Here is a 72,089-nt window from a genome sequence, read left to right on the forward strand (position 1 = left end):
TTTGTACTGTAATGACAGCTTTATCTCACCCCAATATTCCTATACAAACCTACAAAGCCCTGTAATTATGTTGGATGCCCACAGAATGGCAGACGCACACTGGGGCACCGGCTATTGTGAAGGAAAGAAGTACCAAGCGTCTATTAAAACTGTTTCACTCTATGATTGTGTTCGCTACATAGGTTACAGCGTGGGCAGCGCCATGCTTGACTGGATGGAGGCATGCACGCAGTACAAACAAAGCAAACACAAATGCATACATGGAAAGGTTTGTTTGCCAAGGCTCATTGGTCAGATCCTCAGTGCAGCAGTTTCCACTCAGCAGTCCTCGCAGACTGTTTACACATAGGTGGATGGCTTCAAAGCCTGTCATTATGTCTAAAGACTGAGTTTACATGTTGAACAATGAAAATACACAAAAGGCAATTATAATACATGATCAGATTACTGGAGTTTTATTTTTTTTTTACTTGAGTAAAGTTGTCCATGTTGCGTCTTCATGCCCGGGCTGCGCTGGGTGAGTGTTCAGTGGGTGACGGCCGCGTTGCTGGTCTGCTGCATCTTGCAGGCGTTGTTCACATGGGGAGCGTATCTGCTGTGTGCCCGCTGCCGAGCTGCTACATGAGGTTTCTGGAATGACTACTGTATTTAATTGAGTGAAAGTCGGCCTATGTACTCAACTAAATGCCAGGACATAATGGTATGAAGCTTTGCATCCTCCGACAATAACAATAAAAACCTTGTTAAAACAAGTTAATGAATTCAATCCAGAGAAAAGCCAGAGTGCTTCTTCTTTGAAACGGGTACAAGAAGTGTTTATTTGACAGATTTAGACATTGAAACTGTGGTGAAAGATAATTTTCACTGTCTATTTTATGCGGAGAAAATAGGTGAGACCCTGACTCTCTAGAGGAGATGCGCGACTCATACTGAGAGTATATCTGCTCTAACCTGATAACATGGACGGCGGAATTAAAAGCAAGACTTTCGTGCCGCTCACGTATCCAGTGCAGCAGGGGTGTTACTGTCTCTCACACTTTTTCTATGCAACACAAGCAATGTTGCTCCACCGCTTCTTCTAACTCAGTATCTGAGCCCCTCAACCATCATCAAGTGTGAACAGTTGTACATTTTTTTGTCACGACAAAACTGAAAAAAAGTTAGAGAACCATATTGTGAGTGCATGTTTTGTGTGTCTTTTTTATGGGCACGTGATTAAATGTAAGTGCACCTGTTTGCAAGTGCACGGATATGCTTTGACTGCACATCTCAAACAGTTCATGCATGTGTCGTTGTTCTCTGGACTAAGGAAATTTTTCCTTTGAACCCTGAGGTCAAGGAGAGATGAGGAGATCTCTCTCTGTCTCTCTCACTTCAACCTGTTTCCTTTTTTCTCTGTCTCTCTCTATGTCCCACATATAGTGAGTGAGGCAGCATCATCCAGCCGTGAAGCCATTTGGCGGAAAGGAGGAGGAGTGGGCCAGCTGAAGGTCAGTCTGAAGCACAGACAGACAGACATACATACAGTACATACAGAGGACCATGCATCCATTAGCAGGGCCTGTGTTTACCATGGGGGGATACGCCAGGGATTTGGTGGCATACGCTGTAGCCCCTGGCAGCCTCGTGACAGAGCACTTACCATAGAGACGACAGGCTAAGGCCTGGTTATGGGCCACCCAGCGGCTGTTTCCTGAGGCAATGCCACTGGGCTTAAATGGACAGTGGGGATGATTGGTTCTCTGGTTTATCTTCTGTTCTTATACTGATCTAAAAGCATTTCATCTTTTTTTGTACCTATAGAGTGGGCTTCGGACTTTGGGGAACACCTTTCTGTCTTCACGCTACAAAACCCTGACTTGTTGGTGGTGGTTTTGTAAAAATGTATAAAAACAATATTGGTTCGAGAACAATAATATTCAACTTCGATACAATTATTTCCATTAAAAGTTGTCAGAAAGAAGGTTTTATTGTAGTTTGCCTGATCAGATGATGATTGTTGATGATGCTGTTGAATACAAAAATAAGTGTAATTTAGTTTTACCAACCTCCAATTTTATTATTCAAATATCTTATGAATTTTTTCTTGGCATGATGCGATATTTCTCTTTGAGGAACATTTAGTAGGGAATGTCTTTAAAAATCTGTGAAACTCCGTATCCCAACGTACAAATGCATATTTAATGACTTAGTTAAGCTATGTCACGTTTGTGTATTATTAATAAGATTGGAAAAAAAAAATACTTTATGTATTTGATGTCACATTGGTATAGCTAACCATACAAACCCCAAAGACATCATGATTATGTCATTATGACAGGACATTGTTACAATATCAAAAGATAAGTGTTGCCCGATTGAGGTATATGTCACATATGCAGGTTATGCATCATGTCATGAAGTAGTCTATATGACAAGAGGCATATCCTGAGTGCTGCTGTAGTATAAACTGAATACGTGTATATGTACTTCTCTATTTTCCATATGTATCAGCTGTAATTTTCTTCAGCATTTGGCCTGCAGCGTTGTGTCTGCAGCTGAGTTACAGCCGAACAGTGCAGCAGTGGTCCCTCTCCTGTACACCTTCACACTTCATGCCAAACAGAGTGAACAAAATGTGTTGTTGGCTGCCCTGGTCTTACAATTGGATCTTCCTTTGCTCTTGTTAGAGGCTGTGAGTGGGCAATCTTCCACAGTAGGGGAGATGGATAATAAGTGTTTCTGCTTTTTAGCTGGGCAGGTTCAAGACAACTCGGTGTGAAGCTGTCTTCATTAGGACCTGACTGACTGACAGACTGGCCGTGATGAGGCTCCATTAAACTGCTGCACAATTCTCTGCGGGCTGCCTATTTACTGAAGGGCACTCTCTCTCTCCTCCTTGCTCCCTCTTGTTCTGTCTGACCAGGCTAACCCCAGGAGCCCCCTTAACCCACGGCGGTTGAGAGCCCAGTCAATCAGACGCAATGATGTTAAACTCCTCTCCAATGAATACCTTTCACCAGTCATCAGAGAGATAGTCTGTGTCTGGCGGCTGATTAGGAGTTCATCTCAAGTAGGTTCATCTCAATTTACAGTCCGTCTGAAGAGAGGTGCTTCCTATTCTCCATAGCTCTGTCCTCAACACCATAACGTTACCTTGGAGCAGACACCTATAATGAGATAATAGCATGGCTTACTAACTTTCAGACTGTCCCTCTCTTTCTTTAACGATTTAAGAAGGAAAGAAAAAGAAAAGCTCACAAAGATATAAAAGTGGTCGAACGAATTTCCTGGCATATGTTTCCTGAATGTTACTTGATGAAGCTGCCCTCAGAAGTTGTGGATTCTTTGGACAATGTCTTTGTCTTGTTGTCACCATTAATTCTTGGTGAAATAGAACACTCCTCCAGTCTCTTTTCTTAGTGTAACACACTCATGAAACATTTTCATTTCCCCGTGAAGAACATGCACGATTACATCCTCTCTTCCAATATTGTACCATCAAATTTAAAGGTTAGTTCATATGAAAGTATTCAAAGTTTCAAACAAGCCTTTTATCTAATAAACCCTTGTGCAAATGGAATTGTACAACAATGAACAGCTCATTTCTGCTCACAGAGACAGACTCTCAAAGGGAGGTCCTTGTCAAGGTTGTACCAGGACAAGTTGGGAGGTTTTGAATTGCCGGCTGTGACACAATTTCGAGGTGAGATGAAAATGGCGTTTATTGCATTGATCTCCGTTATGCATTGCTCTGTGTAGCCAGTGGGAGGTGGCGGTGGCAGGCAGGTAATCCCAGGAGTGTCTTGGTGTAAAGAGGTTAGTAGTCAAAGGATTTGATCATGTTTGGCCATTCGGTTAAGCGTTGATGGATGTTGCATGCAGCGCTGTCAGCCACTGAGTGCCCATCAAGCCAGACAAGTCAATAAGCCCCCATCACCTCTCATTGGTCGCCTGGAGTGATGCGCCATTGGAGAGACCCAAACCACGGCCTGTCCCTCCCCCCCTTTTCTATCTGTCAAGTGATATAGAGGCAGCAGGGAATCAGCCTCTCCTTATAACACTCAACAGTCCGGCCTGGCAGCTCTTGCATCGACAGCCTTCAAAACTCCCCCCCCTCTAAAGTGTATTATCACTCACGTTGATGTGATTGTGGGCTTCTCCTCAGCTGTTTATTGTGGTTTCTCTGAGGTAGCTGCTCCACCAAGCTCTGCTGTATCCCAGCAGCTGTGATTTGCCAGCAGGAAAAGAGCAGCGCCTGACTGATCACAGCTAAAAACACCTCACAGCAAATAAACCATCCTCCGGTGCATGCTGTCTCTTGTGTTGACCTAAGGCCTGCTGTGTTGCGTGGTCACTCTGAAACATCTACAGCTTAGTTTGCGTTGTCGCCTGAGGAGCTTAATTTATGAGGAAAAGACAAACTGATATTAGTTTTCTATCCAAAATAAGTCTGCATGTTTAGGAATACAATACAATAATATTATATTAATTGATATATAATATACCCTTTATTAGGTGGTAGTTGTCAGCTGGATGCACATTTGAGCATCGGAATTTGTGAAGTGAAAGCTGTATCCACGCTCTCTGTATCTTTCTGGAAAGGCTTTTTAACATTTCCTCCTCAGATCAGAGAACATGAAATATATGCTGAAGAAAAGAAACATGACCCCACTCTTTTTATTCTCCTCCGTTGCTTCCTTTCTTTCTCAGTATCTCTCTCTCAGCTCTCATCTTAAATTTTTCCCACCACTTTATAACTCCTTCCCCCTCCTAGACTGCGCTTGCCACATACTATATGTGAGATAAAAGATGAATTTTAAAAAACCCTCTCTCCCTCAGACGGCTGCTTTCTTTATACTCTTCTTGGTGCTTGGAGTGTGGAAGAGGTGGAGAAGACAAGAAATAGAGAGAGAAGAAAAGAACAAACAGTCGGCTGTGATAGTGAAAGCAGACGGTCAGACACTGGCTCCGCTACAGGCTTTCTGCTTTGTTGTGTACTTTGGGCGCTTTGGGATCAAGCTTGCAAGATACCACTGGATACTCTTTTAACAGGCTTATACAAGACTCAGTTTTATGTGGAAATAAAAGCAGTGACTGTAAAATCCAATTTTAAGACATCACAACATAAAGAGTGAATTATAGGGCCGATGAACGGTCAGACAAGCGACAACTGCTGTCCCTCAGCCGCTCACTTTTTCTTCTGTAGTTTATCGACAGCATCTATTTTATTTCATGTCAACTTTCCAAGCATTGTTTTTTTCATAATCTAACTTGGAATGCATAATAAGGAGCAGGGCAAAAAAGAAGTAGTATAAGTATAAAGACTTAGGTGCAGCACCTACACATTTTTGGACGCTCTGGAGAGAAAAGACATGGTATTGGTTCTTAGAAAGCTGACACTATATGTGTCAGTGAAACTTTGCTTTAAAAAATGGAGGTTGTGATATATTTCAGGAAACAATTTTGTGTTAATTAATTAAAACAGATATTTTCAAATAGAGAGACAAGTGCAACTACAGTCTTGGAAGGAGTGTTGGATTTTGGCTTGTTTGTAACCTTTGCTGTGGTGGTGATTTGTTTTTTAAGTCTGTCGATATCGAGCCTTCCTGAGATAATCAGCCTTGATATTGTTGGGTTGGTTCATTTGAACCTGCAGGAGCTTCTGAAAGCTGGTGTAGCATGTTCTGCTTTCACTGAGGAAATACATGTATGACGAGTGAAGACAAGTTGTTAGTGTCGTTTGACAAGGAATCATGTCTGTCACAGATAAAAGCTCAAAAAGACTGAAGTCTGAAAAATGTTAACTATCAAACAAAATACAAATTATACAAGAAGAATGAGATTGAGAACGGAATTGAGTCACTTCAGTTACTCAGTCAGCTGGAGAGGGGCTACGGAAAAAGTGAGACAGACGTCCAACCAAAAAAAGATTTAGGTCCGTAGCCAAACACTGTTACAAGATGGTGATGGGCAAGAAGAAGATTACATCTCAAATCCATTCACTATAACTTTCTACGTTTGGATTTCGAACATGTTTAAAATAAAGTAAAATATCAATATTTGCAAGTAAGAAATAGTCAGAGCAAACAAGGAAACTTTATCAACAAATGTTCAAAATAAATGAATAATATTCAAAAAGGAGTAGGAAGAAGTGAATACTTATTGAGTCAAACCCCCTATTTTTAGATTTCATCAAAACATTTTATGAAAAGCCTTAATATTCCGGCTTTAGTTCCATCAATCACAAAGATGTAATGATAATGGTCCAATATGATGTGAAAATGTCTACCCAGTACAATATGTGGTGTTTATTATGGATCCATGAGGAGGATATTTATTGGGCTGTAGCTTTGATTCTTAAACTACTCTCTCCTGGTTAGTCACAAAGTACTTATGATATTTTCACATCCTTGTGCCTGAGCTGAGACCATATGCTGGACTGAACTCAGCACTGCATAGCTGGATGCTGCAACACACATGGTTGTGGTTTAGTTGCGTCACTCCCAAAGGATCAGTCTCGTACATCTTTCTATGGGGGAATCATGCAGGGGTTAGGGCTCTAAAGCCATCTGATCAGGTGTGATTTGTTAAGATGTTACAGCTTAGATCTGCTGTGACCCAGGACCGAGGAATACATTTTTCTGCTTTGAGCTTAAGAACATTTGAACAGTGGTTTGTTGGGCAACCATTTTTCAGATGCTTTCCCATTGCATGTCCTTTGTAGCATTGCTTGGTAAGACTTGATCGCAACGTTGTTCATATAAAAGGTGAGAATCTAACGCTTTTAAACTGAAATATATAAGAATAAATCATACAAACTTCCCTCTTTGAAATAATCATTTCTTGAACCTCCAATTCATCAATGTAAATGTACTGATCTACTATATTCTGTAAATGTATGAAGATGCAGCCGTTCATTACTGTATGCATGCTCACTATGCAGAAAGCACATCCAGGACACCTGAGAGCAGGCTACAGGCGAAAATGTAGACTAATATATTTTTAACAACTGTAAGCCTCTAACATTGACAACCATTGTCCTAAAATGTGGTGGATGTGTAGCAGGACCATTTTAGCTGTGCGTTGGGGAGGGGTTCATTTCAGAGTATGATGTGAACATCAGAGGCGCGCACTGTGTTGCTATGTAATTCTGGTTGGTGACAGTCCCAGGGCGCTGTGTCCCAGAGCCACGGGAGCATGTGTAGAGAGGATTAAGACCTCTTTGACAGACCCCATCTTGTGGTGAAAGACTCAATTACATTCACCTCTGTACTCTTAACCTCACTCTCACACAAATAACACCCCAAGCCGGCATCAGCTCATTGTGTTTTTACATTAAAATGGGTCAGAGTATGAATTTTTATTAATGTTAGACGGTAATATTAATATTATTCACACTTTCTTTGTCCTCCTGCTTGGGGCATTTACCCAATACACACAAGTATGTTATTGAGACATACATCATGTGGTGTTGATGACAAGAATCCTTCCTATATAGTATTGTACCACAGAATTTTACACTGAAACCATATGAACACATGGAAGTGTGGATATCATGGGTTCGCTTAAAGTCCCGTGGGTTGATTGGGTTTCTAGAAAATATTGTGCGTTGTCATGGGAATCAATCAAACCATGTCAAAGCTGCTTCCCAACTATGTTTGAATGACATATCTTAACATTTTGCAATCAGCTTTGTGTTATTGGCTGACTTGCATGCAATAATAGGCGGTGATTACTTACACACACACACACACACACACACACACACACACACACACACACACACACACACACACACACACACACACACACACACACACACACTGAAGGGTGCATGTCCTCTTAAGACCTGGCTGTCTATAAAGTGCATTCCCAAAATATAAAGTAACCTACATCTACCATCGCTCACACTTGTCTTTGCACCCAAACTATAATTGATTATTAGCCTGGCCTGTCCAGTCTTATCTTGTCAGCTGCTGTATCATCATTTGGTAGGTGTGGTTTTGGTCAATGTATGTTTTTGAGTCTTGATAATAGTGTTAACTTCTGAGCTCTTTCCCCCACATGGCTTCTGTGGCTTTTGTTATGTCACCACCAGTTTACTCTGCTAGTAACAATATGTGGACTTATCAGAGAAAAGTTAGGAAACACCTCAGGATCATTCCGAACTTTGACTTGAACCACTGACAAGTGACTTTGATGGAAACTTAATCATGTTGCCTTACCTTCTCCTACAGAAAAACTTGTGTCCATGTAGATGTCTGAGAATTGGTCAGACGGTCACAGTGTGTGTGGTGATCCACCGTGTCTGAGGTTAAAAGGCACGATCTTCTCCTGGAGATCCAAGTGAGCTTCCTGGCGGCCTTTTAGTACCTGTGCCTCTTCTGGGATCTCTTTGCACATCAGTATTCAGGTCCACTACCTCAGCCCCTTCTCATTCCATCCAACCTTGGATTTATTTTCATACTATGGGGGTATGATAGCCACTTAATAATTCATATTTAGAGTGTATACCCATGCACTGAGAAATTCTGATTCATCCTCCTGAGTAGCTGCCCACCGTCTTGCATCATTTAAGCCTCCACGTTTTAGCTGTGGCTTATTCTCTCAGCCTGTGCAATGCTCTTTGGAGTAGAGCTGTCAAGTTTTTTAGCATAAGGGGGAAGTTTCTGTGGGTGGACAGCAGTGTCAGTTTTCTTTTAGTCAGCATGCCTCTTTAAAGAGCAACAGGAGTCCAAGCAAAACCAATCTGAGATCAACTTTTAACTGCACTAAGACACTCGCTCTGAACCAGCAGGGCGGCATATAGCGACACGTCTGCAATCTGATTGAGACTGTAAATAATCTGGAATCCTATTGCAGCCTCCCCCAAAAAAAGGATTTGTTTTGTGTTCATGAACCAAAAACAGAATTGAAAAAAAAATCTCTAAAATATATTTTGTATTTAAAGATCTGAACAGTCAATCAAGCATTTGATATGAAGCTTTTTAGAATAGTATATATTTCTATCCTGTCGTTTTGGTAAAGGGGGCGGGCTGATGAGGATAGATTAATGCAGGAAGCTTGATTATTTGATGATTAATGCAGACAGCACACGCTCATGCACACCTGAATGACAGATACACAGAGAGGGCAGGTGTTATGCCAAGGTCTGGTTGTCTGCAGAGAACCATATGGCCGTTGTAGGAATGTGCGCAGCAACTATTGATGTTATGCCGACTTTCGGGCAAACAGCGCTGCACAGGGCTACACTAAGTTAGAGATCTTTCATGTTATTATAAGACGTGTCAATTTAAAATGAAAAAAAACGTTTGCCTCTGTTTTCAGGTATTTTACATCACCTCCCTGGCTTTTTATCTGGCAGTGTTGTATATGAAGATCAAAGTCGCCACTGCACGCTGTTCCCATAGACTGCTAAAAACAAAACACTACATGCTTCTTGGCTTTATTGAAGCAACAATGTTCATAACTCTGATTTAGTGTCATGGGATCGTGGCAGAAAATGGCCTGAAATGTGTATCCACCTTCCAGGTTTCCTTCACCGCTGATCAGAGCTGGAGGCGATAGAAACCAGCGACTACTTCAGATTTGGTTATTAGGTTTTATGTTCAGATCTTACCAGAAGTATCTTTATTCTTTTTAATGATTTGTGAAACTGGTACGTGACATTCTAAACCAAATCTGTGTACCTGCTGATGTCTGACAAAATAATCGAACATTGGCACAGCATCAGTATCAGTGCTAAAAACCCCATACTGGCAGAGCCCTCAGCTGTATGAGTCCTGACTGACTTGACACCCAGCAGTTGACTGATCTACTGTTGTGGAATTGAGTGGAACAAAATGTGAGAACAAAGAGTAAAGTTTGAAGTAATGTGGTGAAAGCCAGTGTTGCCTGGCCGCTCACTTTGTTACATGTGGTGTCCAGATCAAAGCAACATGATGGTTTCAGTTATGTGTGACGTTGAAACTTCAAATCATTTATTCAAAGACATTTTTGAGGAACAGCATGCTCCTTCTTGTGTTTTCTATCACCTCGGTATGTTTTTTTGTGCATGAGCATGTGTTAGACATTTTACATTGTATTTAGTGTATGTCTTTGTCAACAGGTTGACCAGCTGGCCCTTTTTATGAGTTCCAATTACATGCCTGTTAAAGCATTGCATGAGTAATCAAAACATTGGCTTATGGATTTGCAGCACTGAATATATTTCAGTCTTACAGTAAATTGTTTGACTCTGAGAGAGGGAGCTAGAGAGGGAAGGCTTTTCACATTTTGCTCTTTACACTATGTTATTTTTCAAGTCCCAGGCCCAAGTCAGAGTGAAAAATATAAATATAGTTTAAGACAAACCAAAATAAATGGGTGGGTTCAGAAATGGGCAGAACAACAAGCCACAGAGGAAGATGCGGCCTACACAGGCCACATACACACACACAAACAGCCTGCCTCTGCCACGGAAATAGACGCTTGCTTGGAGAAAGAAAATAGTTGTGACACTGTCACAATAAGTAGAGCTGGAAATGGTGTCGAGTGTGGTTGAATCCTCTGAAACAAACCTGCCTGATGTTGGACTGAGTCTGAACTGAGGCTCTCTTTGCACTTTTCATGGCGGAAAAGATGAATTCTATTATTTAACTTTCTAGTCAACTCATAAATGGTTGGCTTTATGCGATCATGAGTTAAATATAGTTAACACTGACACACACAGGACACTTTTACTAGAAGTGCTTTAGTGCAGAGCTACATAACCTTTGGTTTTTAGACTATAAATCAAACACTGTGGCTGGAATTGTCAGCCTTCCTGCAGATATTTTTGTATTTCTTTTTTCAAATTGAAAAACATGCCTGTGAAGTATAAAGACAATTCCGTTAGAAATGTAAATATATCAAAGGGACATAAATACATTTTTTTATTCAATTCTGATATAACGGGTCATTTATATTTATTCAGTTATGTTGCTCTAAATGATTTTAAACACTAGAAAGAAATGGAGAAGTGGTTTAGTAAATGGGAGAACAGAGCAGAGCAGTCAATTGACAAGGGCAGAGACTAAGATTACTTTAATTTTAAACAGTATTTAAAAATGAAAGCGTATTGGTATGGATGTATCCTAGAACACGACTTTTTAACACATCATTTTTCATGATGGCAGAACAGACGGACGAACACCAAGAGTGTACACATACAGTTTTGAAATACATGCCACACTTCTCAAGCTTCCTCCATCTACAGTTTTGTGACTATTCAGTACAACAGCAGAGAGTCTGCTGACAGAGGGGGAGCAGGAAGAGGAGAGGATGGGAGGTCTCCCAGGAGAGCGCTGCCCGGAGGAGGCACGATTAGGAGGTGAAGCAGTCAAACGCTCACACCAAATGTGCTGGCACGTCATGATAACCCCAGGCTGTTCTAGGGTAAGAGGACTGACAGGCAGACTCTCCTTATGGCTGACTTCGGCTGGATTATTTATCATCTCCTACAGCCAGGACTATGATGGGGCCTCTACTCTCCTCCTGCTCATTTGGAGCCTGCACACATGCACAAGCCTGTGCACTGACACACAGCCATGTGGTAAAACTCAGCCCCCGAAAAACAGGCCGCTTTTACAGCATGTTTGCTGAGTGAATCCACTTCGGCTTCATCTCTGATCTGAAGATGTTTGGAAAGATCTCGATTTTCTCTCTTCAGCTGTTAGTAACAAGAAGAAATGGGAATAATAGTTCTTTACTGTTGCAGCATATTTCATAGACCAGCAAACAAATGAAAAAATGACTTTTCTCACACAAAGAAGATTCACTTTGTTTTGCAGCATCATCTATCAATATGCAATTTGCACCACTGTCAGTATGCATTGACTTGGTTCTGTTCCTTCATGGATCTTCTGTTACCTCATTTCAGTGATATTCCAATGGGTAGTTGTTTTTATGCCTCCGCATCGGCGACAGTCACTGTCCTTAGGCATTCTGTTTTCGGGTTTTCCGTCTGTACATCCGTGCGCATGTTTGTTGGTCGGTTCCTCCCATTCTCTGGAGTTTCTTCAAATTTGGCACAGGTGTTTATTTAGATTTAAGGATGAAATAAGATTTTGGTGGTCAAAGGTCAAGGTCATAGTGACCTCACAAAGTACTTTTTTCCCCTTGTGAAGGTGAAATCTCTGGAATGCCATCAAGGAATCCTGTCACATTTGGCACAAACATTCACTTGGACTCAAGGATTAAATCACTTGATTTTGGTAGTGAAAGGTCAAAGGTCACGGTGGCCTCACAAAGTCTGTTTTTCTTAAACATGATATCTTAAGATCAGCTTATATAATGCAGAATGTCAGGAATCCCCGAAGGGAATATCATTACATGTGGCCCAAACATTCACTTAGACTCAAGGATGACCTAAATAGAATTTGGTGGTCAAAGTCACTGTTACCCCGCACATTTTTTTGCCCTGTGAATGTGATATCTCCACAACGCCTTGAAGGAATTCTTTCAAATTTGGCACAAACATGTACTGGAACTTGGTATTTCATTTTGGTAGCCAGAGGTCAAAGGTTAAGGTCATGGTGGCCTCACATAGAATGATTATATTTTCCTACCGCAGTGCTGTAATTCTAGTTGAGGTCATGCTACTGTAATTCAATTGTATATAGTTTACAAACATTCAAACCATTAAGAATGTGTAGTCACCGAAATACACCTCTGTTTTTTTAATCAGACGAATATAACAGTCCTACTAACCCACTATCTGACTCTAAATATGCACCTCACCATCAGTGTAATCAAGTCAGAGCTATTTCACTTTGTTAATTAAGTCTTTCTCTTAAATAAGCACTTGCATGCACACAAATACACCCATGTGTGAGTTTGCTGTGGATAGACTCTTGGGAAATGGAAGAAGCACCTGGTTGCCTGCGGTGGTTATCTTTCATTCCATTCAGCAGCTTGTGTCAGCTGACAAGATGGCCGTCCCTATGAAAACACCTGGGTGTTACTGCTGCTGAATGGCTCCTTTGTTTTTGCATTCTTCTGTTGTGTGAACACTGTTATGGTTTCCTTGGCTGATAATTACTGAAGCAACGTTGGCTTTTCTTGCTGGCTTGCACAAACGCCTGCCGGGCCCGTAACCTCTGTCTCGCTCTTTGTGTGTGTGAGTTACGAGTGCATGTTTTTGTAGACCTTCACTATAATAGTACCTGACACCTACTTTAGTACCTTTCAAGTATCTTTCAAAGAAGCTATCTGCCAAAGTTTTTTGAAGAACGATTGTCTTGGAATATACGGATAGGAGAAGGGTTTTGTTTTCCCAGAGATAATTTGAAGCAGGTCAAAAATGAGAGCATCATAATATGATTGCCAGGTGAATTGAATAAGGCCCATGGGCTGGGGGCCCTGTTTGTTTTTCCAGCAGCAGTGGCTGGGAGCATTTGATGGATCCTAATTGAACACATATTTATTGTGCTAGGTTCAGCTGGAGTGTGACGGGTATGATGATGCCTCAATTAGAACCATTAACAGGATGATTGTGCTTGCTTTTCTGGAAAGTTTTATAGTGAATGAGCAGGTTTTTTTCTTTTCCTGCCACTGTGATCTTTCTTTCAAAGCACAAGTGCCCAGCGGCCATCTGGGAAAATCGCCTCATGCTTTGACGAAAAGGATGATGGAGGCTTGATTCGTCAGTTGTCGTAGAAACACAATGCAATAACAATCCTTTTAGCGTGTGAAAGAGAAGTGTCAGAATGTGTGAAACAGCCAGAACGGTGAGGAAACTGCCCTTTGAGATGTCTGTCCAAGAGCCAACGATTGAACACAAAGTTATCTTCACTCCTGTCTTCAGGGCAAAATGTGAGCATTCACGGGAGACATGCTAGAGTGTCAGGACCAGTGGAGAACTTATAGCTTGTTTAAGGCTTAGGAGAGTGTTGTGACCGTAGAGGCCTGTGTAGCAGCTGATAGGTTTGAGTGTGTCTAACCCTGTGATCTGTGTGCTAACATTGGCCTACTGGGGTAAGATCAGTTCCTCAACTCTCTGCCTTTGTCCCCTGTGAAGGGAGGCTTACCCAAGGACCCCCTGTTTACTCTGGTCTGCACAATGGCGAAGTCTGAACTCCCTTTGTAGGGTGGATTTAGGCTAGATTTACTTCAATTTGATCTGGGAGGGCCCCTTTTCATCAGCCTGGAGGTCTAATGCCCTTAACTGGCTTAACCTGGCTCCCTCTGTGAGCCTCGGGTCCTCATGCCCACAATCTCTTGCCTCTTTGCCACTCCTACTTATCCCCCACTCTCCGCCTCGCCCTCAAGTCCCCTGAGAATCCTCAGCATCACTGGTGTCTGACTGTGGCAAAACATACTGGGGCATGGTTGATGACACCTGAAACTCGTGTTTAACATGTCATAAGCATGCTAGGAATCAGCATAAACATCAGCATGAAACACATAGTGTGTCGAAACAATGTGTGAGGAGCTGGGATTTTGAGAATGAATAGGTCGATTGTATGGACTCGTCCATTTAGCACTTGTTTAAAATTTCAACATGCCAGGATGCTGCCTCTCAGGATAGATGCTTTTTTCTTTGGAATTATTAAAACTCTTGAGAGTTTAATATCCACTGTTGTGTCTTAGCTCATGAATAAAGATGAGATGTCAGTATTTTTTTTTAACTAAAGGACTTGCAGGTGTCCTAGACAGGAGAGTGCTTTCTCTGCAAGAGAGGCTACTTTTGCAGAAAACATGTTTGCAAGAGAGAGTTAGAAAGTGATAAAAGTGTGTATTGTGGCATGACTTTTATTACAGCTGTCAGGCATCATCATGTACTCTGCTTGTGGTTCTACCTTCCACGCCTTGTTATTATAGTTGTCCAGGTGGAATGTCTTCTTGGAACACATAGAACTTCCTGTTGGCTTGAACTGGGCTTCCTGGCTGACAAATAAAATGTTATACACGAGGAAAAAGCACATCACAATTATATTATTATTTTCCCTGATATGCCACCAGTCTTTAGTCCTCATATTAGTACATAGCCAGGGGTGGGCTAACCACAAAATGGTCTCCCGTTGTTGCCATGTGCAATTTAAACCCTGCCTCCCAAATTCTGTATTCATGAGCCGAAAAAATATTCTTTTCAAAAAGTTGTTTTGAATTGCAAATTTTCCCAAATCAGCACCTAGCAGAGCACAGTGAAGGAGAGTAAATGCAGGGACAGTATGGCGCTTATCCTTACCCCCTGTAAGCTTCCCCACATTGACACATTGGCTGCCAGACTGTACTCTGACATGTGTGCCCAAATTGTCATGGCATAATTATGTAACCTAGGCCATCCAGATTATTCAAATACCTCCTGAAAGTGTCATCCTCAGTGCCGGTGAGGCTCTTCAGACCTGTCACCTACTGAATTCGAAATGGTTAAATTTTGAGGATGGGTCTCTCTCTCTCTCTCTCTCTCTCTCTCTCTCTCTCTCTCTCTCTCTCTCTCTCTCTCTCTCTCTCTCTCTCTCCCCTCGAGCTTGGCCTAATCCAGAGGCACAGCGTCACTGCAGCATCAGTGTTACCTTTGATGGGCCCGGATTAAAGCAAATCTCCATTCCTTTGGTGGATTTCAAACGCTGCCTGAACAATGATGCCAGCCAGGGGCGAGTTAATGAGGCCTGCAGTGGACTGGCAACGAGTGACTTTAAAATCAACCTGATTAGAGGCAGAGATATTATCGCTGCACCACCCTCCTCCCTTTTTGCTCCTTCAATCTCATTCTGTGTGTCTGTCTCTCTCTTCCATCTGTCCACTTCCTCCTTTCAATTTTCGAAGTCTTTTCCCCCTACTCTGCTCCTCTCGCTTTCCCTTTTCTCCCTCTCTCCCCGTTACTCCTGCTCCCTAGTGAGTGAGGCCTGACTTAATTAGTGGGCTGGAGTGTGAATGTGCCTTTCACAGGGTGTTAATGAAAAGCTTTGCGCTTTCCCTTTCAGTGTATTAGTGAGTGACTGCAACCTCCCCACACCATCTTTGCCCGACTCCTCTCCTCCTCCCTCTTCTCCTCCCTCAACTTCTCCTGACCAGAGGGAGCTGTTATTACAGGGGCTGTTGACTCTGTGGCTTTAGGTTTTGGGTCTCTGTTGTACTGAGCTGATAGCTTAATTAAACATGCAAATCGGATCTATCGAACACGTCTTAACAACCATTCTCTGTGTAGCTGTTATGTCGTGTCAGATGGTCTTTCTTTGTGTTTGAGACTTTTTTTTTTTTTTTTTACAAAAATCTAATTATACGATACCAGCTCGTGTGAACATGCTGTTCCACCTCAAGGTGAATTAAATTTAACATATCCCTGATTGATTTTGGTGCAGCAGCAGTGTATGTACAACAGTGCTGGTCAATTTTGAAAGGGCACACTTCAAATTTAGTAATTATTCCCTTTACTTTAACTTACTTAGTTAAATTCTGCTCGGATTTCCTCTGTTGGTTTCACTTTTGTTTACATGCTTGGTCCATAATACAAGTCATCAGTGAAGCCTTTATATTGTTCAATGTGTAGTCAACGGATATTTACCTTTTTGATTTGTATAGGAGTCTATTCTTGACAACAATGTATTTAGACTTACAGCGAGGGCAGTAGAGCACATTTTAAGTCCCACTGTGTGTCACCTTCATTCCAAGTAACCAAACTGTGAGAGCCCAAAGTCCATAACCAGACAGTACTACGACAGTAAAATAAGCTAACATATACATCTGTCACCAGCAATATTCATGTTTAAGCACCTTATGTCAGTGCTGCTGTCTCCACAAGCTTGTGTAATGGCTGCTATGCAGACATGATGAGAAGTATTTCACTGGGGGTTAAGCAAACATTCAAGATAGATTGATGCTTTTTGACTACTGCAATGCTTGCACTGCAAGTAATGATGAATTAAGGACAACTTCTCCGTCCTGTTGTCTACACCCCAGAGCTGAGACACAGGGAATATATAATCTCACATATAATACGAAGGATAGCTTTACACATGCATGTTGCTGTATCAATTTTCTGTGTTAAGTTGTGATGTATCAGCTCTTTCAGTTATTTCACATAAAATTGTATTAGGCTTTTCTATTTCTTCAACATATCACCCACCTTTTAAAGCTTTTTAAGAAAACCTAATTTAATGGATTCAATAGGTTTGGATTTTTGTGGTGTGGTGGTTATAGTTTTTATTAACATGAATTTATTTTATAAATATAACTGAAACATACCATTGCTAGCTTATGTTTTAAATGTAAATAATAAACAAACTTCATCAACTAGAAGTCGCAACGTACCATCTTGCACCATCTCTTCTTCATAATTGGTTGGATTGTTTTAATGTGTACAATTTGTGTTGAATGGAGCCACATTTAGATTCGAGCCTCATATTTATCTGTTTCGGCTTGTCAGTCGCTGATGTTTGATGAAGCTGTCTCATCCATAGACTGCCTCATGGCAGCTCCCAGCCAGGGAGCAAGCTAATCCTGTGTTTCAGGGATGTATAATGATATCCCAGGGCGCTATAGGATGTTTCTCTCGGTATGGTGCCATCTTCCTGGGCCTCTGGTGCTACTCTTTATGGGACCTGGCCCAGCCCTCGCAACCCCAATGCCAGCCCAAAGGCTAGGGGCGCAGGTTTTGTCGGGCTTTGCCTTGTCACTTTCAACAATTGCTTGGCCACTGCTTGTTGTCAAGCTGGATGAGAAAGGATGGTATGTTTGGAGTCCGGGGATGGCAGACAAGTGCATGTGGTGGAGGGGGGACTTCTTGATTGGCAGTGGCCATGTGGGAGAAATCACTACTTGTGTGTTTGTGTGCATATGTGTGTGAGTGTGTATGTGTCTGGGTCTGTTTGGGGGATAATCCTGGAGAATCTCTCTCTTTGAAGGGGAACAGATGTAGATTTACATATGTGGAGGGTCCCCAGCCTGTGATGAGATTAGCTGGTTGGGATCTTTCTTCACGGCAACTGGAAGGTGCATATTTAATAAATGCCTTGAGCTAGTCTGGGGCGTGCGGAGCTTGGCCCTCAGAGAGCCACAGGACAAAGGCAAACGAGGCCCATCTCAGGCTGGCCCATATGGGAACAGGGTTGCTTACAGATTGCACTGGCCTTTCATTGGTTGTGGGACAAGGCTTTAAGGCTTTATATACAGAGCGGGGAGCACTTGGCGGGCCACTTCTCTATCCTCTTCACAACGAGAGGTAATAAAGGGATTTTGAGCTTGTAGTGGCTCATCTGTGTGCTTGTTTGCTCACTAGGGTGCTTGTGTTGGAGAGCGAGAGAGCACTTTGCGTGTGTGAGAAGGTAAATGTGGGTGTAGTGTGTGCAGATGTGTGTACATGCAAGTGTGTTTGTACATTTGTGAATACTGTAATACAACAAAATTCATGCATACAAAAATATAATATTTATGTTAATGTCAAACATGTTATAAGATTAAATACAGCCTAAATGGCAAACTGAAGATAATGACATATAAAAGTAATATAACATTAGATATGAGCATATCAGAAATGATTTGCACTTGCCGGCTCATAGCTATTTATCTCATGCGATAAGCAGCTCTGTTACTGTGTTTCTGTTGCACAGTGCGTTATCCCTCTGTGTGTGTCAGGTAAGGTTGTCATTTCTTGTTTACACAAAGAACAAGTCGAACAAGTGTCCCCAAATTTCCCCAACTTCCCACTGGACCACTACAAGCCATTTGAACATGCATAGAGTTCCATTCCAGCAAACCACAATAGATGCGTATAAACCACAGCAGACATTTCAGCTTGTGTACATCTGTTATGAATTCCGACCTATTAATGGAGAAGTTGTCATGCACTGATTCCAGTGTAATGCTTTGGCAAGTTGCTGTTGTTCAAGAGTTTTCTTACACAGAAACCCAAGTTGGTAAGTTTTAATCCCAATACAAAGTCACAAGTGTAGTACTTTTCTTAACAAGTAGCAAGACATCTGTGAAAACTTCACTTCGGCTGGCCTCATTGTTATCTTTGTCTTTTTATCCTCGTGTTGCTCTATTGATTTTTTTTTTCAATGAGAGCATAACAAAGATAAAACATATCCTAGAAATCCTCAATCTTGTTCTTAGACTATCCCAATGAGCTGTTCCCCCGTTCAGTAGGGAAGCAGCTCATCTTTGTAAGGGATTGGGGAAGAAAGGAGTTTTGGAGGAGTCTATAATTTCCATCTATCTCTCTGTTAGTCTCTCTAGGTTTTTCCCTTTCCAGTGTATGCAGGGACTGTGTCCACTCAGCATGGTTTGATCATCTCTGTCTCACAGGGGAGGGGAAAAGTGAGGCAGAGTAAAAGATGAGAAAAAGGAAGCTGGACTCTCCCTGTGGTGCAGTCTTCCCCGGCACAGCCCAGCATAATTCAAACGTGTGTGGACACGTAGCATTTTACCTCTCAAAGGCAGTCACTGAGGGTAAAGTGTAGCCCCAGATCCTAGCTCTTAGGTCTCTGGCTTGTTGTCTGGCTAGTGTGGAGCTGGGAGACTGGTTCTCTTTCCGCATCTGGAGGTGCATTAGAAAGAACAAACATATAGGGGGGTAGGAGGGAGGTAATGGAGCTTCTTCACTGGAGAGGAGGAGGATGATGATGAGAGGATAATATGAATTCACAGGAACCTACAAGACAGTAAAGTGAGGTTTTGAGAGTATTAGGGGTTAAAAGAATTGCAGAGAGAAAAGGGATGTGGGTGATAATGATAGAAAGACTGAAGGGGAAGGATAGATAGAGACAGAAAAAGTACACGGGAGGGCTTGATTGGAAGAGGGGGGTATGGTAGTTGCGGGGGATGGCTTACCGAGCATTCTCAGTGGATGTGGCATCCCTCTGTGGACCTCCTCACACAGACACCCCAGCTAATGAATCAGACCTGGTTTCTACCAGTCAGAAGAACTCCGTCTCTACGTCTGCGCTCGCCAGAACAAAGCACACCTCCATTAATATTTAAGCGTTCTTTTTATCTCAATGCTAACACCGCTCAACGCGATTTTTGTCAAGGAGGCGGTCAAAGAGAAATATTGGGAAAGATGGAGAGGGGGAAAGTAAAAGGAGAGACAGACAAAAAAAGACAGTCAGAAAGACCTTGTGTTCTCAGGATTTCAACTTGTCTGGTGTAATAGTCCCATTGGTAGAAGAGTTTCTTTCTGTGTGCCGCCCAGCAGGACATGAAAGAAAAAATCCCAATATCCAAACCACTGTACACACAGTAGAAACATTTGGACAAGTCCAACACAGGCAAACCTGTCAGTATGATTACATTCTACCCAGATATTGTACTTGTCTGATACATAAAGTATTTGACGGTGCTAGTATTTACATGGTTTTTAATGCAGTGTATGACTTCTACTCTTAAAAAAGTCAGTCAGCACTCTTCATGACGTGGGTTTCAACTGTTTGGAACTTTTCCACAGTTGTAGCCTTAACAGAGGACACTGTTCTATATTTTGAGGAAGCTGATCTGAGATTTCCCGTCACTTACTCTGATCTCTCATCTCACTCTTGTCTCCGATCTTTTCCCAGGCTATACCGTAGGGGGAAGAGCTGATACTGTTGGGACTGCCGTCTCTCCTCTGCATTGTCTCTTCTTCTCCGTCTCGCTGCTTTAGAGGCAACGGAGAGGGTTGCAGCGAGATTCCCATCTGGCCTGTCTCCGATTGTAACCACAGGAATATCTCATAATTTTCTCTTAATTGAATTATCACACTACGCTCCTCTGGGACGGCACGCTGCTCTAATAAAGTGGAGCGAGGTAATCCATACGAAACTATTGAGAAGGGCTGAGGAGACGCTTAGCTATGCCTATTACGGCCACAGACGTTAAACACACTTAATCTACTATTAAATGAAATCTATTATTATTTTAAACACATCCCATGAGAACATACCCAACCAATTTGTTACCACCTCATAGGTAACATTAGCCCCCAAAAAAGAGAACAAAGTCATTACAATTCAACATGTATACTACACATTACAGTAATTACTGGGCAACAATGGGCCCCGGCTGTCCAAGTCAGCTCGACAGAGAGAGATCCACAAACACAATAGGAAGGCCTTCCCAGACACCCTGTCTCAGACACGTAGATTAATTGCTTCTTTGTACCCAGAAATGGAGGCGCAGCGCCTTTACCTGCACGTTGCTGCCAGGGGTGGTTGGCCCAGGGGATATGAGCAAAGGAGGAGGAGGAGGACTGTGGTCGTGTGTGTGTGTATGTGTGTGTGGTGGTGGGGGGGGGGCAACATCAGGAGGGTCGGCAGCCTGTTTTGGGGTGTTGCATAGAGCCTGAGGTGGAATAGGTGGAGGGGTGATAGTGAGGGAGGGGTGAAGGGTGCCGTCAGGAGATCCCGGGGCAAGCGGCTGTGGGCATTGGGCTGTGAAAAGCCATTCAGAGGGAAAACGCCGGGCATCCTTTATTTATTTGTGTCTGAAATATTTATCTGTCACGCGGGCCGTTTTATAATGGGGCTGTCAGTCTCCTCTGCCCACTCAAGGGTGCGGACATGTTGCCCTGAGCACCCGCTGTGGATCTCCCGTGAATAATTGCTGGAATTTCACTTTTGGGAACGTTGCTCTCTGACCCCGAAGCTTGTTGTTTTTCTGCATCAAGAGGAAGGTAGAATGTTTTAAAGTATTTACCTTGGCTTGGCTTTTTCATCCATCACAAACACACACACACACACACACACCCGCGCATACTCACATACACATTCAAGTCGGAAAATAAATAATTCATTCCTTTACTCCAAGATGAAAACCCAATCAAGCTGAAAATCCCTGTCTTGCTGCACCTCTGAGCTGCCAGTGCTGCCGGTTAATGTGATGCTCACTGTTCTAATGCGCTGTTGTGTCAACGCTCAAAGCAGAGGCCTCTTCTAAAGGAACGTGCACTCCCCAACATTAATGGAAATTTTAATCTGGTGTAATCGCCTAAATGAAAGCCTACTTGTGTGTTTCACAGTGAGCTGTAATGCTGAGCGAACGAGCAGAGCTGCCATCTTTCAAATTGTTTCATCACCGCTGTCTCTTCTGGGAGAGATGTGCGAGTTTGAAACCCTGTCAGGTAGATAAAGAGACTAAGCAAATAACAACGATACAAATATGTGTTGTCGAGAGCTCGCAGCGGAAGTTGGCTCGGATGAGGGGGGGGGGGTCAGGTGGGAGCACCTTCATGACACACTGCATCTCATCTGTTCACACACTGAATTGGTTTAGCTCACGGAGGCTGGCTTTCCCGAGCCTTGTGCACATTTAACTCACTGTTTAACTATTAAATTGACGACTCAAAACGTATTGTGGTTTGTTCACAGATATAGATAATATTAGATTATCATACAGGCTTTGTCACGGATGCACATGTAAAGCTGCAAGGAGGACAGACAGAACAATGAGATACGATGATCAGCATACAGGTGAATGCAGAGTTGCTGATTACTTGCATACAGACAAACAGTATGGTTACAGAGACACTCTAAGGTATACCGATGATGCTACTCATGCACATGTCCCACATATAAACACTCACAATTAGGCAAATAAGCACAAAACACATGTGTACACACATACACATACACACACACACACACACACACATACACACACACACCAAAATGTGATGCCTGTAGTCTGAGCATGCATAATTAAGGTGTACCTTGTTTGGAGAGAGTGCATGTCGCCTCTCGATGTGCACACCGCATACCCAGAAAGAAGCTTTGAATAATGAAAAGTGTCACCTATGCAAAATGCAGGAGATGAGTGTGGCTGCCTGTGAATGTGCGTGTGCATGTATTGTGTGCACACGCACTTGTGTATATGTGCGATTGTGTCTGAAAATGTACGCGCGGGTCTGTGTGCGTACACATCTGCATGTGTGCAGATCTACAGACAGACAGGGGTGACTGTAAAGGTGTGTCTGTCTGTGATGATGAGGAGGAAGGGCACTCTTTGTCATTTAACATAGTGCTACCAGGACACTGAGCCATATGTGAGTGCATGGAGCAGACAGCTGAGGCCCAGTCCTCCCTTGTTCACCCTCCCATATCCTCAACCCCAGCCCCCCTAGCATCCCTTCCTTTCACTGCCGATCCTCTCTGACTGATGGCTCTTGTTGTCCCTTGAAGCAGACGCACAAACACAGACATGGTCCGGGACGTCTGTCGACAGCCATGTCTTCATCACAGTCTTTGTGCTGATGATGAGCTCTGAAGGGGATAGGGTGGAGCAGGCTGACACTCACATGCCCACATCACATTCAGTGCTACTGATGTGCTGAATATTTTAATGACCCTGATTTTAATTAAATGTGTTATCCAGTCAGTGCAGTAAATACCAAATTGCAAGACACTGATAAAGATTCAGTATTCATGTCTTGTCAATAGGGTTAAAATGTAATGTAAATGTAAGTTATTTTTAATCAGACCTAAAAGATACAGCCGTCATAAAATGCAACTCCAGGGTCAGTCAAGGACAAATATATCATATTGTTTAGAACACCGTCATGCTGTCATTTAGCCTCAGTGTGAAACTGAAAGTATTTTGTAAAACCCAGTCATTGATAGGATCTGCCAGTGATGAGGACAATGTTCATTTGAGGGCTACTCAAAACAAAAGTGTCATTTACTTGTTTAAATTTGTGTCATTAGTGGTCACTGAGAAGTGCCTCATTCATCCACTTCCCATTTCATATCATGCAGTTCAACCAGTAACACACTGTAGATACCACCTGTAACAAAATGCTCTCTGTCATATGCTTATATCAATAGATCCAATTACTTTAATAGAGCAAATTAGCTCAATAAATGGTAGCTTATACCTGAGGGGCTCAGCATCAGCAGGTTTTCACCATCCTTGGTCCCAATGGCCAGTGGTCTTCTGAATGGCCAAGCCACAATTGATTGCTTGAGGCTTAATTGTCCTTAGGGACACTTAAGTTGGTACCTTTTCAATAAAAAAGTTAAGTTCATTTGATGGAGTAGTATAGTTTTATTCACTAGCCCTTGGAAAAGGAAGTTTATACTGATAAACTAAGAAACACAGCTAATGGCGTACAACAGCTGTTTGAAATATAGTATGTATAGTATGTCACCAGTCTTGATACCATGATGCAAACAATGTCATATGTCTTGCATCTTTGAAATCTTATATGAAAATTAAGGCTGGGAGAGTGATCTACAGTTATCATACAATGGACAATGAGTGAAGTCCGAGATGAATGGTGACTAAGTCTGCTGGGGCAGAAGCAGGACAAAGAATCGACACAATCAAATGGACATAATCTGTTTGTTACAGGGAGTTCAGCAGTGCAGGTGGACTTGAGAATGATAGAGCAGGAACGGGAGGTGGATTGTGCCCTCTGTGTTCAGAGGTCCAAGTTGGCCCATGAATAAGTAAAGTAGAAAAGTAGCTAATCGTGTTCAAGAGCTGGTTCCAACATGGGGATAAGAAGAGAGGTGAGCAGAGAATCAGGTAGTGGCCAGTGAGAACTCCATTTGACTCATACTGTAGGGAGCACTATCAATCTACACACAACAGTCTTTATTATCTGTGGGGTACCGGGTGTGGTCTCAAACTTGGGGGGGCTCTTCTGTTAAAGGTTTGTCTACTGAAGGGCAGTGTGCCTTTTTGCATGTGGAGGAAGAGTGACTTCAACTTCCTTGTTTTGGAATCAAGCTTTGAAACTACAGGGTTTTGAAAACATATTTTTCCTTCAATCTTCACAGATGCCGAGTGAGAGGTGGTTGGTGTCATGATATTAATAATCATAAGTATAGTATACACTGTTTTGCTCTAGAAAAAAACTAAAGCAAACCTACGATTATACTATTAAAATTAAAGAATTAGAACTTGAACTCTGTTTTGCTTTGAAAGCAATGGTATGATACATAGTAGGAAGATAAGGCCATGCAATATCCAGAGATCAAAGTTCACAAGCATTATTTAGTAAGTAATACAGTTCTGTAGATAGTTGTCTAATTCTATTTGCCCATACTGTTTATTGGTAGTATTTTTGGGGTATTTTACACTGGGGTCTTTTCATGATTGCAATTGAATTTTGATTTTGCTGAACAGTCTAATGATGACTGGCGGCTGTTTACTCCTCTCCGTTAGTTTGATAAGGTAGAAAGAGACATAGCAGGCTTCTCACAGCCCAAAGTGTCTTTTTGATGAAAATGAGTGTAAATGTTTCTTTTCCTTTGCTGTGCCACAAGGAGGGGTAATTCTAATTATTCCTACAAGCAAACAAGAAGTAAACGCGTGATGATAATGAAGTGCTGTCCGTTTATAAAATCATAATGACCTGGGTCGTACCTGCAGTCTGTAGACTTCCAAAATGGAAGTGCTAAATTTTGGAAACGAAAAATTCTAACGGTTGTTTCTCTTTTGTAAAATCGTGTTTCTTCACCTTCTGATGTTTCCTGATTTACCTAAGTACACTGCCCCCATCGCTCTCACCCACTGACAACAACTACCTTAAAGCCCCACCCCGTAGGCATGGATGAGACATAATATCTAATTAAGTTTCAGAGCTGCATTTTTATTTGTTAATCACTTAAGTGCTGCGAGGATAACCTGATATCCAAAGGTCTGGTCCCAGTAGCCCAAAATGTCAAAATGCAATTATATGCATGATTAGCCTGACCTGTTTCTATAACACCCTCCCTCCCTGCCTCTCGCTGCTGGAGGAGCTGACAACTGCGGGCATGTTTATTTTGATGAGATTAGGTGTGGAGGAGGCCCCCACTGTGTGCAGCAGGCATGGCACCCCCATCTGGCCACTGGTGGAACTAACAACAAAATCACCAGAAAGCGAAAGGGGAGATCTGAATTGAGGGAGAGCGAGTGGGAGGGAGGGAAGAGAAGGCATTTGCTCAGGTAGGAAGATAATCTTTCAATCTCTGTTTAGCCTGTGGAGGAAAAAAAAACATAGAAACAAAGCGGAAATAAATAAATAAAAATAAAACAATTTATGCTTCTTAAAGGATAATATGATCACGAATTATTAATCAAATCATCTTGATCCGAGAAAAGTGGGTGGAGGGGTGGGGGGTCCTTACTTTGTGGTGCTTAGCAGAGCAGCAATCCTCTCTAATCTGATTGTGTCGAGATAAGGCGGCTTTAGCCTCGCCATTGTGCTACTCTGATTAAAGAGGGCAGGAGGCACACTGCTTTCCATGGTGGTCATGGAGACAGGTGACACACACACACACACACACACACACACACACACACACACACACACACGGATGCTGATACTGACACAAACGTCCACTCAAATACAATCAAGGACTTGCACAAATGCGAATAAAGCTCATGTTCAGTCTTGGATTAACACAGGCAATTATTGTAATTATGTCTTTTCTTGTAAAATCAATCTATGCGCACCCAAAGAAACTGGCGAATACAAACTTCCAACCTGCATAATATGTATTCCATAATTTTCCAGGGGTGGGGGGCACACAGAGTGTATTTCTCTTAATTTGATAATCATTTCTCTTGATAAACTTCTGTGGTTTAATCCTGATGAGCTGTCATTTGAATCATCTCTCACCACATGGTCACATACCCTTGTCTAAAAGACCAACTGTAATGCACTGTAAATTTACTCTTACATGCTCACATGGCATAATAATAAGCAAAAATGCACTCGCCCATACACACGCATCATCAGAACTTTCTCGTGCCATGTGTCTGACGCAGTTCCTATGAAGTTGCTCTGCTTCGCCTAATTGGGTGCGGATTTGAGTTTGGTGTTAATAGATTTGAAAAGGAATATCTGAGGAAGTGTGCATTTTGACAAAGGCTGCAGGCTGGGATGTATGGAGCCCATGTGTCTCTGGAGAGTGGTGTCAGGTCCCCTGGTAGCCCATTAGAGAGTGTACCACCCCCACCTCCATCTACACGGCTCCCCATACCGGGGGAAACCACAGCAGCCAGACCCAAAGCAGAATATTCATGTTACAGCGCAGTGCGTGTGTGATCCTTCAGTCGACTTAAGCACACACTGACCTGCACACGAGCTTGTACACACAGACAAACACAACACTCGCCCAGCCACTGATACATTTGCACGCACGCAAACATGAAACAGCCTGAGCGCCTCCGATGAATGTTTGAAATGAGGAAAAGCAGGAACAAGCGAAGTCATTTGAAACATCAAAAATAAGTGAACTTTTGAATTACGTTGCATCATCTGTTTGAAAGAGTACTCAGAATGTTGAAACACATAGGAAATCACCCTCGGGTTTCATCTGGGTTTGTTTTTATGTTACTTCATACAGGCAGAGTTGGGCATACGAGGCCCAAACCAGCATGAACATACACGGATGAACCAGTCTCTCAAAAAAGAAAAGGCGGTGAGAGGTGTCTAAACAACCACAGACATCTTTCAGTGCCACATCAGAGGGAAAAGTGACCTGGGACATTTTCACCTTGGCACAAACCTCCTGGAAAAGCCTTCAGTTGGTGTCACCTGCAATTTCTGCAGCTTCCCCTGCCTATTAACTTAGGAGCAGTTTTCCCATCACTCAACTCTCAAACAAACCACAGTGTCTGCAGAGACACAAATGCTAAATGTTAAATCACGTTAATTGTATTCATGTTGTAAGGCTGTTTAGTGCAGTTTTGGCATGGACATTAAATGTTTAATTAATTTGGATTTTGGACAAACAACATTTTGGACAAACTCATTGAAACAACAAAACGGTATCCAAGCTACTGTAGATATGTAATCGCTGATAAAAAAAAACAACACTTGGCACAGAAGAGATCAAACAAATTTGCATCATAAGGTAATAGCCTGTTTTTAATTATGAAAAAAATGACTCCCAAAGTGACTCACCACATATTGGCTTGCTAAGCATTGGTGAGCAGCACTGATCCAGAGGAAAGAAAAACCCACTACCTGTAGTTGATGAAATTCAGATTAGTCATCGTCTACCCCCCCCCACACCCCAGACTTGTGTTGACTTGATGTTTGCTCACAGACGGTTGGCAGTGCCAGGAGTTTGAGGTGCTGTGGGCTGCGAGTCTTTGAGTGTGACCTCATGTTCCATTCTGTTTCTATGCTGCTGTGCCTCGGCTCTCCGTCCTCCTGGGCTGACACTTCACTGCAGCTCCAACAACTGCTGTGGGACATTGAACATCTGTAAGCCACCGCTCCTACTCACTCAGCCGCCTCTGCACTGGGCACATGGTCTCTGTACAGCTGCTTCTGCTCTGTGTGTATGTGTCAGTGTGTGTGCGCACTTCAGCACACTGTGTGAGGCTGTGTGCAGCATACTTTGATACTGGTCATATTCGGTACAAGTTGTGAGCCAGTGTGTGTGTGCGTGTGCACAGTGTGCCATTGTAACAGGGACTTTTTTATGTGTCTCGTAAAACTAATTAGAAAACTAGTGTGTCAACTACAGTGAAAAAAGAGATTTGAGTTTAAGTGATGTGGGTTTGTACGTTACCCACATATCTCCTCTGAGTGCACATACACACTAAAATGTGTCTTTATTGAGGGTGCAACGATGCCTTCACTTGCCCTCACATTTCCTGCACTCTAACCAGGGCAGGCTCATCCTGACTGAAGGGGACTGGATGGTTGCCACTCTCAGCAGTCAGTCCTGTGACTCAAGAGTTCTCTTTCTTTTTGTTGTGTCGTTTGAGGGGGGAAACAGTAAAACACCTTTGTAGTGTATTCAGCAGAAAAAAAAAATGTTTTATTAAACGCCTTATGTTTATTGACTTCTCTTTCATGTCAGTTCTTTTGTTCTGCCTTTGTAGTGGCAAAAGATCTCTGTGCATCATCATTTGTGAGCGATCTGAGATGTCAGAGGTGTCCTTTTGATGTGGAGTGCAGACCTCATACGAGGCACCACCTGTGCAGCTTTCAGAGTGAGTCTGTGGATGTTTGAGTGTGCTTGCATATGTGAGAATAGCTGCGTGTGGGTGTCACTCTTTGTGTGTGTTTGTATTGGAGACTGCCTGTGCCTGCAATTATGAGTGTGTAATCAGCCACCTCCAGCTCCTGTTCCAGAGGGAGCTGAATGGGTGTTGAAACATCACTGTTGTTCTTCCCTTACTGTACCTAATGACTCGGTAATTGTGGCAGTCTGATTCTCATCGGCAGTTTGCCTTTGATCGAAGTGTTTCCACACACAAGTTTAGCAAACACACCGTTTGTTACACAATGACGCTGCAGACGAATATTTGGGCCGGGTATGTAAGAAAAAGACGAGGAGGATTTGTTCAATTTTGCATTCTGTGTGCCATCATACATTAAGCAGATGACCTCAGTGATAGCCAGTGAGCACGTAGAATTGACCAAATCATGTCAGTGAAGCTGTTTCTTTTGTCGATGTCCATATTCAAAATAAATGCCATCACTAGGCATCAGTGCTACTGCTTTGCAGGTGATTGTAATGAATATATCTAGTGTCTCAGATAATTTTCTGTCATTTACTATTTCAATGATATGTCTGATTGTGTTTGCCTTAAGTGTCTTTAGCAACCTTGAGTCCCAATCCCAGAAATGACAAACTAAAAATCATAATTGTTAATTTTCTCAACTATTTTTCAAATGGAGGAATCCTTGCCTTTGAGTCATTGCTCAGAAACAATTAACTCGGTCCATCTCTGCATCTCTGCCATGATCAGTATCCCAGAATTCACTGGGTAAGAGACAGAGTGCTTCAATGGTTGAAAGTAGAGCCAGACTGCCCGATCTCATTTTAAAGAATTTTGCAACGATTCCTAAGATGTCGTTATCAAACCCTTGACTCTTGAAAAAAGAGATTGAAGCTTGATACATATAACATTATAAATAACTATATAAATAAAAAGAAAACATAAATAGAACTCAAATCAAGAGAAAAAATAAGTGATTGAAAGTTGCCAACAGGGCAACAGAAATTATATTTACACTTGCTTTCCCTTTACTGTGTAGTCTCCAGTTCACCTTATAAGCTGGCACGTCTTTTTGACTGTTAATCACAACACAGAGGTAATGTGAGGCACCACTGCCCAACTGTGTTGTTTATAATGCTTACTGAAAACCTCATGTTAAAACACAGCTTGCATCATATTTGAACCTAGAAATCAATCAGAATCAAAACAACAATGTTTTACATGTAATCACTAGTCCGGCGAGGTTTTGCTGTTGCCACCGTGATACGTGATAAATATTTGGAACTCAAGAGAGACACCATCCATCTCTCAGTACATTTGACAAGTTTGTTACTCAGAGAGGGGTTGATTAAAGATTTTTTTAATAGTATATCTGGGTCACCCTTTTATCCCCGTCCCCCCTTCAGTGTCATCTGAAAAGAGGCGACAGCTTTTTCCCTCACTTATTAATGCGTGTTAACTAATTACTTTTAATTATCTTAGAAAATCCCGGATAAATAAGAATACTCATATATTTATAACCTGTTTACACCACCATGTTTGCTCGAATGCAAACAAGCCCTGAATATACACTATGCCTTAACATTTTAAATGAGGCTGGTTTGTTTGTGTTGAATATCTACAAATGATCTTTTAAACATGCCATAGAACTTCTCTAAAGTCACTCCAGAAAAAGACCCGAAACAGGCTACCTGGGGACGGTTCCTCGAGTGCCGCTAATGAACAGAGGGAGTGTGACAACAAACATGTTTCCTTCTTTAATTCCCCTGGACGTTTGATATATGATGCATGCCAGCACCTCGTGTGGTTTGGTGCAGTGCAGAGGGGAGACTATAGAAAGAGCAGCCATTAAACTGAAGTCTTCTTCAGTATGCATTCCAAACTAACACATTGTCTCTTCGCCGAATAGGGACACAAAGCGGTAACTAAACCTCACTCTCTCTCTCCCATCTGAAAACTAAAGGCCGTGGACTCAGGAGAATGTCCGGATAATGGCATCTGTAGTGTCTCCTAAAGTTGCCTTTTACACATGAACAACACAGCAGGAGATTCTCCAGTCCAAAACTACAAAGAAATCTGTGGAACGTTCTGGTTAGGGGCTGAAGCAGGTCGTTACATATACAGTACATTGGACCCGGCGTTGGCCCTAATCACCATAACCCTCTGACAACTTTTTCTGCTACTGCCCCCAAGCTTGCGTCAGGTCTTGCCCCAATGTCGATAATTTTAAATTATCTGTATAATATTTATAATTTTAAGTGCTACCTTTTTAAACATGCTTTTAATTCAGCTTGCTGTCTTATGATTCTGTTACAGCCGATCGTTATTTTACTTTGTCTTTCTATGTACTCTACTCTGTTTTTTACAGATTTTTTTTCTATCGTTGCACATCTTATCTTTTGCCATGATTATAAAGCACTTGAGCCACACTCCCGTTGATTTTAGTGTGCTATTTAAATAAATCTGACTTGACTGGACATCTTTGGCTCTTTTTTTTGCGAACTGATCCTGTCTTCATAGCCACCTGCTCAGTTTGAGGGTGACAAAAGATACAATCAGTGTAATTTCCCTTGTATACACGTGTATGTAAATGTGTTTATTGATTAATCTCTTTCTGACTGTTTGTTGCCAGGATTTTCTTCATCATTTGTCAGATTAAGCCAATATGACATGTCAATTATCGCTCTCATTTTCTCCCTGAATCTCTTATTGCTCTTGTTCCCCTTATCTACATAGTGTTTTTTGGCTTCTATTAGAAATATGGTCGATAGATTCATAGAAATTCTAACAATACCCCCCCACACACACACACACACACATTCACACTCGCTAAAGCTTCTCAACTGTCAATCAGCCTTCCCCATCCTCTCGGCTACCACCTCCTCTACCATGGGGAAAAGGTCCTGCTGATTAGAATAGGCCTCTCACTGAGTGCCATCCATCATTATGTAAACTACCGGTCCTCCCTTTTGATTACAATGTCTCTCTCTCAGGCGCACATATAAGAGTGGCATAAACACACACACACACACAACCATGTGCACACACACACACCATATCTGAACAGTTCACATTGATTGAATCAGGATTAATTAGCTATGAGGTAATCATTGGCTGCAAACAAGGCTGTATGTCTAGAGAGTTGACATTTAGTCGACACAAGAGGGAAAGAGGAAGCGGGAAGTGTGTGTGTGTGTGTGTGTGTGTGTGTGTGTGTGTGTGTGTGTGTGTGTGTGTGTGTGTGTGTGTGTGTGTGTGTGTGTGTGTGTGTAAGTAATGTAGGGAAGTATTACTGCTGTTTGAAGCATTGAATGGAGTCTGCTCCTTCTCCTCTGTCAGATAGAGGGCCTGACTGAGGCCTGTTTGGTTGTAAAAACAAGCTGACAGCTTTGTTAACAAGTCTGAGCAGATGAGAGGGATTATTTAATTCCATGGCATGAGGATGGTGTTCAGCAGACAGCCCTCAGTTAGCTTTGGATTTGTTGGCTTCCAGTGATTCACTTGTGATTTATTTTTTGTGTAAATTTGCCTTTTGCATAGTATTAGGCAGTTCTATGTCATTATTAGATGAGCTGTGCTATCAGAAAGGTGATGCCGCATCATGAAGGGTTTACATTCATTTAGTTAATCTACATCTCAAATTAAAATAATGTTGTAATAATGGATGCGGTGGTTTTGTAAAATTGCTTACATATTTGGAGTTAACCAGAAGTGGTTTCTCTACAAGTGGTTGGCAAATGCTGCCTTTCTATCTGATCCTCTACGCAGCATAGTGACATTTTTCTGGACATATTTGCCTACATGTTGGGTCAATAATTATGTAAAATGCACAAAATTGTGTTTGTTTGTTAATGTTACACTGGGCATCACTAAAACATGACTAAAGTGTTCAGAATCTATAGTAAAAGAAAAGGGACATTTCCATTTGAAAATGACCTCTGTCTATGCTATTTGTGATTTTTCAAGTTTTCCATTCACAGTATAATACCAGAAGATCCATGAATTATTCTCTGAGAAATCAGTAAAAATATAAAAAAAATGGAATGTTAAAGACAAGTGATGAAAAATGTGTTGATCTGCCCCCAAATCGGGGTCCGCACCAACATTTGATGATAGACAGTTTCATGGTAATCCATCTTGTAGTTTTTTGGCATAATCCTACTAAAAAACAGACACACAAACAAACAGAGGAAAACATAACCTCGTTGGTGGAAGTAATAATGAGCTGGGACTGTCTTGTTGTGAGTATTTTTTTAATACTAATAGACAGAAAAAAAAGTTAAAAAAAAATACATTACTGATGTGTACATTGTGTAGTAGTGTTTAATATAGGAACATTACATCACAAACTGCATCCCAGCTCCAACTGGCTCAAGTGAGTGATAAACGTTATAGAACAAATTCTATATATGGGGGCCCAGGTTTTGATACATCTGTCCTGGATGCCGTTATATCTTTTGAGTGTTATTCTGACAACAACACAAAACCACAAGAATAGCAACGTGTGTGTGCGCTGCATGCTCGGTGCAGGTCAGGTGCTATCACACTTTGTTACCATCACTCCATTTTCAGTGACTGCAGGGGTCTACTTTTCTGTATACCTGTGTAGTACATGTGTCATATGTTACCTACCGCCGTTTTAACAATACCACAACCACACGAGTGCAGTGCGTACTGTCGTTCTAGTCATATGTAGGTTTCTCTTGTGAATTAATCATTTATTTTATCAGTCGCATGTTCTCAAACTTCTTTATGCAAGTTACTGTGTGTGTGTGTGTGTGTGTGTGTGTGTGTGTGTGTGTGTGTGTGTGTGTGTGTGTGTGTGTGTGTGTGTGTTGTGTTCCACCATGTTCTTGTTACAGTCAGTCACAGCAGCGTGTGAAGGTAAAAGTCGTGTCAGTGAGCATAGATTAAAGAGATAACGCATCAGGCTTAATCACTACAGATGGTTCTTCCTACGGCGCTTAAGGATTGGGATAAGAAAAAAACAACTTTCCTTACATTTTAATCATAATTAATTTATCACAGTATTTGTTAACTGAACATGCAACACAAGGTCAAAAGCACTTTTTTTTCTAATACATTTCAATTATACATCTTCTGAGATCTCTCTGTGCCTGTGTTTGACATTTTTCTTCACAGCAGAACATGCTTCTTGGATGTGCGGGAAACGTGGTAACACAATAGAGCACCAAGCTAATTATGTTGCTGTCAATTATTCATCGGTGACTCAGGTTCGCAGGCTCGCAGACACACACACACACACAGTTTCCTCCTCAGCCATTGTGTCTTCAAGGCTTGCTCACAGGGACCACAGAAGAAGTTATAGGCATCAATATTTCATTGTTAATTATGACAGCAAAGCCACTGACTTTAATATTCCTGGAGAGGCGTTTGTGGTTGGTTTCTGCAGTTCATTGTTGTTAGACACAGCAGGCTGGAGGAATGCTGGATGAATTAATAAATATGGGGGGAGATATGGAAAGAGAAACCACACCTCCTCCGCCCAATCACACATATGCATGCAAGAGGGCAAACTTACATGAGTAGATGCACACACACACACACACACACACACACACACACACACACACACACACACACACACACACACACAGTATGTAAAATAAATCAACCTTATTTATTAAGCACATTTAAACACATCATACGCTGACAAATGTCCCGTACAAAGGATATTTAATTATAAAATTAAAGTTTAACACAGACAAACACATGACTTCAACAGTGATAATAATTAACAACCACATTCAAATACGGAATCATAGACATGACAAAAATGTAACTGCCGCATAAATTGGAAAAGGTGAGCACTAAGAGAAATGAGGGCTAAGATGCTAAACCCTAAATTTGACCTGATGGCTATGCCGACCATGTGTGTATATAGTGCTGTGGGAATGGGTGAGTGTGGCTTCGAGTGGACAATATGAGAAAACGACTATACAAATAAAGTCAATTTAACATAATATTGACCCTCACAATAAGATTTGAAACCTCTGCACTGCACAATCATCTTTTTTTTTTACACTTTTTAAAAATGATTTTAATCTTTAACTCTGATCAAAAAAGAGCTGTTGAACTATTTGTTCAACCAGCATGTCTTGTTACTGTTGATGAATTATCTGCAACAAATATTGTGAGAAAACTGCAATCAAATGTATCTATTAAAAAAAAAAACATTTCTCGCTACAATCATAATTTTCTAATTTGTATTTGGTATTCAAGTGAGTAATAAAGAGCTTACCTTAATTCATGCATCTCAGTAGAACACAGTATAAAAAACAAAACAAGATTTATGAATTTCACCCCATTGTGTGTTTGTGTGAATTGTACCCCCACCTGACTCCACCATTATCCCCAGGGGCAGAGCAGGGTATTGGAAGTGGGTAATGTTAGTTTAGTCCCGCCTCTGGGACTAATCACCTAATGAGGGCATTAGAAGAGTGTTAGGGTCACAGTGATTTGTATTAGCGTGTGTGTGCAAGTGTGTGTGAGTGTGTTTGGTGCAGGTGGTATCCCCTGACATCGAGAGACCCCCAGGGACATATCCAGGGGACCGGAGCAGGCTCCAGGGCCTAAGCTGTGCCCAGTTGAAAAACTGCTTCGACGGTGATGGATACCTTGCCCCAGGGAGAATGGCCACAAGAGCACTTAACCGTAAACATGCACAGACAAACACTGACACACACATACACACACACAAATGCTCCACAGACAGAGCGAGATCCGTGCCCCAGACACAGAGCAGACACAGCGCACAGCGAGGTGGAAATGAGATGTTTAGCTTGATGGTGCGTGACATCTGTAATGCATTCTAATTCTCCCCATCGGAGCACTAGTCTTTAAGAATGATTGATGATGTTGTTTCATCGTCTCAGTAAACACAGCTTAATAAATGAAGACCATGTCTGATCATCCTTGAATGGAAACACCCCTCCCATGATTCAAACAAAATTCAACATTGTCCTAAAACTATAATAGGATCATGTAAATTTCACTAATTTATCATTTCCAGGAAATCTCAACCCCCCTCTTTTCACTGTTTGATTTTGGGTGAATCATTATTTTTTTCATTCATACTTAAGCAGCATTGTATTCTATTACCCTGCTCTTATGTATGTAAGTCTGTGAGCAGTGTCAGTGTGTGTCTCTGTCTTCTGCTGCCTGACAGTCTGTTGCCTGACAGTCAAACTGCTTGTTTGACTCTTCAGTAAACGCTGCAGAGAGTAGTAATTTAACAATCATCACATCACGCTTTGCAGACAGCGTTATTACAGATGTGGTGTGGCCAACTCTGCTATTATCATTACTTAACCCCAGTGCAGTTGCCCTGAACATAAGCCTACCATTAACATTAAATGTTAATCACCCATGCAACCAGCCCGTCTCGCCCGGCTTCAGGATTGTATTCCAATGTTTCCTGCAAACATCGGACAGCTTGACTAATTTCAAATCAGGTATAGCGGTGGATGTTTAGAAAAAGTATAGCATGCAGACTGCATGGAGCTGACACACTCCATGTTTGTGTCTGTGTGCGAGTCCTTTGTTGAAAACATTTGCATCCTGGGTTCTTTAAGCCTGTTGTGTATTCACAGCAGGCAGCCTTCTTAGCACAACTTCAGCTGCGCTTTTCTATGCTAAATTCATCACATGCTGTATACAACTCACCCCTGTGAATTTCCTCTGCGGCATTGAACTGCTGCCTTGCATGCTGCTTCATCCATGCAATGTATTCTCAAAGTATTGATGGATACAGTAGGCACTATGCACTGCAGTACAACAGCAATGTGTCAATACCCCAAGACATGAGTTGACATATACACCGTTGCAGTGAGCAACTGTAATCCTCTGGGGAGAATACATAACACCGCAGCAGCCGGTGACATCAGAGGGTCTTGTGAGGTTCCTCCACAGGGGACCGTCACCGCTTGGGAGCCAGGAGATTAGAGTTAAGGTGTAGCATCCAGGGTAGGGCTGTATTTCTTCTATTTGGTATAAGTAGGGGTTTTGGCCATCAGATGATTTTCAAGGCAGCTTTGCACATACCAGCCTGGCGATATGTGGAGCTGAGTCTCTGCTCTGGCTTAACTTTAGCTGGAATGGTAACATGCAGGTAAATATAATGTACTGTATATATACTTTTTAATAATACATAGCATAATGGGATTTTTCACCAGGAACTCAACTATTTCTTAAGCACTGCTAATTCATTTAGGAAGAAAGGAGCAGAGCCACGACACCCACAACAGCCAAATCTTCTACTTCTATGTAATCCACTTCCTTCATCCACTCCATCTACTGTGGTTTCAATCAGATTTCCTTAATACAGTGTTGACAAAGGCACAGACAACTTTTGTTGTTGTAAGCTTAAAGAAGGGAACTGTGTTAGTATGGTGCTGACAGCTGTTAAACCCACGTACAATCACCACAAATAAACCAGTCCTACCTAGCCACAATCCTGTGATCACCATAATAGTGTGGTCCGCAGCAAATTACAGTGAGAACATCGTCTCCTATAAAGTAGCAAGAGATAATTGGGTGTTATTGCAGGTACAGTTCTGTGGTTCTTAGTCATGGATATCCTAATCATAAGTCATGACTACACAGCTGAATTAGGGAACCCCTCTTTTTATAACAGTGCTATGCAGACTATAGCATTTAAAACGTTTTTTACAAAACAATAGCAGACATGGCAACTTCTTCTCTTCACCTGTTTTAAACCATGTTCACAGAAACCATCAGATGAATGAGGTTTGAGATTTAGCTTGTCTTTGTTCACACGGTGTCACATTGCTGGTATGCGTATTTTGAACTAACATTTATCTTGAACAACACATTCATCTCTCTGTGCATCTACATCTGTGGAGCAACAGTAAACCATCCATTCAGACACCTAAAATTACCATGAACCCTTGTATCCATCTGTTTTCTTCCTATTCCCAAAACAGTATGAATCCACATGCATATTGTTGTATCCAATGAAAGACTATTTGTGTATGCTGCTTTCCTAAAAGTATTTAACCACCCTCATTTTTTAAAATTTAGGTTGACACAGTCTTTAAATGCATGTTAATATAGTAGCTGCATACACCCATCCATTGTAGGGTTTAACAGAGATTTGTTAAAGTCAAACATTGTTTGGAAGTAGCTTTATCAGCAGTGTGAGTTGCTTCACAATGACACACTTTTCTAGTAGAATGTAAATTAAAAAATAGCATAGAAAATGGTATCAACAAAAATGTCCTCTGTCCTCTTTGGAAAAGTCTGTAGAGAGAATTGTGTCCTTCAAATACCATGAAAACTGTGAACATGCAAAGGCTTCACCCAGTTCCAGCACAATGATTGGATCACTCACTGAGCGATTCAAAGAAAAGAATGGAGAGTGTCTGTGTCATACAAAAAAGTGTTTTTTTTTGTTGCATTTAGCAAGTACTTTCATGTTGTCAAGCACATTATGATTTCAATCTGATCACCCAGAAAAATCACATTGTAACACCAGGTAGGAATGTAGTAAATGTTGCAATCCAACGATCTTATGATAAAACACATTTTAATTTAGAGAATAATTTTGCTATTTGCACTTTGTTTACAACAACTGTGTTACAACACGCCACACTCTGTGTGGTTGCATAGTTATTAATCAAACATCTGAAATCTTTGCCTCCTTGTGTGAAGATAATTAACAACATTTATTCAGTCTTGTCAAATCATTATGAATTAATGTTTTATCTAATTATTGTACTTAACCAGGAGATGTACATGCACACACATGAAAATATTATTAATACTCTTGGTAAAGGAAGCAAAGGAAACTTACCAAGATAACGCTATAAGAAGAGCAGAAAGCTGCTGTGGTACAAAACTGACACTGTTTAAAAAATCAGCACTTGCCAGCGACTGGGACTTTCTCCGCTACAAGGTATACAGACTAACCAATTAAAGGAATAGAGAATGACTATGTGACTACACGTTTGCCTTTAGTGTCAGTTTCTTGGCCCAAAGCCCAAAATGAAGAAACCAAGGAAAATACATGACATGAAAGTTCAGGTTTCATAGAACAGTGGGTAGCTTATTAAATCCTTTTTGATCCCGCTGTCTTTGATATCTGTGCTCTCATAAAGAATTCACTTTCAGTAGTAAATATAGGTAGTTCAGAGAGACATCATGACACACACCCCTCATTCCCTTACAGTCTCTTTAAATTATACAAAACAACCTGTGAAAATATGCAGGTCATAAAAAAAAGAATCACCAAAAAAGGACTGCACAAAAAATTCAGTTTCCCTGACTTGGTTACATTTGGGATCTGGGGGACTTGCAGGTTATGAGGGTAATGAGGTGTTGTGATAAGTTCAGAGCAAGTTCACTTGAGCTTTTGGTTCTTTTATTTGTACACTGAATGGGTCATGTTAAAAACTAGTTTTAACTAAAAAAAACTAATTGTTCCTCATTAGGGATAGAAATGTTCACAATGTCCAGGCTGGTCAGATCATAAAAGAATATAATATTATCCTGCCTTTTACTATTCTTTGTGCCTGTCACACAAGAGGTCAAGCATTGTCAAAACAATACTGTGTCCGTTATGTTGCTATTCCCACAAAAGTTTTTTGTTCCATTAAATGCATGTGTCCTCTGAGTGCATGTGTCCGCACTATTTTGTGGCTCAGTTGACAAACGTGGCTCGGATGAAAAGCCCTTTGCCTGTGACCTCATACCACAGTTGCCATGGCATCTCTCTGTTTGTAATTGTCCCAGTTTTCTGGGGTGAAAATAATGAGCAGCATCTATCAGAGGCTGCCATCCCATCCCTGTCTTGTCCCAGGCTATACCCTGACCCGGCAATGCCACCCTGCTGAGCCCACCTTGCCCCGGGGCTAGGCCTGTTTGTTTACCTTGCCCAAAGGATGACACTGTGCCGTGGAGAATGAAAGGTCGTGGCTGCCCCTGACCCGACCTCTCACCCCTCCTTCTGCTTAATGCCAGGGCACTGGGGGTGTGACAACTGGATAACACACATTTACTCACAGCCAGATAAATGAGCGTGCACACAAGTATTTGAGCAGATAGACTTTACACACAGAGCAACCACATTAACCCATGCAGTCAAGCAAAGTTAAGATTTGATCTTTCTGTGTCTCAGTTTCTGGCTCTGCTATACGTTTTTCGCCTGTTTGAAGGATATAGGTGTTCTAGTCAACATTTGCTGGTTTTTTGTCTGGAATACCAACAACAAACAAGGTTTCCACAACAAAGGGATAATTCCACTTGATGTAGAAGTGAAAGTTGACTTAATTGGAGCTGTAATCTGGCATGTAAGTGGAGCCAGAAAGATACACCCCCGCGTCCTCATTAAAAAAAAGTATGAGTCTTCTTTGGAGCAGTAAGTTAGAGAATTGATTAGAAACCTAACACCTGTTGTTATATCCATTTCTTTCATTGTTCTCCGCTGGCTCAATATCGCAGGCATTTTCTCTGTGCATTCCAATTGAGATCAAGAAAAGTGCCAGATTAACTAGAGAAACCTTGCTAACACAAAGAGAATTCCTAACTTAACAAGATGTCTTTTCTCATTCATAAGCCCAGTCAGAATGTCTGCGGCTTCCCTTTCTGAATAATTAGGAGGTTTGGATTTGAATACATATACAGAGACTTCAGGAATTGTTAGATACAGTGCGCAATGCTCTGTTTAATATTTCACAAATTTCCTCTTTCAGTCAAGCCTATGAATATTTGTAATAGGTTCTTTCAACTTCCCTTTTCAAGCTCTTGCTCAAAAACATAAAGTAGAAAAAGTTTGGGTTTATCCAGATTTTATATAATGTATAACAGGATGGTGCAAGCGGTAGAAGTCTTCTTGACTTGCAAGTTAATAATTAAGCATAGTTCGTATGTTGCTGTGCACTTATTTAAATGGCATGTCAACCCTTTTCTTTTCATAGGAGTTTTTTAATGTTAATATTACAATACAAGGTTGAGATTTTGTTCATAAAGTTTCACAGAGCTTTTTCAGGCGTTTCTGCACTCTGCACTTCCTCTCTGATCCAGGGCCATGGTTGTCTCTGCTGCGGTATAATCAGTGTACTCTATTTATTGTCCCTTGGAGCCACTGGTTTTTGTTAGTGGCATTTCGACCTCTAATGGGCATCAGGAGCCTCCGGAGGCAAAGATCCACCTTATTAGAGCCACTTACTTTCATGTCGTTCACTATAGACTAGTCTCCATGGAAGATTTGGCCTCGCACAGTGCCTCACTAGTGTGCATTTTAAGTGTTATCATTTAGGCTTCATCGGCCTTAGTCGAAATGAGGAGGGCTGTTATGATAATGACCATCACCCTTCCCCTGTATGCTAAATGACATTACATCTTTTCCCCTCAATTTGAGATTTAAAGTACATTAGTTTGCCAGAATAATGTCTTTTAGTAATGGAAACTCTTCAGAGGCCTGGCTGAAAATACACATTCACACACAGGCCCACACACACATACATCATGTTATTATCACACTCCAGGGGAAGTCTTATTAATCTACAGACTTTTTTTGCCCTTCTTCCTCATTTGGAGGCAGCTCATGAACAATTCAGCTTTTGCCTGCTAATGGTGTTTCACAAGGCTCTGTGGGATATCTTTTATACATCAATAAGGGCAATTATCAGCTTAACTGAGAAAGCAGTGTCCCCAGCTCAGCCATGCCCTTCTCTGCTGTGCACTACACCCGTGTACTGTCTTGACACGCTTTAGTAAAGCACCGGCACAGCCAGAATAAAGGGTTTCAATTGCTACTGCGCTTACCCATTAAAAGCAAAGCAGAATAAACAGAAATACCTACGTAATATTTACAATTCATAATAATTCGATACTTATAGGTTAAACATGTAACAAATAACACCTTTAATTTATTTACTGTATTGTGGCACACGACATACCTCCATTTAAAGTATTTTGATGTTTAAGCTGTGCAAAACTATGTTGTAAATTTGAGAGTAGATGTTACCGTAAAACACTTTTGAATTATGCGGCTGTTTATTACACCGTAAATTTAACTAGATAGATATTTATTATTTAACTTATGACTCTTGGTTGCATTTATTATTTATTTACAATGTTAATGTTAGTTATTTTTATGTTGCCACTCTCTTGTACTGTATATCAAATGAAAACACTTGGCACAAGAGGGCACTACAGCCACGCTTACCCCCCGGGGATTCCAGTCCACCCCATCCCAACTGTCCTACCCCCATGTCGTTCTATTGTTCAAAAGGGATTTCTGTGGAGGGGGCAGCCATGCACAGCTGGCAGCATTAGCGGCTTAACCCTTGATGCTAATGCTAATATAGGATAGGGCATGGAGCAGACATTGTGAGCCATATGACCGCTGGCGGGCAGCAGTAGGGAAGGGCGGGGAGTTGGTGAGCTGATCCAGGCACGGATTAGTGGGCAACATGGCAGTGCAAGTTCACTGGAGAATGCCACCACTTGGGTTCAACCCATGCTATGCTAATTAGATCAAGTCTCAGACATCATGTGTTTGGGATTCAAGGCCGTTATCACAATCAAACTCTGTACTGTTGGGCTGGTTATTTTCATGTAACATCTATAAAATGATTGCGCTCAGAGGTTATGGATGTTGTATTTTCCTTGGAGAGTCCATATCCACTACTACTCTTTACTCAGTCTCTCAAGTGTAGGCAAAATAATCCTTTTCCACAGTTCAGCAGAAACTCCCAGTTGAAGTAGTGCCCTGTGGCCTCTATCCACTCTCATGCTCCAGCCTTCATATCTTTGCCACCATCTCTGCTGGTGCCAACCGTTGCTCCATCCCTCTGTTCTGTTGTTCAGTGCCCTTATTTGCTGCCCAGCCATCCTCATCTGGTGAGACACCACCAGCTGGCCAGACAAACCTGAGGTAGTATAGTGGCTGTGGAGCACACTTGCCCTCAGAGACCCACAAGCCTTTGTGCTTGGTTCCCACAGGAGCTCCAAACCTCTGTTTATGAACAAGAGGGATCAGACCAGGGCTTATATTTATAAGCACACCACCATGACCGCCGCCGCACCATCGCAGTAATCACCACTGTGCATTGAGCCTGAGTGGAGCAGACACTTGGCCCGCTCCAGATGGGCACTGGCCAGCTTGGCCCCTCAGCCCGGCAGCTCTGAACTGAAATCATAGATGGGCTTTGCCCCTGCCAGCTCTGAAATGGCAAACCAGTTGTTCTGATCTAGGAGAGGAAAAAAATTGGGAACATGATGATAATGTTTCAGCTTAATTATTTTAAAGGTCAATTTTGCTTTGTTCCCTGTTGTGCTTTGTACAGTGATTTGTGAGTGCAAGGCTTCAAATTGTTGGACTAATGTTCTCATGGAGAGTGTCTGTGTCATACATTTTGGCAGACTGTATGATTTTGTTTTAGACGGATGAATTTAAATGACTGCCAGAAATGCTATTTATATTTCCAAACCAGAGAGATTAAAAGGCTTAGTGCTAGTCAGCTGTTTTTATTTTTATCTCATTCTGTGTAGAACTACTGATCTCTTCCTTTGTCAGCTAATTCTGGTTTTCTTTCTCTTTCCGAAATCTCTTTATACAAGGCTTATTCAAGTCAAAGAATTTGTCTCCAGACGTGGGTATTTTACAAGGTCCTGGAAAAACATTTATTTTTCCCACTTCTGTTCTTTTCTTAACCCCTGGAAAGATGCTTTTGTGGTGGGTAGAAATGGGGTAAAGTGAAGACCAGTCTCACCCAGACCACCACAACAACCTGAGAATACTTCATTTCCTCACAGTTAGTGATCTAGAAGACACATCTAGCCGAGGCAAACACATCCCTTAAACCATCTCTCTGCATGTTGAGGTCAGCGTCAGTGGTCTCGAGGTGGAAGAAAGTACACTCCACTGTGCCAGTTTAAACTTAGCCCACACTGACCGTGCCCATTTGAGGTTTTTGGTTGTTTCAATGATTTTCTGTGGATGCCTTAAAAAAATGCCCATGGGGAGAATTAATGGTATCATTGGCAATACAGTTGAGCCACAAGTAGGTGAAAAGCAAACAGAGCTTGCGAATCGGTCATGCCAGTCAAATGGCTGTACAGCACTAGCCATTAGCTCATTATCAGACCTCTCGCGCTGCATTAGGCTACATGATGGTTTTGGCTGGTGTCCATGAATGGCAAGATTTTGAAGTTATTGTCTGTGCAGACCATGTGAGTGAGAAACGGTGGGGCTAAGTTTGTCTCAGTTGTTCTAGAATGGCAGAGGTCATAATGATGTCATTGTATGGGCTCGTTGCTTGAGTTGTACATGGGTTCGATGTCAACAGCGATCTCAACTGTATTATCAAAACTTAAACTTTCATCTTCTCAGAATTGCCATGTGTTCTTTTGAACCAGAGTGCAAACACATTTTAAAGCGCAGACACAAGGCCCGAAAACCAAACCTGTTAAGGATTAGATTGAAGGCTTAGAATAAATCCCATGGGATTGACTGGCATCAGTCAGACTGTATTTCTGACTTTCAGGATCTTTGTAGACACAGTTCAAACTGGCCATTGTTCCTCCAATTGTTGTTGTCTATGGAGTTCAATTTTGCATTCAAAAAAAAGTATGGCTCAGAATATATTTTGCTGTATGGTGACTTTTTGTAGAGAAATTCCTTTTAACATTCTGTATACAAGTTTTATTGTCTTTAGACTGTAAGCAGAACTTTCGGCCTGAATTGAGGTGATTGGCAACGGCAGCCGGTAAAAATATATGGAAAACAGAATTAGAACTGTTTACTTATCAATGACTTATTAAATTCTAATTTAGATGAATCTTACAAGTTTCAATTAACTCGAAAGATCATTGACAAAGTTGTGTTGTCCAGGCCAGTTTTTGGAGACCAAATATACAGAGAAAGTTTACATTTCATCTGCAAAAGTGGTCATCACTTGTCACATTGTCCCTCCTTATACACCAGCAAAATAGGCCAAACTGTCGTCTACAGCATTACTTTCCAGTTCAGTTTACCATAAACTGATTCCAGACTTGCCTTTTTACTATTTAGTTTGTCTTGTATAATTGTATATTTATATCAGATTTCCACAGTCCACTTACAGGTCAACCATTGTCATTTATAGAAAATGGGTGTCCGCATTGTCAAAAGCTTTTCATCATGATAGATGCACTAAAAAGGGAGAAACAAATATAGTAGAAAGAATGCAATTTGATTAGTGGGAGGCTAGAAGGTCAGTAGGAAGGCAAGTGGTGGCAGAGCCAAAAAAGTGGGTGTGAATCTGCAACCATGGGTTTGCAAACAATCCTCTATATCTGTTGTCTGTAGATTTGAGTATGCCTCATAATTGCCTGTCTGGGAATGACAAAGGCATGTACATGGATGCAGCCCAATGTCCAGTTGTCTTGTCATCTGTCATCTGTGTATTGTGTTAGTGTGTGTCTGTGTCTGCAGGGTTTGCAAAGCTTGTAGCTTCAGTGGTCGTCCTCAATGGGAGCCAAAGCTGGGTCCTAATGAAGCAAAACTTTAGTGAGATCCTGGTTTAGGTAAGCAGTAAGGTGTGAATTGAGGTAACGGCATGAATTGATAATGGTCGGGGTTAGGGTTTGACTCTCCACAATGAATGGAAGTCAATGCCCCGCCTCAGCAGTATGGGATCACAAACGTGTGTGTGTTTTTGAATGAAAGCGAATAAGATCAGGTTACACAAGGGATAATCCTCCCAAAGGCGTTTTGTTCAAGTCTAAATCACCAGGTATTACCCGACCCATAAGTGATTTTAATTGGTTGTCTCATATAACACACACTCCCGCCTAACGCTAATGCCTCCCTGTAATTGGCTGAAGGCTGCCTCTGCTTGTTAAGTTCATGGGACAATAATGGTTTAGGTGGCAAAGTTCCTGGATCTTGGAAGTGATCAAAGGATCAGACTCTTAACCCTTTCACATTCATTGTCTGGCTTTGGTTCTGTTTTGGGCTTGTTCAATCAGTGTGTGTGTGTATTTTTACAGGACATACAGTCCATCTGCAAATGTCAGCATGTTTGTGAAGGGCTTGTGTTAATTATCAAATTCATTGCTGCCTCACTTGTTGGACTGGAAATAGCAAATTATTTTTCGCCACCCACCTTTAGGAGATAAAGATTTTGCTCTTCGGATGTTCCCAGATCGCTCAGTTACCATAGCAATCCTGGTGGCCACTGAAGGCTGTAATGCTTCCTCCTGCATTCTCCTGAAGATGTCATTGCCCACATCCAGCCATGGGATCTGCCTGGCCTGCTGGAGGGTCTTTGGTGCAGGCTGGTTGGCGACTGGCATGTTCAACCCGCAACCTAATTTTGTTCATGCTCTTGCTTCAGCAGGAAGAGTCCAACACATCCCGATATGATTTTGTAATTCTTTGGCACTGACACATGCCGAGGCCTTAGCTTAGTGAATACTACATCTGCTGAAGTTATTAACCCAAATCTTACCTATACAATGTCTTAACAGTGGAGTTATTTTGCCCTAACTGTTCCACCACCTTTTTGACTACCCTAATTCATAGGCTAAATCATTCGGAGGATGTGCAGGGTGAACAGAAAGGAGACGGTCTCGTCTACGGAGGATTTCTGTGATTTGTGTCTTCAGCTTGTTCTGCTCTAACTGCTGTCACCCAGCACCAGAGCTGCCGTTGGGCAGATGAGACACTTTAAATGCCTCTTGGTTTTTTTAATTGTGATACTAACATTTAAATATGTAAGCATCTGACCTTTTGGTCTTTTTGCTTGCCACCACCATTGTCTATAGTTTTGAAAAACAGTTTGTCATCGAAGCCCAATAAATCCTGGGATAGGTTGGTCTAAGAAGGATCCACCCTTCGTAACTCAGGAATGAATAAATTCATTTGTCAGTCGCATTTTAAGGGGTCGTCAAAATGCATCAAAATGTTGTGATGCAGCATGTTGAGACCAAGTGTGTCCTAATAAATGTCCTCTGTTGATTATATTTTGGAATGTTTGGTATGTACAAAAACTTTACACATTTTGTACTATTCTCAACTTTATAGTGACAGTATAGAAAATTCTTACACTTACAAGGAGACAGTTCATCTTTTCCTGTCTTCACTCTGACCCCTTTCAATTGTCAATATGTTGCAGACATAGCTAAAACCATACATTTATCTCTAATCCCCATTAAGAGTTTTGCACCATTTATTTTTGTGGGGCCATTTGTCGCAGACAGAATGCGGTAACTACACTACACTGTGTGTATTGTTAATTGAAGCACTCGCATGATCCCCCAGCCACCCACCACCACAACCATCGCACAGGTGCATATGTGCATACCCTGACCTTGGGAGCAATGCAGAGCTTGTCTTTATGAGGCCTTGAGACATGGCATTTGTGGCATTTAACCCCTTCATCACTCTGTGACCCCCATTCACCCCCTCCCTCTGCTTTGTACTGTCACCCTTTTACCACCCTCCTTACTTTCTTCCCCACTCCCTCACATTAACATTACTCTTCCTGCATATTCATCCTCCTCCACCCTCCTCGCTTCCTTGTTAAATATCCTTCTGTCACTGACTTCAGCCCTTTAACCTGGAAGGTAAACAGCCATGTTCCAGGTGTGTGTGTGTTGGGGAAAACCAAACAGCGACAGAATGCACTGCCTTCTCTCATACACTGGGCTACCTTGGAGAGGGTTAGAGAGATCTTGACAAGGTCAGTGAGCTTTGTAGCTCCTAATTACCAGGCCTGGGTCTACAGTAGATATGTCAAAGCAGCTGAATGAAAGAGGAACCCGCAATAGCTTAAAAGGGATCATTGGATGAATTTGAGGCTGTACCACCACTCTTTGTCATTTGAGTTAGGTCTTTTGGTTTCTTTCCAGTAAAAAGAGTCCAATCCAATTTGGACCATTCCCGCATGCAGAGCAAAAAGTCCTTCAACTGAAACAAAACGTATTTTTCTATCTGATGCCTTAAATTTTAAGCACCTGCTATAATGAATGACAAAAAAATGTACCCAGGCCACAGTAGCTTGGTAAAGTTTAGGTACAAAAGTTACTTGGTCAGGGAAATATCATGGTCTGGGTTAAAAATAAAATCAAGGACCATTGTCCTGATTATTAAAATAGTAGCTACATGAAATACATGTACAATGTCTGTGGTTTAAAGAACTGACTGCCAGTAGGAAACAGGAAGTGGCCTCCCATGTTAAAGTCCAACATTTTGTTGAGCTGATCACCTTAACCTCACTTTGTGCTTGTTTACCAACCTCATGCTGCCTCCCCCTTTGCTCTCAATAGAGAAGGACTATAATTCCGGCAGCTGCTAGAGGTCTTTGTAATTTGACAGTAAACATATCTCTTTTTTGGTGTTTGCAAAAGCTGTAAGCTTAAATGTACAACTCATAACATAGTTAATTATAATTAATTCTGATATCTGAGTTATATATTGTCCCAAAATTATCCCAGAATTAAGGCATTATGTAGGAATTACTCGCTGTTACCACTGTTAAGTCAGTCCAGTCAGAATATGTTCTCATTAACTGCAGTGCAAACGGAAAATGAATTAGGCATTGACTGCTGAGTTCAATACTGCTTCATTTCTCGTTGCTAGTCAACAACACTGCTGTGTTAAAGTTTTCTTTGAAACGGGTTTGTCACTTGGGAGAAAAGTTTAAATCCATTCAGAGGAGAGGAGGAGATTTCTCTCAATCTGGTAAAGGTTAATGCCTCCATAGTATTGCAGGTGCTATCAGAGATGTGTATCTGATTGTTGCACACACCTTCACTCGCTGTTGTCTTTTGTGGATTCCCAGTAAAACAGCCCTCACTCACCTGATGATTAACTAGATTTAAGATGGAGAGAGCCTCATGGGGCCTCATTACCATCATAAATACTTATCCCACTGTTCCATTTTTTTCCAATTTTCCATTTTTCTATGGCACGCTGAAAAGAGGAAATTGGTAGAGAGAGGGTTGGGGAAGAACCCGAGATGTGTAAGAGGAGGGGAGTTTATGGTGTGTTGGGAATGCAGAACCCCCCTTCTCCTCCTCTTTTCTCTAAGGTTGAGTCCCAAGATGCAATATTTCTCTCCTCTACAGGTTCCCCTGTGGGCGCTACAATGGCCCCATGGCCCCGATGCTTCCCAGCTCCATTTCTCTTGGCACACTCACACATTTTTACAGCACCTGCAATCATCCACAGACACAACCACTAATGAGGAACTATAGACGCTGCAGAGGGGGATGCTCAAACAGGAATGAATAGAAGAGTAAGAGTGTAAGAGAGTGAGTGAGAGACCCTGAGCTAATCATGAAACCTCTTTGAATCAGATGCATATTCTGAAGTATAATTCAATAGCTTAGAAGACTTCCATAGTTTTATACTGCACTTCATTTTATGTAAACTCTGCCGAGCAATGGCGGCAAAGAAGTTCTTTCGTAACACGACAACTTTTTAAAACTTTCAACTGTCAGAAGTGGTTTGAATGAGGGGCAGAAAACCCTCCTTTACCCTGTAGCTCTTCACACCCGTGATTTCATGTCACAGTCCTGTAACTGTAACAGCACAAAAGGGAACAGCTTGAACAAGCTGACGTGAATAAGGCTGCACATAGATGGGTGAAACAATAGAACTTGAACAACATGTGATACATAGTCTCCTGACTTCTTCTGTGATTCCACAAGATGCCAGTTCTCCATTTTTCAAAGGGAATACTCAAAATGGTTATATCAGGATGAATCAAGTTAAAGCTACGACATGACTCCTGTATCCAGTATTCCACTTCCATAGACATGGCTGGTGTTTTGATCTTCACTTGTATATCCATGTATTTAAAAAAAGAAAAGATTGTAAAAATATATATTGTTTCTGAAAGATTTGACAGACAACCCTCATTAGACCAATCCTATGATTTGCAGTTCACACAGAAGACACAGAAATGTCAGGTAGATGGTTGTTTTTTTGTGCTCATCTCTCCATCTCTTCCACACTCTATGACCACATTTCCTCCAACAAATAATACAAGGTGACAGCACAGATATAAAATGACACATACAACATCATATTGCCTGTTACACTTTCTTAATCATACTCTTTATAAGGCTGAGGCGTGTGTGTGTGTGGATTTGTGTGACACACCAACACATTCATCACTATGCACTTCAAAATACCTACATCTGTGGTCTTGACAGTAAGGAGAACAGTAACTATCTACTTGCATGCCACATTTTAAAAGATGGTTCACTCTTCGTTTTGATTTGTATAATACACTGGCATTACAAATACCCAGTATCGTGTCATATTTTAATTAAACAACCGACCTCTTCCACATGTTGAATCTTTTGTATCACCATCCTCACCCCAGTGTGCTTGTGTTGAAGAGAGTGATAAACCATCAAATTGATGCTCTTTTTCACTGATACCGGTGCAATACAAACACTTTGTCTCTTTGGGGGGTGGGAAGCCTAAGGCTGCATCCTGTTTTGGCAGCTGTAAAGATAGAAGTGCCTCTTCTTTCCTCTTCTGGCACTTTGCCTTCTGGGGGGGAGAAGCTAGGGGACAGGTGGGGACCGACTGGCCCATGCCAGCTGACCTGTCAGCTTTAGACCCTGTATGTTTGAATAAAAGCAGGGAGATGAAGGTGGGGGGAGAGTTTGGTGAGGGGATGATGGGGCCTAGTAGGGTAGGGTGCTGTGTGTGTGTGTGTGAGAGAGAAGGGGAGAGTAAAAGAGATGGTGGAACAGAGGATGACAAGGGAGGGAGACAGAACAGGATGCTACTGCTGATGGAGATGGGATGTGACAGTTCTCCCTGGGATTGTGTGATTAATTGGGATCAGGTCACCTCTTCAATGTCTGGACAGTAATGCTATGCAGTCTCATATGGCTATTTACATACACTGGGCTCCCTGGGCTCTCCACACACACATGCACACACATGCACACACACAGACGCTGGGGAAACAAAACACATACTCCTCCATGTGGAGTGCTGTCATTATTTTTAGCTCAGATACTAGTCCAAGTTGTTGTCGTAGCAGCAGTGGAGCTTGTTGGTTTCCATGTTGTATTCAGATACAACTTTTTTTCTTGTTTCTCTTTTTCATATTTTCCTTGTGCTGGAACAAATATATGTACTTGACAAGAGCTCCTACTAAGAAAGTGGTTGTCGGTGCTGAAGTTCCTGTGTTACCTTTTGCAAACTCTGTCTCAAAGCACCAACCCTTCTTTCAGAAGAGGGTATAAGATAGCAACCCGATGGAAAGCACAGATACTAAGAAGACACATGGCACTGAATAATTTATGGCCCAGCAAAATAGAGACAGCCACTTGAAGTCCTGAGTAAGTAGGAGATATAGACAGTGGTGACATATCAAGCCACAATAAAGACACAGGGAACAGTGGAGAAGGCAGGGGGAAAATGTTCTGTGAATTTCCTGAGTTAAGAGTTTGTTTTGGTTTCCCTGCACTAGCTGCCTCTCTGTTTGAAAGTTGCATTGCTCTGCCTTGTTTACCAAGTCCTCTTGCTGCTCGCTCTGTCACACCGGGGATAGTACCCAGGTGAGCGCTGCTACACACAAGGAAGACAGAAGCCAGTGGCCCTTTGATTCTGGGCCGCTGGTTCCCTCAGATTAGCTATTCTCTCTATACCCTGACGAATCCACTGGCAGAGCAGCCAGTGTAACGGAGAGAGACACTTCCATCCCAATCGGGTGGCAGAGGCATGATGGGTTGCTGGCTGGCTGGCTGACTAGCAGCCGTGCTGGCTGACTGGCTGTTGGGCTGCCAGATTGGGTGCTGGCTGCTTGCAGGCCAGGTGCCTATGACATGTAAGACTTGGCCACTTTTGGACACCGAGACAGACACCCCAGACGGCCGTTGGAGCTACCAGGCCCCTCCAGTCTCTCCCCATTACATACACACTGATGATGGCAGGTCGCGGTGGAGAAGCTGTCCTCATGCTGCCCGTCACATCCCCGCCACTTTCATCCCCTAGCTCACTTCAAAAGTGACATCTGTCATCACTAAGAAGCTCGGAAGCGCTGTGTTCCTGCGATGTGCGGCTTTGATGGTGATTTGGCCCCAGGCATTTGTCATACATAACTTAGGTGAAGAACAATGTGAAATCAGAATTGGATTTTTAAGGAGAAAAGGAGCCTGAGTACACGACAGGCGGGTAAAATCAAAATCGCTCTAAGCACTGGAGGGAGTGAATCAAAGTGCAGAGTTAGCTGGTAGAAGAATCGCTCGTTGCTCGTATCACAGTCTTGTCAGTTTTCTTCTTGTTTTTCTCGTTACTGTGTCCCCATCCGCGGAGTGAAGCAGCTGCAGATGGCAACCAATCAGCCGGGCGGTGTAACTATGCTCCAATTGGAGAACTCTCTGATTGTAGGCTTTTGGTGTGCACCCACAGCACACTTATAGCAACTGACAATATAATCTACAATAACTCAGCTTGTCAACAGGGTTTAAGGATACACGCTACAGTCAGACATGACGCAAGTTAATTGTGAAGCCCATTCCTCTGGGTTAAGCAAGTGTGTGTTGGATACTTGTTGGAATACGCATCAAAAGTTGCTTTCAGACCTGCACTGGACTCTGCAGTTCCTCAGTATTTTCTCTGGAGAAGGTGCATGTGTGAATGTAAATGTCAGAGTGAGATGCTCCGCAGTTTCCACAGACTTTATCCGCCTGGCCTCCTAGTATGAAATCCAGGAGAAGTCGAGGAGTGAACAAAGCAGGGGATCCCCCGCTGATTTCACTGCGAGCGAGTGGGGGGGGGTTGATGACGCTTCTAACACGCGACAGACAAAAAAGAAAAAAGAAAACAAATATCTCCCACTAAAAAAGCAGAGCCACACATGTAGAAGACCCCATGAAGATTTTAAGAGAGGTTGTGGTGAGCTGACGATGTAGCCAATTCACTGGATTTTACTAAGAGGTCATGTCTGAAAACGGCTATAGTATGCGTTTGTGAGGGACCTAAATAATTGGTCTTTGTGTAGCGATTATGAGAAGCTCTGCAAACATATGAAGAACGCAGCAGGAGACTGTCTGGGTCAGACACGTACACAGCAGTGTTTTTGTTTACAGCACATTGACACAGGTGTTGGCCCTTCTCCCGAAAAGTCAAATCTCATTGTCTTTCCAAGTTTCTTCGTTGGCGTCTTCTATGTTTTAGCACCTCCTTTTATCCTGAGATATTTGTATTCTAGCAGTGACATATACATCATCAACACATTTTTTGGATATTTTACTCTGGAGCCGGTAGAAAAAGTTCAAGAAAATGTCCAAAGCAACTGACGCGAACACTTGCATACGCATACTAATTTTTGCAAGATGTCCGGACTTCAGTGCATGTCTGAGAGCGGATTGTGTGGTTCCATGTGCAGCCGTGTGGCTGTGTGTGAGGTGTGCTGTGTAAATAGCTTGTGTGTGTGTGGTCCTGTACTTATATACCATTATAAGCATAGTCCCTACAGAGAGATGACATTTGACCGTTCCTCACTTTTTTAAAGGGCTTGGTTTTAGAATTAGAATTTAGAATTAAGGTTAGGGTAAGGGGCTAGGGCTGCATTATGCCAATGAGTGTCCTCCCTAAGATAGAAGTACAAACATGTGTTTGTGTGTGTGTGTGTGTCTGTGTGTGTATGTGTACACGTGGCTATTTGTTAAGTTGAGATATGATGACCCTGACAGTGTTTTTCACCAGAGCTGTCAAAAACACATCCCTCTAACTGACCTTGTTTTGGCATCAGTGCTACTTGACCCGCCATCTTTAACAATCTCCAAATCAACTTCTGTACTCTTCATATCTGTCTTTGTAACCTTTAGACTCAACTTCCCTCACTGTCTTTCTCAACCTCTATCTCTCATTGACTCTTTTCCTATCTTGTGGTCTTTCTCTCCCTGCGATCTCCCTCTCTCTGGGGTTAACCCAGAGTTCAGACATCCCTCTTTCTCACCTCTCTGTGACTGACAGGCCTGTCTTCCAGATGGCTGCCAGATTGCCAAGCTTCTTGTCAGTTCATATTAAGCTTTGTTTGATTAATGCACAATTTAAGGGCTTGTTAAGTTCTCCTCCACAAATGTGTATCCAGTTAGCACTTTAGGGCTGTTACATCACCAACTAACTATTTATTATTGTTGTTTTTTCTTCATTGCTGTTTTTTTCTACTTCTAGCTTCAGCTGGGGTAAAAACCCTGGTGCTCCACCTTTCTCATCTCCTCCTGTTTTGTTAACACAAACTGTCAGTGGAACCGACACGGAACAGGATGATTAAACGTGTTTACCTCTCACTTTTGGATACACACATATTTAGAGGAGACTAAACATTTTGTGCATGTGTGTTTATGTGTTGCAGCATGTGAGACTGTCGCAAGATGCAGGTAATTTGAACAAAACAAGGGTTGGACCTAGAACCTCAGATGGCTTTGTTTGATTTTGCTCATCTGAATTAGTCTCTTCATGATATAACTTCACAACAGATGTCCTATCTGTTGTAAAGTTATATCAAGAAGAGCTTGAGCACCACGTTTCTTTGTAGAGCTCATATTTTGTCTGCAACAGGTGGGTGTTGTAGAAGTAATATAAGCCAAGCAAATACCCAATGAGCATAAATCAGCCTGCAGATCAGGGTAATTGTTTTTCTTTTTATTTGTTTTCTTCTTCTTTTGACTATGCTTTAACAGTGTGAGAGCTAAATGCCATTGATTCCACTCATTTGTGTCTTTCTGTGTCATGGAAGCTGTTAATACCTCCTTAATATTTTCATTGCCTTTAGCCCATCGGTCACTTTGCAGACTTCATATAAAGGTCTCTCAACAGGATTCAAACACTCAACACTCAAACACTGCCCAATTCCATGAAAAGTTATGGAAAGGTAGTACATGACCCAGTGGAGAACCCAATGTTGGATTGGATCTGGATAAATGAGCGCTTCCAGGAATTTTTTTTTTCAACACAGCAAGATAGGGTGTTAGCTTTTGCGGAGGTATGTGCAAGTACCCTTCTAGATAATAGAGTAATGATTTGTATCCTTTGCAATTAGTGCAATCACTTACTATTGAAATGCATTTACACAACAAAAAGACCATTCGGGTCATTTGTTTTGACAAAAGGTATCAAATAGTATGTATTTCCCTCAAAGTATATGAGTATTAAATTAGTTATAAGTTATTAAATTAAAATGACCTAGACACAAAACAACAATAGAATTTGTATCACTGCTAACCTGGACACAGACTACTACAACTGTAGGGGGTCCTACTGTGTTTGTGCTATAGACCCGATGCTCTCCTGAAACACACCCACCATGGTGCTGATTATTTATTTGTTCCTGTGCAGTCACTCCAGAGAAAACAGAAGCTAGAGACAAAGAGCTGACACCATCAGCAACACATAGATCGGTGAGACAACATGACTTATGTCCGTCTCTCCTTTAACCCCTTCTATTAATCACTATTAACATATGTTATTTCAAAATGTGAGCAATGTTCTCCCGCGTGCCTCTGTGGGTCAAATTATGTAGAAATATTGGTGAATGACTAAATGCAAATGGTAGGAAAAAAAATGCTTGATACATTCATAGAGAATGAATTAAACGGAGCTATTTCAGGTTTCAAAGTGAAAGTAGCAAAGGGATGGAGAGGGGACCAAAGGCAGGCCAAACAAAACACAGTGCCCCTGGGCTTACAACACACTGGTACCTGTTCAGGGCTGAACAGCCTGCAGGTAGAAAGTGGGAACAGCACACCAACACACACACAAACACACACTTACACACAGACCATGACACTTTCAGCCATTGCATTCTCTAACACCCTCATGCTTAACTTGCTGGTTTTCTTTTGCCCTGTTGGAACTGAACAGAGCTTCAGGACCATGCCTGTGAGGGGATTGTTATAGCTGAGCGTCTGTGGTATTATCAAAAACCATCACTGTCTGTGTCCACAATGCCTACATACGAATAACAACATGTTTTTATGAATGAAGGCTGTAAATGAAAATGAGTGATAAGTTAAAAGACTTCATCTACTGCTTCAATTACAAAGTCTAACCCTAAAAGCTAGAGTCTAGGAAAACACCTCTCTATGGTAATATTTAGTGGCTGTTTACATGGAAGTCGAAGAAGGGGAAATCTTTACTGGAACAGCAGCTCTAAGTCCATAAAATGTACTCACATAGCCAATTCCAATGGGATTAAAATCACAATGCTGTAATAGAAATACTGTTACATGGTAACGCCTCCGCTCATGTTACACATCATGAGTTTTTCTTCGCTGAGATGAATCATTCATCTCTTGCTGTATAATTACAGTGACTCCAAATTGCATCGAAGACAGTCACACAGAAATAAATATTGTGTTACATAATCACATGACACACCTATAACACCCAATCAGCTTGATTCAGCTGAAAAACAAACACAGTTTCGCTACATGGGGTGACTCAATGTAAATGTCACATTCCCAAGTCCTAGCTCATCAAGTTCAGCGCTGGTGCACGAGGGAAGTGGGGGCCCACTTCAAACCAATCCTGCTGAGCCCTGATGAAAGCGTCGCCTCGGTGGCACAAGCTGCAACTTTCATTTGTTTAGCAAGAGCGCTGACGGATCAATCAGTCATAAATATCCAGGAGAGAGTGATGGAGGACTGAGGAGGGGAGAAGAAATGAGGGAATAACAGAGAGGGAGGGAGGGTGAGACCTTCAGACATTTATAGTGTGTGTGGGGGGGGGGTGTGAGTGGAGTTTTCTCTTCATTAAAACAGCACCGCTGCTTGTCAATGCCTGAATCCATCATTGTATCTCCAGTAGCTGTCAGTGAGATGTGGCCTTACGAATGAGTTACACACCCACCCTCACTCATTGCAATTGTCATATAAGATTCATTTCTACACCCACAGTGTATGTGAGAAAACCTGCCCTACACACACACACACACGAGCACACACATGTCCCCTGCCTTATCCACCCCCCCCGCCACACTCGCATGCCAGCCGCACAGGGCAGAGAGGCTGCAATTCCAGTCGTACACATCATGCATAAATGATGCATGATGTGCCGCTCGTCTTGGGAGCAACATATTAATCAATGATAGAAACACAAAAACATTATTTTGTGCTAATCACCAACATTGTGTTTGATCTACTGAGAGCTTTAATCTTGTCTTATGAGGACAGCACGGTGCCTGCAGTTGAGCACGAGGAGCATTGTTGCAGGTGCATCACAGCCCTCTTAGCTGTGGACAAGTTTACACTGATTGTTTCATGTATCTAGGCCTGGGCTCCTGACGCCTGCGATGCTTTTGAACCTGGCCTTTTGTGTCCTCCAACAGAGCTTTTGTTCTAGATGAAACAGACTATGTATGGTCAGCACTGAGCTCCTGTACAACCGAGTGTCAGCTCAGACACGTGCACATGTACACACACACACACATTGCGTTTGTGGAGATGAAGGCAAACACAAACAATTCTGTTACATTGTAGGCAAGATGGCATGTAGACCCGTGCTTGTGTACAACATGTAAACCCATGCACACGCATATGTATAGTTTGTGTGTGTGTGTAGGGGGAGAGTGAGAGTGTGTGTGGGGGTGGACAGAATCTGTTTTTTCTCAGCAATACAACATCCTACAAGAGCAATCTCAATTACAAGAGAGACTTGAGAATTAAAGTTTCATCTTACTGTAACGCTATGGCCTCTCCCAGGCACATCAGAGCGCTGCTGCTTTCTTTTTAACAACACCACCATGTTTGCGCTCTCTGAGGGATTAAGTTTACTTTTATTTAAAAAGAAATTTAAAGTAGGGTGGAAGTTGGTGAATATATACAGTATATTCAGTTGTCCACACAAACATCAAGGTCTGTGTGTAATGCTGATATACTCAAATCCTGTGTTTGCAGAGATAGACAAAGAAAGCTACATTCCATCTTACATTGCAGGTATTTTACACAGTCTCTCATCCAGAGCGACTTAAAATGAGTGCAACGGTAGACTGAGTTTTAATTTGTATATGCAAACAATAGTAAAGTGTGTTAGGGTCAGTGCCACAGCAGCCACACGTCACAGTTGCGAGACAACAAAGTTAAAATAAATCAGATGGAGCCCTACTGCACCAGATAATAAATTAAAGATATTCAAATCATTGATGGGCCTGTCCAGGGCTTTTCCTGCATAGATATTTGCGAGCCACCTCCGTCAAATTTCGTCGCAACAAAATTCTACTACAGTGGAAACTGCTAGTGATCACGTTTGTCCCTGGCCAAATTGAGTTCTATAAACGGTTGATAACTATAAAAGAATTGAGAACCTGAGCGAAAGGTAATGGCACACACACACACACACACACACACACACACACACACACACACACACACACACACACACACACACACACACACACACACACACACCCCAAACTTCCTGCTCTCTCGCCACTGTGCGCCCTCTCCTTCCGGCTGTGGAGCTGTCCGTGGTACCTGCGTCCAGCCAGGTGGATTTTTTTCAATAAAACCATGTTGTTGGAATTCATTTTTTCCGTGTCTGCATAGACCACTTACTTTATGGGGTCTATGTTAGCAGTGAAACCAAAGCAGAAATACTTAATATGACTTGTGATAAAGAAGAAAAATGCTTAAGAATACGTTTGTCATGGCTACATTCAACAACGTTATCGTATATTGCATGTTTTCTTATATCGTGCAGCCCGAGAGTACATGTACAAAATACAGTCATAGAATTATGTTAGTTATTTTTGCTTTGGAGATACATAAGTAACTAATAAGTCTTTCAAAGGAGTTTAAGGGCGTTTTCACAACCTCAAACCAAGGTTCATGTCTTTGTTACATTGTATTAATTTCATTCAGTTAGTTTTGGTTTCACATTGCAGTATAAGGAGTGCACTAAAGAATTTTGTATGACATATGTGCTGTTGTCGTCACCTACGTGGGCTGCGTCAAGGGGCAAAACAGGGAAAATATGATGTGTCATGGGCTTTTATCAGAATGTCCTGATATTGTCAGAAAGGAGGTGGTGAACTGTCATTGTGAAGTGAAATTAGTCTGTGGAAACAGGTAGTTTTTCAATGACAGTCTGTTAGTGTGTTGCTTGAATTAAAATTAGTAATGAGATCAATTTATTCATTCTCAATTTTCTCAAAAATAGTTTCACACTAAGTCGTAATTTTGTATCATTAATTTGATCTATTATTTATCACACTTATTTCAGTTCAATTAATTTTGTGTATTTTAATTAATTTATAAAAACTAAATCCTAATTAATTCATGCCTTCACAAACTGGACAAATGTAACGTCCCATCTACAGGAAGGTCACCTTTATTTAGAAATGACTCTCGCTCGTAACTTAATGCTTAGAAACAATTCGCATCGTGAAATGAGTGGGGGCTAGTTTGACCGTGTGGTTTGGATTAGAAGCTGGCGAAAATGGCGTACGCAAAAAAAACAAAAAAACATTTGTATGTGGATCTGCCTCAAAGTCCGCCCCCTACACGCCCACATTCAACCATAAATGGTCAATGCAATGCACCTCATGAAAATAAATAGGTGAAGATGGATTTTATGGGACAGCAGTGATGTCATTAATAAAGAAAATAGACTGATACACTGCTGCTGTAGATAATATAGTGAGTGAGAGTGAGGATGATAGAAAGGTGCCAATCTATTAAATTTAACAGAATTCCTATATGCTTGTGTTTCTACTGGGATGGTTCGCTTCCGTCCGTCAATCTGTGTGATACTGGACTCAGTTCAGCACATAGATCACAGATCTATAGAATCTATATCAGCTGATCAGTCATCGTCATGGGACAAAATATCTTTGTGATCCCTAAACCCTTGTTTCCTCCTCATTCTTCCATTTGCGTGCATCCATCACGCAGCATTACGCACGAGTGTGTCACTGCAGTATTTACATATTTAGAGCAATCGGACAGATTACTTCACACATTAGTGGATCCTAGCCTCCACTCTGGGATATTATTTGGAAATAGAAGTTTGAAATAGTTTTTCTTTAGTTTTGTGAGTGATCTCCAGTGCGCTCTGTGCGCCTGATGGCACAGTCCTGTTCACTGCAGCGATGTTACACACACTAGTCCTGGATGATACACGCACAGTGTGAGAAGATATTATCCCGGTGCTCCAGATGTGGAGTCCGCCACTGGCTGCGTCAACCTAAATGTGACATTGATTGATTTAGACGAGCGTGTGTCTGATGTTGCTATTGTCAATTTGTTGGGAAGTAACTTTTTGATTCCATTGGTGAAAGTGGACAAACCGGTTCACTTTGTTAATTCCGTTGCCACTGTAGTATCATTATGGTACCACCGACTTCAGACGCAGTATTCGACACTGGTTCAAATGTGCCGAATGAACCTCCTCACCGTTCAAACATTATATCATCAGAGTTGAAGACTGCAATCAATCCTTCCAGCCAGGACAGCTCTGTTTCTGGAGAGACCAGTAAAGCTTCCTCCTCTCTTTCTTCTTCTGTTGTTTAATGCTGGCTTAACTTCCTACAATTTGTGTATTGGGGGATAATAAACTATCCCCCAAAAATATTTTTCACACTGCAAATGAACAGAACAATGGTCCAGTTTGATCCGGACTGAAACCCCCTCTATTAGTCAGACTAAATTGTGGTCAGTTGCTATGGACTGTGGTCCGATGCACTTTTCACACCTGTTATTTTTATTTATTTTATTTTTGCTCGGTAGCGGTGGTCGTGGTGAAAGTTTTCTTGTCATACTGACATGCCAGTTAAGGTTCCCTGTGACAAGAATCTGCCTCATTAAACACATAAATATATATACTTACAATTTAAAAACTATGGTTCTTTACTTCTGGTGGGCTTGTTCTCTGTCAGTTTTTTTTTTCAAATGTCCTTTAGAAAACATATTTTGTGCCTAAACTATTTACTGCGATAACTTTGAAACACTGAATCCATCTGTTCTATACTGAATTACCACTGTATCGAAAATCCTGGAACCAGAACCACAACTCAAACATTAGACTCTAATTAGCACATTCGTTGGCCTAAAAAGCCGTCTCTTAACAGTCTGCATGTGTGACTATGACAATGCAGGCCTTTGGTTGTTTTCTTTTCAGATGTGGCTGAGTCTTGGCCACACTTGTTCAGATTGTAAAAACTAATACCAGGACTCTTTGTGCTTGGATGTGTTTGAAGTAAAAAGGAAAGAAATGGGGGCAGCAAGAGTCTCTCCTCAAACACTAGGGTTGTGCATTAAAAAGGAAATGAGCATCCTAATATCGGGGTCTCTTAATTTTTCAACAGATGTGATGAAGTGAGTTTTGACTGATGTTTCCTGAAAGTGGCAACACGTGTCCCTCTTACTCGGCTGGTGCAGTCCTCTCGTCTACAGATGCGTCGCTTGATGTACCCATAGCATGGCACACTGCGACTTAATAAAATATCACTCCTGTTTTGACAGGGAAGCCTTAATTGAGTCCCTTGTCAGTTTTATCAAACTGTGTGTTATCGTCGTTTGAAACTTTTCTCCTCTCCTTTCTCCCTCAGCCTCTCTTGCTCTTATGGAATATGCTAGCAGTCGAATCCAGTAACCAAGAGAGAACGGGGCGGAGTTGAAATAAAGGGAAAAAAGTGAAAGAGAACAACACTGGGATCGAAAGAGAAATAAAGAGCAAGAGTAAAAGTGAGCGAGAGTCAGAAACAGATAGGAGGAAAAATAACCAAGAGACGTGGTGCGGAGAACGAGCCTTCTGAGGCTATCTTGTCATTGGATTCATAATTCAGATTCATGATTTTAATTTCCCTCTGTTCTTATCAAAGGCCAGTGGAGCGGCAGGGGAAGGCTGGTAGTTAGTTGGATAACTGCATATGAGATGAGGTGCAGCAGCACTCCGTCGCAATGCCTGGACGACATAATAGGGATGGAAATGTGCCGAAAAGAACAGAGTATCCAGTCACTCACTGTGACTTCCTCTTTCAACCAGCGAAAACCCACAAGCACGTGTTGTTTACAAAACCCCTTTTTTGACATCATCTCCTTCTTTCCTCAGAAGCCATAAGCAGTCCCTTGTCCCCCAAAGTACATTCAATCACACACAGAGAGAAAGACAATATGCTTGTGTAAAGCCTGCAGATGAATAATACATTTTGCCAGTGTTGGATAAAGTCTTTTGATTTGGTAACATTTTCTTGTATGTCTGTAATAAAAATGCTGTTCTTTAAAAGTGTATGTGTTTACTGCAATGTAGGAACACTGTAGAAAAAATAACATTGGGCCAGTGTTTCAGGGGCTCTCAAATGTGTTGGGGACTTTGGTCATAAGAGTGCGAGGGTCCTTACAGATATCAAATGGGTACAAACTGAGTAATATCATCAGTGAATACCACCACTCCTTTAGGCATATTGCACAAACTCCTCCTAGATTTTCATCCTTTTTCACTCTCACTCCTTGTTTCCATTTGTCGCTTTCTCTCTATCCTTATTTCTTTGGCTGTGGTGCGTACAGGACTCTGCAGTGCCACTGTAATTCACATTGAGCCATTTGATCATTAATTTATCACTGTTTCAGCAATTATTTTGACAGGTGCGGGTGCTTTCATCTAACAAGTGCTAGGCATTGCTGAATAAACAAGCTAATCTAGACCTAAATGTTCAGTAAGCAGGTGAACTTGGATTTGAAAGAAGCAATAGGTAGAGCAACTGCGTCATGATCCTACTTGCTAACAGGGCAAGTGATTTGTGCCAGTAAACCAAGTTGGCTTATGCCTGGCCTGAATGTCGCATGTTGAACCTATAGCAGCAGAGAGGCAGCTACCCCACTAACACAAACGTTTCCAGTCCAGGTGGAGGGTCTAGAAATCTACTCCTTAGGACAAGTGGATTTTAATTACCACTAAGCCTTACATGTGCACAAATTACTATCAGGCAAAATTCTCCATTTAATATCTTGTTGCCAACAATAAGAAAGAATGTGGGCATTACCATAACCCAACTGAGATGTACCTGCAGGGTTGTCAGTCATTGCCAATCACTATCTCAACAGAAAGGGCTGCACTCTCTGCGTCATGTCGCTTCCTTGACTAGCTCATTATCAATCTAGTGGCAAGATTTTCTCTCAGTGAGTGAAAACCTTTAACTGTGACACATGGAACAAAAAGGATCGGCTATTCGTGAAGTTCTGAACATCCTGGTCCCTTTAACTTCACCAAGTGCCCATGGTGTCACATGGGGCTGGATTAGGGGAAAAGGGTCCAATGGCAGACCTCACATTTGGTGACCCCAGGTTTTCCAGCCAATGAGAAGAGAGTCCTCAGACCTGGGGGTCTGAATTTAGATACTCATGACCCCCTTAATGTTACACCCCCACAACATTTCACTGTTGCAGCCCGTCTCTTTTTTCTTTCCACTCTCTCTCCAATTTCAGCTACAGATCATTAAAACAGCCCCTCTCACCTCTAATCTTCAATATTTGTCTGTTCCTAAACTCACCACCAATTCTGTTATTGAATCAGTCTTTTTGTTCAGGTGCCATAGGTATCATTTTTTATATATAATTCATATATATGAATCTGGTGCATACTGGATGGTCTGAAAGCCCTGGGAGTCAAGGTCCTCAGAGGAGATAAGTGTGTTATCGTTCTATGTGTTATCTAGTCCTAAAATATTAGACCTATTTGCTGGTTAAGATTTAGGAGCATTGCCAAAGTGGCACATTGCAGTGTTGGAACAATCATTCAAACCCTATACACTTTCCCTCTTTCATTCTTTCCTAGTAATAATTCTAGTTCTCCTGTGTTTTCCAGCCTCTTTTTTCCCCTTTCCCTCCCTCTATCCTCGAAATAAAGGTCTGCTGGGGCATTTTTAAGACAGAGGCTTCCTGGACTATTTTGGTATCAAAGCTTTGAGGCACCAAGAGGCATGCTCTCTGAAGTTGACATGTAAGGAGAGGAGGGCCTTCCTCTCTCACTGGTTTGTAGGGGGCAGTGGGAGGGTGCGGGAGCTGGGAGGGGGGGCACTCAGTAGCCCTGCCAGGAGGGATCCCTACTGGGGATATGAGCCTCAAACACTCTCCTTCAAGCCCAGAGCCTCCCCAGCCATTGTGAAGGCTCACTCTTTATACGTTTGGTGCTCGGCTGACTGTATATAGATGTATGGTGTTAGGGTGGCTGTGAGTGCACAGCGGGGGGGTTGTTTTGCACAGTTTTACATTTTTGACCGGGATAAAGCCTTTCACTTTGAGTGCCCCAAATGGTAGCAAGATGTTAAATTGTTTTCAAAATTGAGAAACATGATGTTTCTGAACGTTATGGTGATGAAGTACAGTCTGAACTAAATTTGTTTTGATAGGAAACGATGGTGTGCATGTGGTGGGCAGCCAATCCAGCTGTCTGTCCATTTGTGTTTATGAACTTCTAATCAGTAAAGACTTTGATATTTGAGTCCAGATGCTCGATTTATCACATCTGCGTATGAACAATGCTTCATTGGTGACTATACCTGACATTAGAAATTAATTTGGAGAAAAGGGGTTAAACTTCAGTCCCTCAGATGGGAATATGGAAGTTTGGTTTAGATTATTAGATGATGTATTTTAACATGAATGAAATCTGCTCTGAAGATTTAACGTGAATCAAACCAGCTCAGCTCTATGTGGTAGACTGCTGTCCAGATGACCTCCTCCTTTTTTTCCTCTTCATGCGCAGGAAGTCCAGCCTACTGAGGCTCTGACTGTGAATCGTTTGACCTGGCTAGTCTCTCTACCAACACACTGCTCCCTGATTCATCTGCTGCCAACCCCTTCAAGTTATTCATCTGGAAGAAATATGCATTCATCATTGTATTTTTAATCACACCAAATAGATAGACAAAGAGAATGCCTTGGGGAGAGGGGGAGCAATCTACAATTCCCAGAGCTCAGATGGTATTCCTGCCCTGCATCGCCAAACATTCCCCAAATTGACTCTGAATTAATTTATTTTTAATGTGTGGAAGATGCTCTGCCACCGAGAATAGAGATGGTGTGTCTGTGTTAGTTCATGTGTGTGTGTTTGTGTTCCTCTCTGTCTGCACTGTAATGGCATGCTTCTGTGTGCATTTGCCTGTGAGCCTGTGTGTTTTGTATGTGCGTGTATCAGTAAAGCAATTGCACATTGTGTACACATTTACTTGCAATCGTGTCTGGATGCAAGGTGTGAGCTTTATCGCTTATGTTTGTGCTTATGTGCTCACGTTTTTCTGGACTACAAGGAAACAATGAACAGGGAAGCAATACTAGATTGTGACCTAATCCAGACACAGATTCTTTTTTTCTTAATATTGCACCTTATGAAACTGCACTGTTTCCAGAGTTGCTCTCCTCACAAACCCACCACAAAGACATTAAAGTCTCCATCACAATAATCCCTCTCTGACCCATCTCCTTCCCAATCAAAGCCCCCTATTGTAGTGGAGCTCTTTGGCCCAGCCAACCCCAAAGAAATGAGCAAGCTCATCCCTCCATTCTCCACTCCATTGTATTCATTAATAAATTAATTTATCAGCTCGTCTTGGTTCCAGCCTAATTGAGTCCCATTGCAGCCTTCTAAGTAGGACACGTACGGATCCGACAAATGGAATGGTATCCGGCCCGCAGTCCTTTGGGCTATGTCTTGGCCCAGTACCCTGGAACGCACTTTGTTAGCTGCCGCGTGTGTGTGTCTCTTTGTATTTGTGTTTGAGTGAGGATAGATCTGATAGCTCTTTCATCTGCTTTGAGCTATCTGTTGATTATCTCCGTGCGGTGTGGTCATATTATGTCTTAGCTGGGACAGATTGGAAGGTGGGGGTCGCTCTGGGAAGATAGAAGCAGATAGAGAGGAGCAGAGGGAGGAAGGAGGCTCCCTGGTACCACATCAGAAATGAGCTCCCACTGTGTTGCGTCGCTGCATATACACATACACAAATGCACAAGTTTGTGCAGAAATGTGCACACACACAGACACACAACTGCAGCAAACAGATGTGGGCTCTCAGAAAAGGGAGGGTCTTCTATAGCTTAATGCCATTACATTAAATTTTAAATAATGTTATGCAAATCAGAAATGACAGGAGATTATCTCCTTGGGACCTTGAAAGGGATTCGTCAGTTCTTATTCCAATAGCCCTGGAAAATAGCCCAGACGTCCTGAGTGGAGAAATATGGCAGGGCGTGACGGAGCCTGCCGCTGGTGAAAGAGGAGACCGTGAGAAAAGGCCCCAAGTGTTGGCTATTAAAATCAATTTACCCAGGAAGTCAATGAAGAGAAATCCCTTAGTAAAGGCACCTCCCAGGACAGCTCGGAGGTCCTGGAAGAGGAGCACAGATGAGGAAAGAGGTTGCGATCGCCGCATGCAAAGGTGAAAGTAACTTGCATATACCAGAGAAAGAGCTCTAGGGAGAAACTGTCTTTCATGTTTTCCCCTTGTGCCTGTTGTATTTTAACAGCCCTGCCGTATGTGCTAGATGGTCTTAAAGAGCTTGGCCTGGTGTGGAGGCTTCCTGCCTGCTATGGAGAAGGTCTTTGTTACAAGAGTTGGATGGAGAAGAGAAATGACTGCACTGTACGAGGGTGATGGAGGTCTCAACACTTGGTATCCTACCAGGTGCCAGTACTGACAGTACACCAGGTCAGTCGAGTGCTCATCACGTGACTCCTCCATTGTCCTTCACCACCGTCAACATCTCTCTTTTCAACTCCCACTGCACGCCGGGAGTGCGGCAGCCATGCTTGCATAACCAGCCTCAATATTGTGTTAGGTACAGAGCCATCCATTACTGAGCAAACAAAGTCTTGTCTGTCTCCAGTGCTTAGGGCCAACAATTAAAGACATCCTGCCAGCACAGGGGCACTGGAGGGATGGGGCTGGCGGGTGAGTGGGTGTATGGGGGACCAGACCTTATCAGAGCCATTCCATCAAAAATTGATGAACCTAATTGAGGTTTTTAGGCACTACAAGCTTCCTGAAGAGTGTATCTGTTTTTATGGCAAATTACGGTTATGGTCTGCTGGCACAGACGGCATGAGGAGTGCAGTCTTGTGTGTAAATTGCATGTTATGTAGACTAACTGCAGGCAGTCGCATGTTATTGAGATGGAAGACGAGGTCGAAACTTGTACCAAGGAAATTCTTCTCTCATGGATTGGAAAGTATGTCAAGAGCAAGTTATTATAACCGACACTTTATTATACCTCAAAGAGAAATGTATAAGTGCATTTGAAATTATGATCATGTCATGATAGCTTTATTCTTCTTTACTTTTTGTATATTCTTTCACATTCTGGCAGAAAACAGAAATAGCATCCGGGCTTCCTTTTGGTGTATATGTTTTTCTGTCTCTCTCACTCTCTATCTTTTTCAGTCATTTTTGAGATAATGTAGGATTATGTTTCAATCTTTTCTTTGCTTGAAATATAAAACTTTACTGCTGCAGTTCTTATCCGTCTCTGTCTCTCTGCGTTCTCCCTGGTGACACCAGCCTGAGAATGGCAGCTTTAATTTGCGGGAAAACAAGTTGAGAATATTGATTTCAAAAAGTACTCTCTTCTCCCTCTCGGAAAAAAAGAAGAAGAAGAAAAAAAAAAACTGTCTGCTATGTGAAAATCTGTAGCCTTCAATTAAGTGGGGCTTGTAGGTGTGTGTGTTTTCATTTGGGCACGGTGTTCACTTGAAATGATACATTAAAGGCTGTGTTTTACTTCAATCAGACTGTGAAAATATACACACAGACCTAAGTGTCTCTTGAAGGGCTTCAATGTTGGCACACACACACCCCACCACCATACAGCACCAGACAGATGGGCGGTATTTATCTTAGAATAAGAACCATGTTCTCCTGCTCCAAGAAGGGAAAACACTGCCTTCCCCACTTCTGAAGACGACACGTGTCCTGGAATTCAGGTCAGCTGATGTTCACAGGTCTCAAGACTCACTTCTCCTCCCAAAGACTTTTTGTAAAGCACAATAAACGTACCGGCCTTTTTCCCCCACGCACGGAACAGAAACCGGAGCTTTGCTGCTCGTCTCTGTCCCCACACCGGACTGTTGAACCCACTGCGTTTCTGTTTATTTCGACTCCCACACAAAAAAAGTACAGCAATTCATTTGATCTTATTTGGTGAATAGTCGGTCTCTGTGGTAAGGCTTATCCCCTTTAAATGCAAGGCCTATTTGGGGTTCTGATCTGGCGCTTAGGGCCAGGCAGAGTTGGGTATCAACGCAGGGAATGACTGGAGCTGGTGGTTGTAACACACCATCCCAGAGGCTTTGGAAGTCATCCCACTAATACAGACATGACTAAAGCTCCCTATCATCCCCCACAGAATGACACGGCACGGCTCCAAGACTTAACTCTTACAAAGAGCTTAAATATCTTAGATGTGTAATGCATAATGGAGGTGTGTTCTGTACTTTGGGGTGCAGAGTATTCCCATCGCTATACTAGTCTGTACTACAATAGCATGCTGGCGTGTTCATCGCATCTGCACAGCAGTGTCAACAGTGAGAATCGCATGCGGATGGCTGAATAGTGTGAGGATGAAGACCACAGTGATGATAAAAAAAGATGAAGTGTGTCTGTGCCCTTTTTTGTGTGTAGTTTATGTTGATGGCAGTATCCTCCCTAGTTGAGACACACAAGATCACATTCATTCTCCTTTTCTCTTTGTTTCTCTTTTTGTCTTGAGTGTGCGTCTGTGTGTGTGTGTGTTTGCATACACTGTATGCTCAAGTTTGTTAAAAAGGGGGTTGGAAGCTCCCCTAGTGGCTCCTCCAGAGAATTACCTTAGAGAGTACTGTTCTGCTCAGCAGCAAACACACTAATGGCAAGAAAAATAGCAAACACATTACTTTTTTTGTCTCCATATCAGCAGTCCAACTGTGTACCTTCTATTTTAGTTTGCTTACATATATATGTAGAGGGAAAGGCTTGTTTGTGAAACATTGTGTTAGCTCAAAAAGGGTGTAGGTATTTAGTGTTTGCAATTCAAGTACAATGTTCTCATCAGCTACTACTAAATAAAATAAAAGTGTTAAGGGAGAGTTGTTGCAAGATGATATTTTTTTTGCCTTCACTACTGCTCTGATTCAGCCTAATATATTCTGTTGAGTACAGAGAAAAGTAGGCTGCAGGATAGGGCCTTGGAGAGTCGCAAATGAAAATGTCTTTTCTTTTTTCTACTTAAGATATTAATGTTTCACAGTATTGTAGGGACGGAAACGTACTTGCAGGCCTGACACCTACAAACAAACTTAATAATTAAATCTTGATGAGTGATTGAGGTCCCAGTGATGTTGCGTTATAAAAAGAAAACTGGATTTCCACACGAGTGTATGTGTCTGACAGTGGATGGCCTCCCATTGATTGCCATCCGATAAGTGTTGTTAAAAAGATACTGTGTAGGGAAACATGAAGAAGATGTATGTCAGTGTATGAGCATGTTGTGATGGCTGTGTAATGCATCCTAATTGAACTCTTGTCTAAACACAAGCTGTTATAAGCTGACAGAAGAAGCAACCGTTCTACCTTGGCAGGACAAGACCGATAAGGCTTGGTGGCTTGTTATCTACACTTCACCTTTTCATTTGTTTAAATCTGTGAGTGAACTCAACATCATACGAGTGTGTGAGCAGACGGGAGCAGGGAGGAGGGGGTGCGTGTTTTGTCCTGATGTGTCTGTTCTAAATTGATTACCTGCTTCCTATTTTTTTCATCATCTTGTTCTTCCTCTCTGCATGTGCCGTGCTGCTGGCCAGCTGATTGTATCAGGAAGCGGTCAGCAGCCCAGGATATTTCAATTTCATTGGATTTAAAGTGGACAGGGAGGAGGTGTGCACATTAGCGCCTCAATACAATCGCATTTGTCAGCATGATCCCTTTTAAGTGCATTTCAATTAAGCTGTGATTCTTTGATTTTATTATGCCGCGGCCTCGCCGGCAAAATGCTCGCTGCTGGTTGAACACGGCTCTGTCTAATGTACACAATTTAATTTCCTTAATTGAGCTAACGTGCTTTTCATATCCTAATTCCTAGAATAATCTTTGATTCCTGCGTCTACTGTGGCAGGCTTTTAATGAAAGAGGGCAGCCTAAAAACATCTGTTAGACCCGTGATTAAATCATCCGCATAACATCTGCATTTATGAGGGTGTTAGCATGCTGCCTGGCCCTTTATCTATTTTGGGCAATTATCTTGTGTGACTGGAGTAATACAAGATATTAATAAAGACGTGTTTGTGCGGTTGTACCCCTCTCCTTTGCAGTGATGACTGTCATCTGGCTTTGTTTCCATAGAGTACACTGGCTATTGATACAGTGTACCAAAAGACTCTGTTAAACAAAAGGAGGGGGAGCTTTGTTCTTTGTTCGAGGTGTATGGATAATTTATTTGTGTGGACTCCTTGTCTAAAAGGTGGGAGGCAGGTTGAACAATCCCTGTTTCCTATTCGGCAAGTGTTTAGGTTGTTGATTAAGCCATTAAATGCACACACACACACGGATGTGTTACAGTGCTTCCATACCTGCTGGCTTCACACAGTGTCGCTGGAGTACCAGCAGAGAGCCTTCCAGCCCACTGCAGTGTGAAGCAGAGTACGTCTTCTATCCCTCCTCATCCCCCCCACCCCCTCACCACCGTACACCAGGCCTGCTTTTATCAAGAATCACATGGAATGGGGTATCATATGAAAGCCATCACTCTGCTTCCTTAACCCTGTCTATCTTCTCCTTCTCTTCTTCTTCCCCACCCCCCTTTTCCTTGCTCCGTCCCCTCCCATGTCTTCCCAATGGCGTAGTTGCTGTCCATTAAGGGGGGGGGGGGTCAGTCACTCTCCGTTTCGTCCCCTCATCATATGACACGCGGTGGCACAGCCACGGCTGTCATCACCTCCACCATAGCCTGGATCAGGTGACTAGTTTATCTCCCCCACCAGCTTCCTTTTCCCACATTCTCGCTTCACATAAAAACAAGACACACACAAATCTAGATAAAACCAACCAAATGGTGTTTTGAAGTAATACTACTTGTCCAGCACACGCCTTTCTGAGCTGAAAACTGTGTTGATTGGCATGTTGGCCTGGTGGTGAAGAGACTGTTGGTTATCTGGAACACAACTGCTACCTGAATGCCTTCTACTAAATCAATGTCAAGTACAGGTAGAAAAAGCCCTCAAAGGTAATGATGGCAGGACATCATACAACATTCTTTGCATGCTCCCTAAATTGCAGACAAAGACAAGAACCTTTGTTCAGAAAATTCTCAGTTCAAATGTATCCAGATATTACACACAATTAATCAGCTAACCTGTCAGTCTTAAAATTATAAACAGAGAATCATGGAATTCTGCTCGAACAGACTTTAGCGGTGTCAGCCAAAAAAGTGAAAAGCCAACCCAAAGTAAATGTGTCAATCTTAACTTTTCAAAATTAACATTTGACCATGTAGATGACATTCAAATTATATTTGAATCAAAAACATTTCATCTTTGACTGCACTGTGCCGTTGATTAAAGCCTTCTTCATGACCTATATGTCAAGTCAAGGGGTCAACAGAGAGGCAGGGAGTTGTCTAAGTTCAGCCAGATGTTGTTTATTTTATTGTGTCACAGCAATGTCGTGTCATTCATTATACGCTTCTGTGGTCATGGATAGATGAGTGTCTTCAGAGCATAGCCACACCCATGGACAAGGCTAATTGCTGTTGTACCGCCATTGTCTTAAAGCCCCATTTTGTGGCCGCTGTGCTAACTGTTGCAGCAGCCAGGCACACATGGATGCACACTGGCAGCGTCCTTCATGTGGTGGGCACCAGTTTTGTTTCTGATTATGGGACATGATTTTTGTTTTTTCCCTTTTGTCATCTTGTGTTTTTCTTGCTGTCTCTCTGTGCCTGGTCTGTTTTAAATGACTTGGGTTTGGCTCCCTGTGGGTGGTGCTGTGTCCCTAGTGGTGACATGGAGGTTGTCTGGGCCTCACTGGTGCCCACATTAGGGAGAAGAAACAGAAGAAGAAAAAAACTTTCCTTAACCACTGAACCCACCCGGAGCCCTTTCTGCCTCTGACTCGTTTTCACCTCAGTGACTGACTTTCATTCAGGGAGCACAGAGAACTCAGAGCCAAAATAAGAATAATACAGCAATATCACCTCGAGGTAGGATAACTGACATGTTTAAACAACAATATATCACTCAAAATAATTCT

The sequence above is a fragment of the Hippoglossus stenolepis genome, chromosome 1, assembly GCF_022539355.2.
Source record: "Hippoglossus stenolepis isolate QCI-W04-F060 chromosome 1, HSTE1.2, whole genome shotgun sequence".
NCBI lineage: Eukaryota > Metazoa > Chordata > Actinopteri > Pleuronectiformes > Pleuronectidae > Hippoglossus > Hippoglossus stenolepis.